Below are 72089 nucleotides of genomic sequence, written 5' to 3'. Positions count from 1 at the left end.
ATACATAGACAAACAGAGTGTCACTAGTATGCCTCTGCTTGACTAGCTCGCTAATCAAAGATGGTTATGTTTCCTAACCATAGACAAAAGAGTTGTTATTTGAGTAACGAGGTCACATCATTAGTTGAATGATCTGATTGACATGACCCATTCCATTAGCTTAGCACCTGATCGTTTAGTATGTTGCTATTGCTTTCTTCATGACTTATACATGTTCCTATAACTATGAGAGTATGCAACTCCCGTTTGCCGGAGGAACACCTTGGGTGCTACCAAACGTCACAACGTAACTGGGTGATTATAAAGGAGCATTACAGGTGTTTCCAAAAGTAGATGTTGGGTTGGCGTATTTCGAGATTAGGATTTGTCACTCCGATTGTCGGAGAGGTATCTCTGGGCCCTCTCGGTAATGCACATCACATAAGCCTTGCAAGCACTGCAACTAATATGTTAGTTGTGATATGATGTATTACGGAACGAGTAAAGAGACTTGCCAGTAACGAGATTGAACTAGGTATTGGATACCGACGATCGAATCTCGGGCAAGTAACATACCGATGACAAAGGGAACAACGTATGTTGTTATGCGGTCTGACCGATAAAGATCTTCGTAGAATATGTAGGAGCCAATATGGGCATCCAGGTCCCGCTATTGGTTATTGACCAGAGACGTGTCTCGGTCATGTCTACATTGTTCTCGAACCCGTAGGGTCCGCACGCTTAAGGTTACGATGACAGTTATATTATGAGTTTACATGTTTTGATGTACCGAAGGAGTTCGGAGTCCCGGATGAGATCGGGGACATGACGAGGAGTCTCAAAATGGTCGAGATGTAAAGATTCATATATTGGATGATATGGTTAGGCCAAGGGGTCAAGCCCATGAGGCTTTAGGTTGGTGCAAAAGGAGTTTTGCGGAGGCCAGGGGGCCAAACGCCGGAGACCCTGGCGTCTGGCCCTGGGCTAGACGCCGAGGCCCATGGCGTCTGGGCCAGATGCCAAGGATTGTGGCGTTTGGTCCTGGAGTCCGAGTGGGACTCTTGCCTTTCGGGCAAAACCGACTTTGAGCAGGCTTTTGCTCCAAGTTTCGACCCCGGGGCTCAACATATAAATAGAGGGGCAGGGCTAGCACCAAAGGGACAACAATTGATCCCTTGGATCTCTTAGCCGTGTGCGGTGCCCCCCTCCACCATAGTCCACCTCGATAATATCGTAGCGGTGCTTAGGCGAAGCCCTGCGACGGTAGAACATCAAGATCGTCACCACGCCGTCGTGCTGACGGAACTCTCCCTCGACACTCGGCTGGATCGGAGTTCGAGGGACGTCATCGAGCTGAACGTGTGCTAGAACTCGGAGGTGCCGTAGTTTCGGTACTTGATCGGTCAGGCCGTGAAGACGTACGACTACATCAACCGCGTTGTGCTAACGCTTCCGCTTACGGTCTACAAGGGTATGTAGACAACACTCTCCCCTCTCGTTGCTATACATCACCATGATCTTGCGTGTGCGTAGGAATTTTTTTTGAAATTACTACGAAACCCAACAATATCTTGAAATGTGATCTGTACAAAAAATACAAAAAATACAAATTCATGGCCTGAGAGGATGAATACTATCATGTGTTAAAAATCCCTAGATTTTTTTTCACATCCCTCATTTCAACGTAATTTGCCCTGAAAATTTACACACATGTGTGTTATGCCTTCATGCATATCTGTATTTTTTCAGAATTTTTTGAAATGTATAAGTATAAATTTTGATGAAATTTGAATTCTAAATTTGGAGGCCTTCATAGACATTGCTATGAGCTGTTGGAATGTTAATACTTCTTTATGTAACTCCGCCAAAGATATTTGTGCCCGACTAAAATGTGTCAAACAAGGTCTCAAGAGGTGGAGTAGGAATATCTCCAATTTAAAAAATACCATTGAAGCCTGCAATTATATTCTCACTTTGCTTGATGGTATCAAAGATCAAAGGCCACTCAGTTTGCGTGAAAGAAATTTCAGAAACATTCTCAAGCCACATCTTCTGAATTTAATGGAGGCCAAAAGAATCTATTGGAAAATCATATAGAAAAGGAGAGACATCAAATGTGGTGATGAAAATTGTAAGTTTTTCCATGCCATGGCCGCCATTAATTACAGGAAAAACCTCATATCCTCCATTAATGAAGAGGTCTCGTCCATTCCTCTCATGATCAGAAAGCTACAGTTATTTGGAAAACTTACAAAGATAGATTGGGCACCTCCATTAATCCCACTATGCTCTTTGAACTCAGTGACATCATCCAACCATAGAATTTGAATCACCTGGATGAACCATTTCATTAGATGAAATTTAATCAGTTGTCAAGGACTTATCCATTGATAGAGCCCCTGGTCCTGATGGTTTTAATGGAAAATTTCTTAAAACCCGTTGGCCCATCATTAAGAGTGATTTCTACAAAATGATATGGGATTTCTTTGAAGGAGATATGGATATTTGCAGCATTAACACTGCATGCATTACTTTGATCCCAAAAAACAATCTCCAAAGACCCTGAATTACTATAGAACCATATCTCTGGTCAGTTTGCCTCTCAAATTCTTTACAAAACTTATGGCCAACCTAGTACAAAATGAGATCATTTCGATTGTTCACCAGAATCAATATGGATTTGTCAAAGGCAGAACCATTCAAGACTGTCTTGGCTATGATTTTGAATATTTTCATATTTCGCCATAAATCCAAAAAACCTATTATCATTGTGAAACTGGATTTTGAAAAAGCATTTTATAAAGTGCAATATAATGCCATTATTGCCATGCTTAAGGCCAAAGGTTTTGGACCTAGATGGATCAATGGGGTCTCAAAAATCCTTTACTTTGCTATCGCACCTGTGCTACTTAAGGGAGTTGTTGGTAAAACCATCCACTGCAAGAGGGGAGTCAGGCAAGGGGATCCTCACTCCCCTTGCTATATGCCATAACTGTTGAGCTTCTACAATCAATTGTTAATGTTGCTTAGATGATTGGTGAATTATCTCTTCCAGTAGACCTTAGCTGCAACCAGCAATACCCCATCATACAGTATGCTGATGATACCTTGATGGTTATGCCTGCTGACAATGAGAAGCTCATGCATCTCAAAAATCTTCTACAATTGTACAGCCAATCAACTAGACTCTTTGTCAACTATAGCAAATCATCTATTGTTCCAATCAACATTGAGAACAACACTGTCAATCTAATTGTTGAAAACTTTGTATGTAAAGTGGAAAGCCTAACTTGGTCTACCATTGGGCACTACCAAACCATCAGTTAGTGATATGATGCCAATCATTGCAAAAATAGACAGAAGACTCTCTAGAGTTGCCAACTTCGTGAACTATACATGAAGAATTACTTATGTCAACTCTGTTATTGCTTCCGTGCCAGTATCTGCTATGTGCACTTTTAAAGTCCATGTCACAGTACTGGAACATGTTAATAAATCCAACAGGAATTTTATATGGCATGAAAATGATATCAACAAAAAGGGCAACTGCCTAGCTAGTTGGAAAATGATATGCAAGCCCAAGGAACAAGGTGGCCTAGGAATTATTAATCTAAGATTATAGAATTATGCTTTATTGATCAAGCATTTACACAAATTTTCTAATCAGGCCGATATTCCCTGAGTTAACCTGATATGGCGAGCATACTATCATGAAAATGAAATTCCGCATGCCAGCAATAGTAAGGGATCTTTTTGGTGGAAAGATTGCATCAGTTTGTGTGATATATATGTAGAGATGTTTGGAAACCTGCACTGTTAACAAAGTTCATGCTACCTTCCTTTGGAAAGATGTATGGCACCAATCCATGGATGATTAAAAGATCTCCTAAATTATACTCTTTTGCTTTGGATGATAATATTTCCATTGCACAAAAAAATGGAGTTCTACTATGGTCTATTCCAGTTGCCTCTCTCCATTACTACACATAATTAGTTTCACCAACTGGCAGCTGCTCTGGAAAACATCAAAGACAACCACACAAATGACATTTGGAAATTCATGTGGGGAGACTACAGGATAATACAAAGAAAATTTATAACACCCTGTTGGGCAATAACACCTGCCAAGCCCCTCCGAGATGGATTTGGAAATCATGTTGTATGTCCAAGTACAAATTTTTCTGCTGGCTCATGCTCAACGACAGAATTAATACTTGTGCTCTCCAAATGATGATGTATTTTTTGGTCATGCCCCACTACCAAAAAATACAGTTTGTAAATAAGCCCTACATATTTTTCCTTTTCTCTCGTATTTTCTAAATAACCCCTATGTATTTGTCCTTTTCTCTCGTATTTTGTAAATAACCCCTATGTACAGTCCTCCCCCCCCTTTATTAATAGAAAATGACACATAGTGAGGATTTCCCCCAGAGTTTTTGGGCAAAAAAGTAGATGTATGTAAGATTAGATCGGTTGAAGCGTTCCTACTCCTCCATAGAGGAGCCGCAGGTATTTATTGATTGAGGGAAGGAATAACCCCTACCGTGGTTTACAAGTAATCCACCGATCGCTAGGATTCAGTGGGATCAGGATAGGAAGTTAAACAGGGAGAGGAAGAGATAATGGAAGTAGTTTAGATTACAATGACTCAAATATCTCTAAGTCTAACACCCTCCCTTAATCTGAACTACCTATCCTAGATTAAGATTATTCTTGAATGCTTCGAATGGCTTGTATGGTAGAGCTTTAGTGAATCCATCAGCCACTTGATCTTTGGAAGGAATAAAGTGTATCTCCAATTTCTTCTCTGCAACCCTTTCTCGTACAAAGTGAAAGTCTATCTCAATGTGCTTAGTTCTGGCATGAAAAACAGGATTAGCACTTAGATAAGTAGCACCCAAATTATCACACCATAGACACGAAGTACGATGTTGCTTCACACCCAATTCCTCAAGCAAGATTCAAGCCAAATGATTTCGGCAATAGCATTTGCTAATGATTTGTACTCAGCTTCAGTACTTGACCTTGACACTGTTGCTTGTTTCCTGGTACTCTACGAAATAAGGTTAGAACCAAAGAAAATAGCAAAGCCACCTGTTGATTTTCTATCATCACTATAGCCTGCCCAATCTGCATCACAGAAAGCACTAACAACTGTAGAATTGGAACGTCTGAAATGTAGTCCCAAACCTATTGTATGCTTAACATACCGTATAATCCTTTTGACAGCTATCCAATGAGCAGAAGTAGGAGCATGTAAGTATTAACATACTTTGTTAACAACAAATGAAATATCTAGTCGTGTCAAAGTTAAGTATTGCAAGGCTCCAACAACACTTCTGTATCTAGTGCTTTCCTCCTCATTAAGTGGCTCCCCTTCATATGCTGACAATTGTTCTGATGAAGATAATGGTGTGGGTGAAGACTTGCAGTCCTTCATTCCCATCCGAGCCAAGAGTTTAGTGGCATATTTTCCCTGTTTCAACACTATACCATCCTGAACCTTCTTAACCTCAATGCCTAAGAAGAAGCTCAAATCACCAAGATCCTTTAAGGCAAATTCTGAGCTTAGACCACGCAAGAGAACATCAGTAGCATTCTGAGAAGAACTTGCAACTATAATATCATCAACATATATGAGCACAAAAATAACAGTATTTGCCTTGTTATATATGAAGAGGGATGTGTCAGCTTATGATGCAATAAAACCAAGATGTTTCAACTGCATACTCAACCTGGAGTACCATGCTCTAGGTGCTTGTGTCAAACCATAGAGAGATTTGTCAAGTTTGCATACATGATGGGGTTTTTGTTTGTTTTCATAACCTGGTGGTTGCCTCATGTTGACCTCCTCTTCCAGAACACCATTCAAAAAAGTGTTTTGTACATCTAGCTATCTTAAGCTCCATCCCCTAGACAAAACAATAGCTAGCACAAGTCTAATGGTTGCAGCCTTTACCACAGGACTAAACGTATCCTCATAATCAATACCATAACGTTGCTTAAAACCTTTAGCAACAAGACGTGCTTTATACATGTCAATAGAGCCATCTGCATTTTTCTTGATCCTATACACCCACTTACAATCAATGATGTTTTTACCTTTCTGGTTTGGTACCAAATTCCATGTTTTATTTCTCATCAAAGTTGTATATTCCTCATCCATAGCCTTTTTCCACTTTTGAACTCCAAGTGCATCATCCAATCTTGTTGGCTCGCCTAAAATACACAACATGCCATACGATATAGTGCCATCAGTTCTTATTTTTGGATTCTTAATAACTTTTTGTAGCCGAGTTGTAACTCTTGACGTGGCTGGTTGTGGTTGATGTACACGAGGGCGCACAGATTCACCGGTTGCAACAGATCCCGGAGAAGACCTAGGAGTTGCCGCATCAGACCCAGTGGTCGTGGGTGTGTCCCGTTCGTCCACGACCGCACCGTGCGTTGCTGCAGCCGATCCCGCGCCATGTGGGCCTCTCGGCCGCATGTGAGAGCCACACCTCACAGCGGTTGGCTGCATGCGTGGGCCGCTCGAGGGCAACCCCCCGCGTGGGGACGTGGCAGCCGCGGAACAGGCCGCCCGAGCCTGGTCGTGCATCCTGACTAGCTCGCGATCCGAGGTAGATATCTGCGCCCGATCCGAGGAGGATTGACGCGCAGGAGTGGCAGGCGCCGCCAAATCGTCCTCGTACGCTATGCCAGCTTCATCATCTTCTTGTGCATGAAATATAGCTCCGTTTTGGGCTGGATTTTGGTCATTTTGATTGTTTTGAACTCCGTTTTCTTCGGGGACCTGCACACACGAAAGACAAGGACTGGTTCCAACAGGAATATCATCATCATGTTGGCTAGTGCAATTGTTTCCCACGTGATCAAAATCTCGAAGTGTAGATGGAAGAAGAAGAATCTCTTGACGGAGAAGGGCGTCGTCATTAGGATGAAGAGATTCAAAAGGAAAAAATGGTTCATCAAATACCACATCTCGAGATATATAAACTCTGCCTGTGGGAACATCTAGGCACTTAACTCCTTTGTGCATAGGGCTATAGCCCAAAAACACACATTTTTGAACGAAACGTCAGTTTGCGTGTGTTGTATGGTCTTAGGTTCGGCCAACATGCACAACCAAAGACTCAAAGAGGTTTGAAGTCTGGTTTTACACCAAAAAGATGTGTAATGGGACTCTCAAATTTGATGACTTTACTTGATCGAATATTTATGAGATATGTGGCTGTGAGAAAGGCTTCATCCCAGAACTTGAGGGGCATGGAAGCATTGGCTAGCAGTGCTAGTCCTACCTCAACAACATGACGATGTTTGCGTTCAGCTGACCCATTTTGCTGGTGAGCATGGGGACAAGAAACATCGTGAGAGATTCCAATCTTTTGGAAAATGGAATTTAGTTTCTCATACTCACCTCCCCAGTCGGTTTGCATAACTAAGAATTTTTGAGTTTAGTTGACGTTCAACGAGATTTTGGAAGTTGGTGAAAACTTGGAAAACATCAGATCATTTCTTGAGCAAATAAATCCAAGTGAACTTGCTATAATCATCAATGAAGCTAACATAATAAGAAAATCTACCAACTGATGTGGGAGCTGGTCCCCATACATTTGAAAAAAAATGAGCTGCAATGGAGCAGTGGATGCACTTGTAGGTATGGGATAGGGTAATTGATGACTCTTAGCTTGCTGGCAAGCATCACAAATCAACTCAACACTAGATTCATAGGGAAGATTATTCTTGCTAAGGACATGATGAACTATAACTGAAGAGGGATGACCCAGACGACTATGCCACTTTGCCGAGGAAGGTTTAGTGACACTCCACGCTTGTTTATTAGACCATGATGAAGATGAAGATGATATGAGTGGATATAGGCCTCCCTCACACTTTCCTATAAGGATGACTCTCCTCATTGCCAAGTCCTTGATCACAAAAGAATAGGGATAAAATATTATGAGAACATTGTTATCAAGGGCAAAACGATGAACAGAAACAAGATTCTTGAAAGCATGCGGAACATGAAGGACATTGTTGAGATGTAAATCTTTTACGGGGGTTTTAACAATTGATTTTTCAACATGAGTAATGTCCATACCAGTTCCACTTGCCGCGTGTATCTGATCACCACCGTGGTACCTTTCCCGCATCATCAGCTTATCAAGTTCTCCATATGCTCAGTTGCACCGGAGTCTGCATACCAATTGGTATCGATGCCGTAGTTGTTCGTGACGAGGTTGGCTGCTTTCTTCTCCTCATGATCATCATCATATCGATGCCAGCAGGCCCTTGCCCCACTAGCATGGAACTTGTAGCAGATCTGACACTCTGGATAGTCTCCTTCTTGCTGTTGTTGTTGCGGTTGGGGGCGAAGTTGTTGCTGATGACCGCCACCACCACCACCGCGACCAGGAGAAGGAGAGGAGCGGTTCCCTCAACCGCGTCCTCCTTGCTTTGGCCATGCCCCCCTGCCACGGGACTGCTCGTGCTCCCTATAAACGGTGTTGGCAGAGGAGTGAAAGCCTGGTGGTCCATCCCCCAGCATCTCCATCCGCTGATCAAACGCAGAGGTCTGTGCGAAGAGGTTGTCGACGGTGATGGAGTCCTTGATGGCGCCGACCGCTGCCACGATCGGATCGTAGTCCCGATCAAGGCCGGCCAGGATGTAGTCCACCATCTCCGGGTCGGTTATTGGACGCCCAACCGTAGCTAGCTCGTCCACGAGGCTTTTCATCTTGGCGATGAAGGCGTTGCTTGACATGTTGCCATCCGCAGATTGGTTATGCGGGATTGTGACTGCGCATCGAATAATGTGGTAAGAGCAGTCCATAGATCAAAGGTGTTGTCCTTACCGATGACCTGCACAAGGATTTCTTGAGTGAGAGAGTTCACTGCTGATCCTTCGATAACCACGGGCCGTATAGAGGATTGGGCTCCATGGTCATGGTTTTGTCCGCCTTGGTGACTTCTACTGTCTTCGGCGGTGCGACGTCGCTGCCGTCGAGGAGACCGATCACTTGCGTGCCTCGCGGTGCCGGCATGACCTGCGCCTTCCACAGGAGGTAGTTCCCCCTTGCAAGCTTCTCTGTTGGTGGAGCACCGAGGTTGAGGCCGACGGCGCTTGAGCTCGTAGCCATGGCGATGGAAGAGTGTTAGGGTTTTGGTTTCGCTAGATGTTTAGGGAAGAGACTTGGCTTTGTATACCATGTAAGCTTAGATCGGTAGAAGCGTTCATACTCCTCCATAGAGGAGCCGCGTGTATTTATTGATTGAGGGCAGGAATAACCCCTACCATGGTTTACATGTAATCCACTGATCGCTAGGATTTAGTGGGATCAGGATAGGAAGTTAAACAGGGAGAGGAAGAGATAAGGGAAGTAGTTTAGATTACAATGACTCGAATATCTCTAAGTCTAACAAGGTCAAGCTCCAAAAGCAATTTTCGTCACATGGCCTTCTATTTTAGCATATATAGTTGTTTTTGCAATTAGTATGAGAAGTGAACTCTTTGATTGACCTCTCCAATTGATAAGGACCGGGTATGAATTGAAAGTGAAAAGTCACAATTTTTTTGTACTTGCGTGTGCGTAAATATGAGCATCCAAATTCTAACGCTCGTGCATGCATGCGCACATGCCCCCAAAACACCAAATATGTAAGTGCTTTTCTATCATGGGTGAACACATATTACGAATTTATGTACTCTTGGCGCTTGGAATGAAAAATCTTGGAACGATTTGACGCCACTCAGTCACACACACACACACACACACACACACACACACACACACACACACACACACACACACACACACACACAAAAAAAAAAACCGTATATACTAATGGACCTACATTGCTATATATGATTTTCCAAGAAGAGAAGATTTCCTCCTAGATCAAGGAACCGGGAAACCATATCCATCCGTGTAGCCACTCCCTAATCTTTCCAACTCACTCACATTCCTCCTCCCCATCCCTCACTGCTCACTAGACAAAAAAGACAAAGCGGGCACTAGTCTATTTTAGCACGACGGCCGGGAGTCTGCATCAACGCTCAATCAGTCCCGGTCAAAACAAGGAAAAACAACGAGATGCGATGCCCTCCCGCCGCATCGAACATACTCTCTCCTACTTAGTGCGCGCCCTTGGTGCTTCCGGAAGCGTTCGTTAATATACAATCCAAGCAAGTGGATTCCAGTAATGTCGATGGATGGCCTGGTCGATGACTCCCTTGCCCCTCAACTGCGCGCGCTCTGCAGTCCGGCACGGCTAGCCGACGTGGCGAGCCGGGAGCCGTCCTCCGCGCGGCGACAGCGACGCGCCGACGTGGGGCGCCGCGGTACACCCGCGCCCGCGCCCGACAGCTCCGGTGACGGCGGTAGGTCAGCGGGCGAGTCGGAGGTGGACAAGTGGATGTGAGCAGTGGAGAGCGAGCGTGGCGGTAAATTCCGGTGGGTGGGGGAATCTGACTGTGCACTTTTCTGTCGTGGTGGATTGGAGCTACGACATGACCCAGCAGGTGTGCCATGCTCCTACTAGTACCAGAGTTTTTTCTCCTCAGACCTTCGGCCTTTTGTCGTGTCTAAAAACTGGGCTGCCGGTCTCATAATGTGGAATTTCCATGATTTATTTCCTCGTACAGGAGGAGCTGCGACGCAGCGTATATAATTTGTAGTGTTGTTGGACTTCACAGTAGACTTCACTGATCTTGAGACATCGGCCTGCAGTGGGTAGTACTAAAACACTTCTTAGATCTGAGAAATGCACAGTGGGCCTTTTTTTTCTTTTGCCAGGAGAAATGCAGTGGATCTGCTCTGTGTTTTCTTAATCGAAAGCACACCCCAAATCAACCGGCAATGCTCCTTCTGTCTTTTTTTAGTTTTTGCGGATCAATGCTCCTTCTCTTTTGATCCAGGAGATCTTCCTGGTAGCAAATATTCGTCGCAATCCACGGACCATTCAAGATAAGCAGGAATTGGCCATTCAGATGATACTGGCAAAAGTAAAATAATCATCTTCAAGTAAGTCACGAGTTAGTTGCATCTTCAAAAGAGGCGTGTAGTATATTCGAGAGCTTGTATCGCAAAATTATTGGTACTGAGATGCAAAACGACCATTATCCTGTCCCCGGGCCCGGGGTCAACCGAGCTCGGCAGGACCAAGGCGATAAGATTCAGCCATAATTTTGTTTTGTTTACCCGGAGGCCCTTTTTGCATGCGGCTCCGTACCTCTGGCTCTCCTCTGGGGCAAAGCAAAGCAGTGCCTCGTGCGCTCCTGTTCCCACGAGCCCCGCCCGTGCCCCCGCTGCCGCGCCCGCCAAAAGACCGGCGAGCAGAGCAGAGCACACTACACGCACCGGTCCCAGTCTGCCGCCGCGACGCTCGCCGAACAACTATTTTTGCGACTGCTCCTGCTCATCCATCTCCTCCTTTTTCATCAGAATATAAATGCCCGCATCATCACGGTGTGGAACAAGACTGGATCGAACTCGGTCCAGCAAATCGAACGAATCAGATCTCATCCGCAACGCTTGATTGCTTCTCCGGAACGCCCCCGTGCCGTGTGGTGACTCACCGACGCCGGCCGCGCATCACGTCGACGTCATCGGTGGGAGGCGCACACGAGGACGACGAGGCCCCGTTTTGGTTGATCAAACTGTAGACTGCAGTGAAGCCCGCTCGCTCCCTTATCGCGAAAGGGCAGGAAATGCAGTGTTTGGGTGGAGAGCGCTTTTTTCCCAAGCAGCGCACAGGCACGGCACGGCACAGGGCCTGTGGTGTGACGCGTGCTGTGGCCTGTGGATGGGTCTCCTTGTCAAGGTCCCGTCCTCGGTCCGACCAGACCGGTTTGGGAGTACGTACGGCTGAGCTGCCAAAATTTGATGGATCGTGACGGGTGCAAATTTTGTCCAAGTTTCCGGCGATCTATCTAGGCCCTAATCTGTCTGCAGGTGCCGTGAAAACTGCACTGCAAAGAGAACCTTGTGAGAACTACAACAAACCTAACCAGCTAGCTCGGTCATCACTCATCGGTCGTTGTCTACTGGAAGTTCCGTGGGGATCCCCCCCCCCCCCATCTGGGTGAGATTCATATCCCTGTTGCTTGGATGCCTCCGGCTGGGCTGGGTGTTCTTAAATGCCTTGTTTCGTGTGCATGTAATCTGACGGCGATCCCGTCCTCCGTTCTGCACGGGTAGAGAGCGTGGCCTCTTCCCGGAGCCCGCACGGAATGGCTTTCATCTGCTGCCACAAGGGCACGCCACGCCATACGGCATTTGCATGGACATGATCACATGACAAGGGCCAAATCTAACGACTCGTGCTGCATACAAAATTTCCTGCCACTTTGGCTACCTACGGTTCTTCCGTCTGGGCGTTTTCAGTTGTACTTGTACCCTATGAAAATGATACTCCTGTTCAGTTGTTTTCTCCCCCCTCTCTGATTACGGTTTGTTGATCGATCTCTGTACCTGCAAGGAAAGGAAAGCCAAAAAACAGCACAACCGATGGTTGGAACGGACAGGATCCATGAATGAGATGGACTCATCCTTGAACCGGTTTCTTCTGGGAAATGAAATATTCCGTGTGTGGATTCCTCCTTGTCGCCCTCTATCTCCTGTTCACCACAGATGGAACCGTGGAACTGTGCCCGGTAGGTAGGCAGGCACTTCCTTGTCTCCTTTCTAATTTACACACGGAAATGATTAGGGTGTTCTATAATTTATTTACCAGTCACAATAGATGATGTCCTTTTCTAGGTACACAGAAAAGCATTCACTGATAAGTACTCCGTATATCCTCGATGTAATCGTAGGACAAGATACTAGTACTATCGTGCAAACGTCTCGGCTAAATGCATTCAAGCTTGCGTGCAAGTCAAAACAAATCGGCGTCCGTATCATCTTCAATTTGTTTTAGACAAAACAACTAGTAGAACTCGCAGAAACACAAAGGCGCTCGCACTCGTCACGCCCTGAGACTCCTTCGTTGTCCATGTGAGCAAGCTACTAGCTTGCTCGGCGCAGCAATTTTTTGGAGCTTCACCGAGCACGCAGCCTTGCTACAGAGAAGCCATTGCTTGGACCGGCGCCGGAGCCGAATCGAACAAGCTCGACTCCTAAACCAATGCAAAAGCTTCAACAAGCAACCAACCATATGTATGATATATCCTGATTTCATTAAGGCTGAATAATTTAACCTCCTACCATCACTGACCAGATAGAGAGGGTATTATAATATATCTTGGGAGGCCAGGGAAGATGGATGCTTTGTTATTGATAATATCGAACCTGGCAAGATTCAATGAACCTGATACGTAGGGCGATAGCAATGTTTTTTCCAACGATTGTGCTAAACAAAAAGAGTACAGCTCACTGTTGTCTATCTTGGGAACATGGGGGACATAGCGCTGTGCTGCCGGGGGTCCATACAAGAACTTCTCCGCATCTCGCGGTTTGCGTGAAAGCTCAGGATTTTTAGAGTGAAAATCACACGTAAGAATGAGATAGGGACCTGGACTACCATTAGATGATTCAGTCACCCTTTACCATCTTGTGTGCATCTCAAACCAACGGCTACCACATTCTTTGCGAGATTGTATGATCAACAGATATGTACTCCCTCTGTAAACTAATATAAGAGTGTTTAGATCACTACTTTAGTATTCTAAACGCTCTTATATTAGTTTACGGAGGGAGTAGCTGAAAAAAGGGGTTAATTTTAGACGGAAGGGGTTTCCCCGATTTTCATTAAGAAAAACAAAAGCATGAAAATTAAAAAATTATAGTCCCTCCATTTACTTTTGTAAGTCGTTTTAAACAGCTCAAATTGCACTGTTTTAGCAGTTGTCCTAAATGTCTAAAACATCTTACAAAAGTGAACAGAGGAAGTACTACTCTTGTAAATTAGTTGGCCGCTGTTGATGTCTGATGGCGATGCGTAATATGCTTCTGTATGTTTCCCAGGAGTTTTACCCCATGAGCATTCAGATCACGGAGGTCCATTTTGGCATTGTAGGACGGTCTCGTTTGACTGTGATAAAAAAAGTTATATGACCAAATATCCTCAATCATTGTGTTAGCACACATTTCTCCCGGAATGTGATCTTAATACCTAACCAAAATATTCTACACTTTTATTGATTGAAGTTAGGATATCCAAGTAAGTTGACAAAATATCCTAGAAAAAAGCATTTATTGAGCATGGGTGGCATGCAGAGACAAAGTCATGAGTTAGACATAACATGAATTTCCATTTTGTCACACCGTGGGACGATGATAACCTACATAAAATGATGCTAGCTGTTTCTTTTTATTTCCTTAAATACATTTGATATTAAAGGCATATGCATCAAACTCGTCAATAAAGTAGGGAGTCCGTGACAGTATTGGCGCCCCTTCTCCGAGTTTTTTTTGGAAAGGAGGTATGCCCCCGGCATCTGCATCTAAAAGATGCATGTGGCCATATAATTAAAAAGTTCAAAGCAACACAAAGTCTCAGATTCATTACTGCTCGCAAACGGAGCAAAAATAAAAATAAAAACTCATTGCCACAACCAGTAGGTACAATAGGACAAGATCCCTAGGCTCATATTTTATTATGAGACCGCCATCCAAACCGGTTGAATATAACCTGTGCTGCCATCTCCGAATAGTTGCACCCAGTAACCAAAGGCTCCGAGTCCGTAGGAGTGAGTAAGGACCACGTACGGATCCATGATGTAGCTCTAAAGATGACCTGCAAGAAGATTAAAATATGTTGTCTGTTAAAACTCATATCGTCCATGCAGTTCCATATAGCCCAAATAAGCGCACATATTTCAATCCGAATACGAAACGCAGTAATATGTTCTACTCCAACTGACCACGTCCCAAATAACACTTCAATACTAACTGGAGGAGTAATGTTAAAGGCTATATGAATCGTTTGCCAAAGTAATTTCGCGAGAGGGCAATCTATGAATAGGTGTTGTATTGTTTTGCCATGATCACAAAAACAACATCATGTACTACCTACCCAACATCGCTTTCGTAAATTATCTTTGGTGTGGATCACTTGCTTATAGACAAACCACATGAAGATTTTAATACGCAAGGGAACCTTAACTTTCCAAATATGTATCGATCTCGGGATTGGGCCAGAATTAATTAGATCCATATACATAGATTTGACCGTAAACACTTTGTTTCTAGTTAACTTCCAATGAAAGGGATCAGGTTGGTCGGATAATTGAATCTCCATCAACCTCCGTACCAAGTGTAGCTAGGAGCTTCAATGCTCCCCAACTAAAGATCTCCTAAACTAAATATTTAAGGGCATCGATTGTAATACTGTGCCCACATAATCCTCTCTATGTTGTACAATATTATATAAGATGGGGTACTGTATGGGTAGAGGCGTCTCCCCTAACCACGGATCCCCCCAAAATCTTGTTGTCATTCCATTGCCAACAAAGAATTTGGCCCTACAAAAGAACATATCTTTCGTTCATGGTTCCTTTTTGGACTAGGGAACTCACATGGTTCCTCCATGTCTCATTAGATCCCTTCATGCGTATTGCCTGCTGAAGGAAAGTCCACTTTACTTTATCATATGTCATCTCGAAATCCACTTTGAAGATGACCCCATCTAGTTTCTTCGAATGAATTTCATGAAGAGTTTAATGAAAGACAACAACCCCTCTAGGATATGTCTCCCCGGCATGAAAGTCGTCTGACTCGGTTGCACCACCGAGTGGGCGATATGTGTCAGCTTTAGTACCCACTTTCGTGAATATTTTGAAACTCACATTTAGAAGACAAATTGGCCTGAACTGCTCGATGCGAACCGCTTCTTCTTTCTTTGGCAACAATGTAATCATACCAAAGTTAAGATGAAAGAGTTTGAGGTGACCATTGAAAAAATCATGAAACATAGGAATAAGATCATCCATTGAAAAAAGTTAAGATGAAAGAGTTCCACGTGACCCTTCTCCGAGTTGTGGTTTATATCCCTTCTTAATCAACAAAATCATAATTTTCCTTGACATAAGAGAAAAGGAAAGGGGTGAGCTTGGTGGTTCGTAGTATCTTCTCGCGACGGAGACACAATTTTATGAAAACTTTGATCATTTAGATTTTAAGTTGTAGAATTTGCGATTCATCGAAAGTGGACGTACCACTTTTATGTATTTCCCTCCGTCCCAAAATAAGTGTCTCAACTTTGTATTAGCTCTAGTACAAATTTGTAGTAAGTTCAAGACACTTATTTTGGAACAGAGAGAGTATTATTTGTCGAAACAAAATGGTGGTGGGTTTTATCTATTATATATGTAGTCTCCTACGAGATACCTTTAGGAGCTAAACACATATTATAACCACCTTTAGCCGTTGATACCACCGCTAGTGCGATCCATGTGTATTGATACGACTTTTTCATAGAAGGAATCACCTAAGAGCATACTTCCTCCGTTCCTAAATATTTATTTTTCTAGAGATTTCAATAAATGACTACATACGAAGCAAAATGAGTGAATTTACACTTTAAAATATGTCTATATACATCCGTATGTATATAGAACGCACTCTGATTTGCTTTATTATATTAATTCAAAGTCAGGCTCTTCTTCAGCCATGTTCCCAAGAAAACCGTAATCTAATACGGATACACAATGAACTTGTTTGAAACTTTGGATGCATATTCACACTAGTTTGCAACACCTTTTGCAGTGATCAGCACCAGATAGATGGTGCTACTTGGCAGGCGAGCTTTGGTTTGTTAATTAGGTCTCCGTGTTAGTGGAACAAGATTAATTAATTAAGATGCAGTAGATGAGGTAGGCGCCCATTATCCGGGCGGGCCCACATTCAGTGACGCGCCAACGCCGCGTCGTTTCGTGTCCGGCCGAGCCGGACCAAGGGTGGCGCGTCTGCGTCAGCTTCCATCAAGCGAGGGAGAGGGAAGGAATCTGACAAGTCAAAGCATCATCATGCACGACGAGAAAGTTTCAGCTGATAATGAATGATACTATATTGATTAAATCTCGAAAGCTCTCGAGATTCCTTCCTTCCAAGCGAACGCTAGGGCACCAAAGTCGTCTAAATATTCGATGGCGATTCATAGTAGCAACGGGTGGTTTGACTCGACCATTCCTTTCGGCGGCAGATGGTCAGCAACATGCATGCACGCCTCTCAACTTTTCTTGTTAGTGAGATTCAGATTCTCATGTGGAAGTACGAGTGCCTGTTCGGTTCCTCTCCGCTCTGCGACTGAACACCCGGAGCCAAGCATGCTGCTGCAGTTTTTTACGAAGCACCTCAAACCGAGCTCCGCAGCTCCGCGGAGTGGAGATATTTCAAACAAGGGCTTAATTTGTACGTAAATTTGTTAGACAATCGGTGCTCTAACCCTGCCTCTTGCTGGATGGATCGCATGTGTGATTTCTCGGAACGCTATGTCTTAAGAATTTGAAGTTTGCAACGGCGTGTCACCTTTGTAGCTTCGCCTGACGACCAGAAACTGAACACATCTACCTCGTGTGGATGGTTCATGCGTGATATTTGCTTTCCTCTATATGAAGGATTTGAAATTTGTGGGCGGGCAAACTTACCCCACCCTCCAAAGGACAAGGAGTACTAATTCAGTGGTAAAGCACTGCTTCAAAATTCATCTCATCTGCATCCTGTGAAGCAGCAGAGTTCCCAGGCTGCCTGCAAAAATTAACTGTCCATCTGGATCTACTGACACACCGTACAAGTCCCTTAAAAACACTGCTACAAGATAACATTATTAATTTTGTAAGCACGTACCAGCTGATGATCAAGTTGCATGAATATGATGCTCTCTATCCGGACCGGACGGTACGAGGCCCAGGATTGTTTAGGGAGGCTGCATGTGCCGTGCATGTTCACCAGGACGAGGGGCAGCCAAAGAAGATGAGCTCCAATGAATCTTTGCTTATGGACTAATCAATCTTTCTTTTTCTGAGCGGGGACTAATCTATCTTAACATCTTGTTTTTGTCCGTGACCAATGAATGGCCTGGTCCCGTGGTCCGTGCCACCCACGGCGCTGTGGATAAGCTGCCTTTTCCATTGAGTTGGGACTCGTCTATTTAATCCGTTAGTAGGACTTGGAGGAAAAGAGTGAAGCCAACGAAGGTGCTAACCAGATTTCGCTGTCCATGTTGCAGTCCTGGGTAGGTTATAAACGAACGAAAACATTCGTGTCTGTCCCTCCGCCGCTTTGTTGCTCGTGCGTCCGACTTCGCTCCCATTTGTGTGGTCGTGGTTCAGGCCTATGCCCGACTTCTTCGTCGCCGATTCATGCTTCGATGACTTGGGATTGCTCAAACTCTAGCAAGGCAAAACCTCTGCTTTTGCTAGCAGCGGGGACACCCGAGGATGTCGTTCCTTTCTTGCAGGCGTTGTCACGGTCGTTGTTTGTGCCCCTCTTCGAGCATCAGGAAAAACCCTAGGTTACCGAAAAAGGGTTTTCCCCCGCTTTATATACAAAGCAACCAACCGAACCATACAGGGATAGGTGTTGGGGCGGAAGCAGCACAGTCACGCTTAAAAGAAACGACGGAGAAAGAGCGAAAGAAACAAATGCCGACAACGGCGGATCAACAGAAAACGAAGAAGCCTCGCGATCGCTGCGCCCACCGGGCTCATCCACTAGGCTCCAAGACTCCGAAGCGCCGGCACCAATCAACACCTTCAAGAAGGATCGCGAAGATGACGACGCTGCTGCCAAGGGTTTCCCCCGGTACACGACGAGGCAAGAGGAAGGATAGCCCCCGACGCCCTCCCGGAAGGTCAGGTGGCACCCACAGGCGCCACAGCCACGCCGACAGGGGTTTCCCCCGATCCCAACCCGCACCTCAGGCGCTCCGGATCCCGCCACCAAACCAACCACCACCCTGCGCCAACGCGGTCATGAGGCCTCCACGCCGTCTCACCACGGCACCGCGAAGTGAGGACAACGCGGCAAAGAATCAGAGCCGGGACTAGGGCATCAGCATCATCGGCGCGCGGGAGGGCCCCACCTCCACCGTCAGCGACGGTAGCCGTCCGGACGCAATAGCAGGAGCACACGAGGCCCGTAGGCCCACAGGCCCGGCTGAGCCCTCATGGGCCCGTAAAGCTCCCGCCTTCGCGCTGCTGCCGGCACGCCGTCGGCGCCGACGCCCCATGTCCGAGCCGCTCCCCCTCCTCACCGCGCCGCAGACAACCAGACCACCCTAGGTTCGGTTATCCAGATCGGATGGCGACGGCGTCTCAATGTCGTTCTCCTTCGTGAATGCGATGTCTTGGCTGCTCGTGGTGTCCTCGGTTCTACATCTGAAGATGTTGGTCGTCGTGTTGTTGGTTAGGGCTACTTCCCAGGATGGCGGCCTAGCTGTTTTTTTTCTCTATTTGGGTTGAGCATCCCATGTCTCTCTGCTCCAGACATCATATTCACGTCTTTCGTCCGTGTCATGTGTTGTACCACTTTTTATACTTGTTCTAACTCTTTCTATCAATGAAATGATACGCAAGCTTTGCGTGTTCGCGACAAAAATACGTAGGGCTTGCTTGGAATCGTTGTAAGTAAACCCGAACAAATTTCAGCTGGAAACGAAACAACGAGTAGACATGTATTTATTTTACATATGTATTAGAGGAAACACGACAATCCAATCAAGGTCCGACGTGTGCGGATGCGGGGGAGAAATGGATTATATGATTTGATCTCATCGGAGCTGTTGTGAGTTGGAGAGGAGCGCTTCTTGGGAAACAAAGTCGGGACTTGAAAATGGCAGTCAGAGCCGACCGCTAAACCATGTTTGCCGCATTCTGCCACGAATGGAAAGAGTCTAAAATAAACCTTGAATTTGTAAACGGAACCTAAGTCAAACCTTGAATTTGTAATCCCGAAAATTAGCACACCGAATTCTCTGATCCGGGTCTATTTTAATTCTTGAGGGCGTTCTCAAACAGCAATGGTTGACATGGCAAACCAAATCCCGGGATTGTTGGCTGTGGACGCGTTGGGCCGGCCCATCCGGCCCGGAACAAGTTTGTTTTTTAACTTTTCGGTAAGGCGCGTCGTAAAAATACCCAAATAAATATAAGACACCGGCGAGTCGAACATGTGACTTGGTGCTGCCGATCTTAACTTCCTAGCCACCAGAGTAGATGGCTGTTAGTGCAATTGCTCAAAAAATAGATGGCTGTTACTGGAATAATTAGAAGCCTGGACATAATTAATCACAGACCGTGGCGTCAAAATTTCAAAATATTTTTTAAGAGGAAACAAATTTTGAAAATGTAACTTTTTTTAGAAATCTCGAACATTTTCTAAAGTGCCAATACTTTTTGAAATTCCGAATACTTGTGGGGAAAAATTTATTTTTTGAAAACACAATCAGTTTTTTTAAATGACCACTAATTGAAACATAAATATTTTTTAAAAAAAGGGGAGGAAGTTTTGAATCTGGAGCATTTCACAAAAATAGTTTTCTAAAATTTTGTTCCTAAATGTTCGCGGATTTCATAATTTTTTTAGGAGTTCAAGAAATGTTCCTGTTTTGTATTTTTTGGTCAAAAATCGAAAAAAATGCATCTTTTTCAAAAAGTGTATGGAATTTCCAAGTTCTGTTTACAATTTACAAAATGTTCTTTACTTTACATTTGTTGAAAGATGTTTGGAATTCCAAAATTTGTTCCCATTTTTTCAAAAAATGTTTGGATATTGAAAAATTGTGTCGCATTTTCCTTAAAAATATTTCTGGAATTTCGTAAATTATTTGCGTTTAAAAACATATTCGGCATTTCAAAATTGTTCACAAAAAATACAAGATTGAATTTTTAAAAAAGTTTACATATATGAACGCTCCTATCTGTTCTTATCGGGGTCGCGCTAACTATTGTCGTGAGCTATCTTCTGGGTGAGTGGCTAGCCATGGTCGCCCTTAGTGTGAGATCCAGAGTTCCAATCATGTCAAGCACTCTGGATAGCGTTTTTTTGTCACTCGGTAATTTTTCATCGCTTTTTATATAAGACAAGTGGCTTTTGTGTAGTTTAAAAAAAGTGTATTGTTAGAAGTGTATTGTTAGTAAAAATATAAAATATTTAAAATTTATTATCATTATGGCAATAAAAAATAAAAAATAAAAAATAAAAAAAACATAGCAGCGTGAGCGACTGCTCTAATGGGCCGGCCCGGTTCATCCTAATGTCCATCTAGCCGGTCAACAATCCTGAGATTTAACTTGCCTCGTCAGTCCAAAACCAGCTAAATGCCCTCGAGGTTTAAAATGTTGGGATTAGAAAGTTCAGTGTGCTAGTTTTGGGATTACAAGTTTGGGGTTTGATTTAGTTTTCGTCTACAAATTCAAGGTTTGGTTTGGACTTTTTCCGCCACAAATTATCACTGCTTCGCACTAGATGGGCTGGCCCATTTTAGCAGGAAGAGAACGTGTTTTTGGAAAAAGTTAGAAGGTTCCTGAGCGGTTTTTTCTCATTTCATTTCCTTTTGTTTTTGCTTTCTACCTTTCTTTCCTTTTCTCTTTATTTTTCTGCTTTCATTTTTTGGACTTTTTTTTGGAAAAATGTTCAGGTTCGCATAAAAAGTTCCGGACTTTAAAAATTGTTTACGATCCAGAAAAATGTTTGATTTTTTCAAAAACTGTTAGATACTTGAAAAAAAACCTCCTTTCTATAAAAAGCTTGTTTTTATAAAATGATTGCCCTTTTAGAAAAGTATGCTCTTTCAAAAATTGTTCATGTTTTCAAAAAAAATGCGGGAATTTTATAAAGCCATGAGTTTTTTCAATCTTGTCAAAAATATTTAAAATTATGGAAACATTGTTTTTACACTATATAAACATTTTAAAATCTGTTGTGAATTTATAAAAATTAAAATAAATCATTTTTGCAAAATATGTATGAAGAGTATTTGAAAAATGTAAACATAATTAAAACCAAACAAGAAGAAGAAAAAATAATGAACAAATCAAGCGACGGGCTCCTACTAGGCTGGCCGACTAGAGGCTGCTATTAGGCGAGCGCATGATGTGTCTCACAGAAGGCGAGGCAAGGCGCTTCCCATTCTACGGGGCCTATAATGGTTGTCACCTGCAAAAAAAAGAAGCTATTAGGTTGTATAAGCAAACTATTATAATTGTTACAATTGGATCATGCAACCCCCAAAATGTATTAAGTTCTCCTAGCATGTACGAGCAATTTACATGGGCTTCCTCATGAGCAATAGAGTACTACCTCGATGCAGATGGTTTTGATAGTTACTTTTACTAGTATGTTTGGAGGTTTAGCTTCATGCTTTGGACCTTTTATTTTTGTCATACTTTGTAGAACAATGATTCTTTTTTCTTGACATCTAGAATAATGACATTTTGTTAGATGGGAACCAACGAGGAGGTTCGTTGTTTAAAAAAAAAAAGGTCGTAGAGCCTGTTCAAACCAGCTAAAAATGGAAAAACCATATAAACAAATCGACTGATTCCAGAAAATAAATTAGCCGCCTCCCGTACACAACAAGCGCCTTCTGACCCCGCATAACTATCTACCCTATCCTCCCAAGAAGCGTCGCCTAGCCAACGGTTTCCTTTCCCTTTTCTCTTTGTCTTCCTCGCCTTGACAACGCCATCTCCTTCCCTTCTTCCAGATCGAGCCAACGCTGGTCTGCAATCACCATTGTCACAAGTTTCTTCTGTCCACATGCACTCCCAGGGGACCACCAGTTGTTGGATCCGCTACCTCCCTTCCCATGCAGCAAAGACGAATCTCTTGTTGCTGCAAGGCCCGGCTGGGCATCACTTGTTTTCGGCGCTCACTATTGCAGAGACCGCGTCTGAGCTGTTTCAAAGGAGGTGACTCGCTGGTGCTTTTAGCCTTTCAGGGGAGCCGTCAAGATGTTGCACGTCGACATTGCATGATGATATGTCTCCAACTTATCTATATTTTTTGATTGTTCCATGCTATTATATTATCTGTTTTGGATGTTTTATATGCATTAATATGCTATATATTATTTTTGGGACTAACCTATTAACTTAGAGCCCAATGCCAGTTTCATTTTTTTGCCTGTTTTAGAGTTAAAGGAATAACAAACGGAATCCAAATGGAATAAAACTTTCGCGATGATCTTTCTTGAACCAGAAGCAAACCAGGAGACTTGGAGATGAAGTCGGAGAAGCAACGAGGCGACCACGAGGGTGGAGGGCGCACCCCTACCTCATGGGCGCCTTGGAGATCTCATGACCTAATTCTTTCGCCCATATATACTCTTATACCCCCAAAACCATCAGGGGGATCCATGAAAACACTTTTCCACCGCCGCAACCTTATGTACCCTTGAGATCCCATCTAGGGGCCTTTATCGGCGTCCTGCCGTAGGGGGATTCGATCACGTAGGGCTTCTACATCAACAGCATTGCCCTTTCGATGAAGCGTGAGTAGTTTACCACAGACCTACGGGTCCATAGCTAGTAGCTAGATGGCTTCTTCTCTGTCTCTTTGATTGTCAATACCATGTTCTCCTCGATGTTCTAGGAGATCTATTCGATGTAATACTCTTTTGCGGTGTGTTTGCCGAGATCCGTTGAATTGTGGATTTATTATCAGATTACCTATGAATATTATTTGAGTCTTCTCTGAATTCTTATACACATGATTTGATATCCTTGCAAGTCTCTTCGAGTTATCGGTTTAGTTTGGCCTACTAGATTGGTTTTTCTTGCAATGGGAGAAGTGCTAGCTTTGGGTTCAATCTTGCGGTGTCCTTTCCCAGTGGCAGTAGGGGCGGCAAGGCACTTATTGTATTGTTGCCATCGAGGATAAAAAGATTGGGTTTTCACATATTGCTTGAGTTAATTCCTCTACATCATGTCATCTTACTTAATGCATTACTCTATTCTTTATGAACTTAATACTCTAGATGCAGGCAAGAGTCGGTCGATGTGTGGAGTAATAGTAATAGATGCAGAATCGTTTCGGTCTACTTGACACGGACGTGATGCCTATATTCATGATCATTGTCTTAGATATCGTCATAATTATGCGCTCTTCTATCAATTGCTCAGCAGTAATTTGTTCACCTATCGTATTATTTTCTATCTTGAGAGAAGCCACTAGTGAAACCTATGCCCCCCGGGTCTCTTTTCCATCATATTAGTTCTCTTTTCCATCATACAAGTTCTCTTTTTCGTCTTATTAGTTTCTTATCTACTATTTTGCAATCTTTTACTTTCCGATCTATAAACCAAAAATACCAAAAATATTTACTTTACCGTTTATCTATCTCTATCATATCTCACTTATGCAAGTAACTGTAAAGGGATTGACAACCCCTTTGTTGCGTTGGGTGCAAGTTTGTTGATTGTTTGTGTAGGTATTCGGTGACTTGTGCGTTGTCTACTACTGGATTGATACCTTAGTTCTCAAACTGAGGGAAATACTTACTCTACTTTGATGCATCAACCTTTCCTCTTTAAGGGAAAAACCAACGCAAGCTCAAGAAGTAGTAGGAAGAATTTCTGGCGGCGTTGCCGGGGATATCTACGCCAAGTCAAGACATACCAAGTACCCATCATAAACCCTCATCTCTTGCATTACATTATTTGCCATTCGCCTCTCATTTTCCTCTTCCCCACCTCTAAAATGATTCTCAAAAAGATTTGCCCTTTTCTTTGCCCCTCTTCTGTTCATCCTCTTCGCTTGCCTTTTATGTGCTCGTGTGTTGGATTGCTTGCTTTGTCACGATGGCTCAAGATAATACTAAATTGTGTGACTTCTATAACACAAACAACAATGATTTTATTAGTACTCCGATTGCTCCCACTCCTAATGCTGAATCTTGTGAAATTAACGTTGCTTTGCTGAATCTTGTTACGAAAGATCAATTTTCTGGCCTTCCTAGTGAAGATGCCGCATCCCATCTAAACAATTTCGTTGATTTGTGTGATATGCAAAAGAAGAAAGATGTGGATAATGATATTGTCATATTGAAGCTATTTTCGTTTTCACTTAGAGAGCTAAAAGTTGGTTTTCATCTTTGCCTAAAAATAGTATTGATTCGTGGAACAAGTGTAAAGATGCTTTCATCTCTAAGTATTTTCCTCCTGCTAAGATCATCTCCCTTAGGAACGATATTATGAATTTTAAGCAACTTGATCACGAACATGTTGCACAATCCTGGGAGAGGATGGAATTGATAATAAGAAATTGCCCTACACATGGTTTGAATTTGTGGATGATTATACAAAAGTTTTATGCCGGATGGAATTTTGCTTCTAGAAATCTTTTAGATTCGGCCACGAGAGGCACTTTTATGGAAATTACTTTAGGAGAGGCTACTAAACTCCTATATAATATCATGGCTAATTATTCTCATTGGCGCACCGAAAGATCCACTAGTAAAAAAGTGCATGCGGTTGAAGAGATTAATGTTTTGAGTGGAAAGATGGATGAACTTATGAAATTATTGGCTAATAAGGATGCTTCTTTTGATCCTAATGATATGACTTTGTGCACTTGATTGAGAATAATAATGAATCTATGGATGTGAAATTTGTTGGTAGGAATAATTTAGGTAATAACGCGTATAGAGGTAATTTTAATCCTAGGTTGTTTCCTAGTAATTCCTCTAATAATTATGGTAATTCCTGCAACAATTCTTATGGAAATTTAAATAAGATGACCTCTGATTTTGAGAATAGTGTTAAAGAATTTATGAGTTCACAAAAGAATTTCAATGCTTTGATTGAAGAAAAATTTCTCAAGATCGATGATTTGGCTAGGAACATGGATATAATTTCTCTTGATGTTGATTCTGTTGGAGATATTCCCTAGAGGCAATCATGTATGATGATATTTCCTATGTGTTTATGAATAAAGATAGTCCTTGGGTGTAATCAATGATACTTGTTGGCAAGTACGTGACTTGTCTGTGAGATCTTGTGTTGAATGATACATCCTAAATTGTTCCTAGTCGCAAGTGACGTGTGGGCACACATCGAACTAGACTAGCATATGACACGGTGGATGGCTCGGTCTCACTAGCCATGGAGCATTGGATGCTAACCAGATACTATGGACTCGGAAGGATCTGGTCGGATTCGACGTAGTCGGATCCGAGTCGAGCTAAGCTCCGAGTCGGACAGACCCAACTATGAGACACAACGATATGTCATCTGCGAGTCTCTAGTACAACATACGTTCTATGTCCTAAGACCTGAGCTGGCGATTGTACTGGATGGTGACAGACTTGCTTTGGGCCGACCAAACGCTACTCCGTGACTGGGTAGTTACAAAGGTAGGTTTCAGGTTTGTCCAGTCCCATGCTGCGAGACATGGTCGAGCAAGATGGGATTTGCCCCTCCGATCAGGAGAGATATACTCTGGGCCCCTCGTGTGATCCAACCAGGATAAGCATGGCCATGCGACAAGGATTATGATATAATCCGGTTTGTGGTCGGCATCACTGGAACAAGAAAGAGGTCGCGCTAGCACAAGGATGATAGACTCGCCTTGAGCCCAACAACATATATCGTGTGGCAAAGGGAATAGAAGTATGATGTACAGGTTCACCTAACCAGCTTCATAGTCTGCTTGGTGTTCGGCATGCCTTGCTAGGGGCCGCTACCAACCGTGCAGTTCGGAGGTGATCCGAACTACGACCAAGCCGGCTTGAACCTAAGGGGTCGCGCGCTTAAGGGAAGGAACCTACGAGGTCGGGTCCGAGGACACTGGTCGGATGTGATCCGAGTTGTATTCGGATTGTGGCCGAGTAGACTTATGGGCTTTAGGATCCATGCGAGGCCCAAGTGTTGAGCCCGCGACGGATGCCTATATAAAGTGGGGTGCAGCACACGCACGCGGTTGATCGCTTCGGCGCTATCACTAGGTGAAAGAACATGCGGTGCCCCCATGTTTGGTTTTGGTAATTGATGACAATCTCTATGTACTAATGGTTGCCTTGAGTTATATTTGAAGGTTTTGTCCATAGGCTTTTCGAGTACATGTGTTGGTTTCAAGGAGAGTTTGTGTTGACCAAGGTGCTATTAAGGAATTATCCAAAGATTGGTCATGTGAGAGTTGAACTTATTGCAAGCATGTCTTGAAGAAGAAGATTGTGTGATCATTCATGTTTACCTTCAAGACATCATCCAAATGAAGAGAGTTGGAAAGATTCAAGGTTGATCAAGACTAAGTCAAGAGTGAATCAAGTTGATCAACTCACAAAGCGTAGAAGATGTACCGAGAGGAATCAAGTGATCCCATGGCATGGTAAGAATTTTCCATTGTGCTTTGTGTACTAACCCATTGTCTATGTGAGAGTTCTATGTGGGGTTAGGTACGTTTTCATGGGCTTGCGTCAAGAGGAAGATATCACTCAACCCATGGAGAGGATGACATCAAGTGGTGATCGTCATCAAGATTGCCGTGTGCAAGTTCAAGTGGAGCATCACGAAGAGATCAAGTGCTTGAATCTTGCCATCCATTGCGGTGTCAATGGACTTGTGAAGATGTGCCTAAGAGTGGCTCACCCATAGTGGACTATGGGGGAGCAATCATCTAGTCTTCATCGAGCCAACGCAATCAAGAAAGGTGGTCCAACTTGAGGGAGTCAAGATCGTCTTCATCTAGCTCAAGTGGACCATGTGTGAGGCAAAGGTTTGCCCTTGATAGGTTTTCTATTTTACCGGTCTCGTGTGTTGGAAATATGCCCTAGAGGCAATAATAAAAGTATTATTATTATATTTCCTTGTTCATGATAATTGTCTTTTATTCATGCTATAACTGTATTATCCGGAAATCGTAATACACGTGTGAATATATAGACCACAATATGTCCCTAGTGAGCCTCTAGTTGACTAGCTCGTTGTGATCAACAGATAGTCATGGTTTCCTGGCTATGGACATTGGATGTCGTTGATAACGGGATCACATCATTAGGAGAATGATGTGATGGACAAGACCCAATCCTAAGACTAGCACAAAAGATCGTGTAGTTCATTTGCTAGAGCTTTGCCAATGTCAAGTATCTCTTCCTTTGACCATGAGATCGTGTAACTCCTGGATACCGTAGGAGTGCTTTGGGTGTATCAAACGTCACAACGTAACTGGGTGACTATAAAGGTGCACTACAGGTATCTCCGAAAGTATCTATTGTTTTATGCGGATCGAGACTGGGATTTGTCACTCCGTGTAAACGGAGAGGTATCTCTGGGCCCACTCGGTAGGACATCATCATATGCGCAATGTGACCAAGGAGTTGATCACGGGATGATGTGTTACGGAACGAGTAAAGTGACTTGCCGGTAACGAGATTGAACAAGGTATTGGTATACCGACGATCGAATCTCGGGCAAGTAAAATACCGCTAGACAAAGGGAATTGTATACGGGATCGATTGAGTCCTTGACATCGTGGTTCATCCGATGAGATCATCGTGGAACATGTGGGAGCCAACATGGGTATCCAGATCCCGCTGTTGGTTATTGACTGGAGAACGTCTCGGTCATGTCTGCATGTCTCCCGAACCCGTAGGGTCTACACACTTAAGGTTCGATGACGCTAGGGTTATAAAGGAAGCTTGTATGTGGTTACCGAATGTTGTTCGGAGTCCCGGATGAGATCCCGGACGTCACGAGGAGTTCCGGAATGGTCCGGAGGTAAAGATTTATATATAGGAAGTCCTGTTTCGGCCATCGGGACAAGTTTCGGGGTCATCGGTATTGTACCGGGACCACCGGAAGGGTCCCGGGGGCCCACCGGGTGGGGCCACCTGCCCCGGGGGGCCACATGGGCTGTAGGGGGTGCGCCTTGGCCTACATGGGCCAAGGGCACCAGCCCCAAGAGGCCCATGCGCCTAGGGAACCCTAGAGGGAAGAGTCCTCAAGGGGGAAGGCACCTCCGAGGTGCCTTGGGGAGGATGGACTCCTCCCCCCCTTCTTGGCCGCCGCACCAGATGCCATCTGGAGGCTGGCCGCCGCCCCTTGGGGTGGGAAACCCTAAAGGGGGCGCAGCCCTCCCCTTCCCCTATATATATGAGGCCTAGGGGCTGCCCATAACACATGATTTGATCTCTCGTTGGTGCAGCCCTGCCCCTCTCCCTCCTCCTCTTCTCCCATGGTGCTTGGCGAAGCCCTGCGGGATTGCCACGCTCCTCCACCACCACCACGCCGTTGTGCTGCTGCTGGATGGAGTCTTCCTCAACCTCTCCCTCTCTCCTTGCTGGATCAAGGCGTGGGAGACGTCACCGGGCTGTACGTGTGTTGAACGCGGAGGTGCCGTCCGTTCGGCACTTGATCATCGGTGATCTGAATCACGACGAGTACGACTCCATCAACCCCGTTCACTTGAACGCTTCCGCTTAGCGATCTACAAGGGTATGTAGATGCACTCTCCTTTCTACTCGTTGCTGGTCTCTCCATAGATAGATCTTGGTGTTACGTAGGAAATTTTTGAATTTCTGCTACGTTCCCCAACAGTGGCATCATGAGCTAGGTCTATTGCGTAGATTCTTTGCACGAGTAGAACACAAAGTAGTTGTGGGCGTTGATGTTGTTCAATATGCTTACCGTTACTAGTCCAATCTTGTTTCGACGGTATTGTGGGATGAAGCGGCCCGGACCGACCTTACACGTACTCTTACGTGAGACAGGTTCCACCGATTGACATGCACTTGGTGCATAAGGTGGCTAGCGGGTGCCAGTCTCTCCCACTTTAGTCGGAACGGATTCGATGAAAAGGGTCCTTATGAAGGGTAAATAGCAATTGGCATATCACGTTGTGGTCTTGCGTAGGTAAGAAACGTTCTTGCTAGAAACCCATAGCAGCCACGTAAAACATGCAAACAACAATTAGAGGACGTCTAACTTGTTTTTGCAGGGTATGCTATGTGATGTGATATGGCCAAAAGGATGTGATGAATGATATATGTGATGTATGAGATTGATCATGTTCTTGTAATAGGATTCACGACTTGCATGTCGATGAGTATGACAACCGGCAGGAGCCATAGGAGTTGTCTTTATTTTTTGTATGACCTGCGTGTCATTGAAGAACGCCATGTAAACTACTTTACTTTATTGCTAAACGCGTTAGTCATAGAAGTAGAAGTAGTCGTTGGCGTGACAACTTCATGAAGACACGATGATGGAGATCATGATGATGGAGATCATGGTGTCATGCCGGTGACAAGATGATCATGGAGCCCCGAAGATGAAGATCAAAGGAGCTATATGATATTGGCCATATCATGTCACTACTCTATTTGATTGCATGTGATGTTTATCATGTTTATGCATCTTGTTTACTTAGGACGACGGTAGTAAATAAGATGATCCCTTACAAAATTTCAAGAAGTGTTCTCCCCTAACTGTGCACCGTTGCTACAGTTCGTCGCTTCTAAGCACCACGTGATGATCGGGTGTGATGGATTCTTACGTTCACATACAACGGGTGTAAGACAGTTTTACACAGCGAAAACACTTAGGGTTAACTTGACGAGCCTAGCATGTGCAGACATGGCCTCGGAACACGGAGACCGAAAGGTCGAGCATGAGTCGTATAGTAGATACGATCAACATGAAGATGTTCACCGATGTTAACTAGTCCGTCTCACGTGATGATCGGACACGGCCTAGTTGACTCGGATCATGTGATCACTTAGATGACCAGAGGGATGTCTATCTAAGTGGGAGTTCATAAGATGAACTTAATTATCCTGAACATAGTCAAAAGACCTTTTGCAAATTATGTCGTAGCTCGCGCTTTAGTTCTACTGTTTTAGATATGTTCCTAGAGAAAATATAGTTGAAAGTTGATAGTAGCGATTATGCGATCAGTAGAAAGCTTATGTCCTTAATGCACTGCTTAGTGTGCTGAACCCCAAACGTCGTTTGTGGATGTTTCGAACATCGAACATACACGTTTTGATAACTACGTGATAGTTCAGTTAAATGGTTTAAGTAGAGGCACCAAAGACGTTTTCGAAACGTCGCGGAACATATGAGATGTTTCGAGGGCTGAAATTGGGATTTCAGGCTCGTGCCCACGTCAAGAGGTATAAGACCTCCGACGATTTTCTTAGCCTGCAAACTAAGGGAGAAAAGCTCAATCGTTGAGCTTGTGCTCAGATTGTCTGAGCACAACAATCACTTGAATCGAGTGGGAGTTGATCTTCTAGATGAAATAGTGATAGTTTCTCCGAAGTCATTACCACCAAGCTGCTAGAGCTTCGTGATGAACTATAACATATCAGGGATAGATATGATGATCCTTGAGGTATTCGCGTTGTTTGACACCGCGAAAGTAGAAATCAAGAAGGAGCATCAATTGTTGATGGTTGATGAAACCACTAGTTTCAAGAAGGGCAAGGGAAAGAAGGGATACTTCATGAAACGGCAAATCAGCTGCTGCACCAATGAAGAAACCCGAGGTTGAACCCAAACCCGAGACTAAGTGCTTCTGTAATAAGGGGAACAACCACTGGAGCAGGATTACCCTAGATACTTGGTAGATGAGAAGGCTGGCAAGGTCGATAGAAGTATATTGGATATACATTATGTTAATGTGTACTTTACTAGTACTCCTAGTAGCACCAGGGTATTAGATACCGGTTCGGTTGCTAAGTGTTAGTAACTCGAAATAAAAGCTACGGAATGAAACGGAGACTAGCTAAAGGTGAGCTGACGATATGTGTTGGAAGTGTTTCCAAGTTTGATGTGATCTAACATCGCACGCTCCCTCTACCATCAAGATTAGTATTAAACCTGAATAAGTGCTCTTGCACCTAAAGGAATGGTTTATTGAATCTTGATCGTAGGGATACACATTTTCATGCCAAAAGATATAAGATAGTAATGATAGTACCACTTACTTGTGGCACTGCCATGTAAGTCATAATGGTATAAAACGCATGAAGAAGCTCCATGTTGATGGATCTTTGGACTCACTCGTTTTTGAAAAGTTTGAGACATGCGAACCATGTCTATTGGTGTATATGCATGAAGAAACTCCATGCAAATGGATCGTTCGGTCTCACTTGATTTTGAATCACTTGAGATATGCAAATCATACCACATAGGCAAGATGACTGAAAAGCCTCGGTTTCAGCAAAATGGAACAAGATAGCAACTTGTTGGAAGCAACACATTTTGATGTGTGCAGTCCAATGAGTGCTGAGGCATGCAGTGAATATCGTTATGTTCTTACTTCACAGATGATTCGAGTAGATGTTGAGAATATTTACTTGATGAAACACAAGTCTGAATTATTGAATGGTTCAAGTAATTTCAGAGTGAAGAAGAAGATCATTGTGACAAGAGGATAAAATGTCTATGATATGATCATAGAGATGAATATCTGAGTTACGAGTTTTGGCACACAATTAAGACATTGTGGAAATTGTTTCGCAATTAATACCGCCTGGAACACCATAATGTGATGGTGTGTCCGAACATCATAGTTGCACCCTATTGGATATGGTGCGTACCATGATGTCTCTTATCGAATTACCACTATCGTTCATGGGTTAGGCATTAGAGACAACCACATTCACTTTAAATAGGGCACCACGTAATTCCGTTGAGATGACACCGTATGAATTATGGTTTAGAGAAACCTAAGTTGTCGTTTCTTAAAAGTTTGGGGCTGCGACGCTTATGTGAAAAAGTTTCAGGTGATAAGCTCGAACCCAAAGCGGATAAAATGCATCTTCATAGGACACCCAAAACAGTTGGGTATACCTCCTAATTCAGATCCGAAAGCAATATGAATTGTTTCTTGAATCGGGTCCTTTCTCGAGGAAAGGTTTCTCTCGAAAGAGTTGAGTGGGAGGATGGTGGAGACTTGATGAGGTTATTGAACCGTCTCTTCAACTAGTGTGTGGCAGGGCACAGGAAGTTGTTCCTGTGGCACCTACACCAATTGAAGTGGAAGCTTATGATATTGATCATGAAACTTCGGATCAAGTCACTACCAAACCTCGTAGGACGACAAGGACACGTACTACTTCGAGTGGTAAGGTGATCCTGTCTTGAAGGTCATGTTGCTAGACAACAATGAACCTACGAGCTATGGAGAAGCGATGGTGGGCCCGAATTCCGACAAATGGTTAGAGCCATAAAATCCGAGAACGGATCCATGGACTTTGGTGGACTTGCCCGATGATCGGCAAGCCATTAAGATAAATGGATCTTTAAGAAGAAGACGGACGTGGATGGTAATGTCACCATCTATGAGGCTCGACTTGTGGCGAAGAGTTTTTCACAAGTTCAAGGAGTTGACTACGATGAGATTTTCTCATCCGTAGCGATGCTTAAAGTCCGTCGGAATCATGTTAGCATTAGCTGCATTTATGAAATCTGGCAGATGGATGTCAAGACAAGTTTCCTTACTAGTTTTCGTAAGGAAAGGTTGTATGCAATACAATCAGAAAAGTTTTGTCGATCCTAAGGATGCTAAAAGGTATGCTAGCTCCAGCGATCCTTTTAAGGACTGGAGTAAGCATCTCGGAGTTGGAATGTACGCTTTGATGAGATGATCAAAGATTTTGGATTTATACAAAGTTTATGAGAAACTTGTATTTCCAAAGAAGTGAGTGGGAGCACTATAGAATTTCTGATGAGTATATGTTGTTGACATATTGATGATCAGAGATGATGTAGAATTTCTAGAAAGCATATAGGGTTATTTTGAAAGTGTTTTTCAATGGAAAGCCTGGATTAAGCTACTTGAACATTGAGCATCAAGATCTATAAGGATAGATCAAAATGCTTAATAATACTTTCAAATGAGCACATACCTTGACATGATCTTGAAGGTGTTCAAGATGGACCAGTCAAAGAAGGAGTTCTTGCCTGAGTTGTAAGGTACGAAGTTAAGACTTAAAGCTCGACCACGGCAGAATAGAGAGAAAGGACGAAGGTCGTCCCCTATGCTTAAGACGTAGGCTCTTCAGTATGCTATGCTGTGTACCGCACCTGAAGTGTGCCTTGCCATGAGTCAGTCAAGGGGTACAAGAGTGATCCAAGAATGGCTCACAGGACAGCGGTCAAAGTTATCCTTAGTAACTAGTGGACTAAGGAATTTTCTCGATTATGGAGGTGGTAAAAGAGTTCGTCGTAAAGGTTACGACGATGCAAGCTTGACACCTATCCGGATAGCTCTGAGTAGAGAGACCGGATACATATAATGGAGCAATAATTTAGAATAGCTCCAAGTAGAACAGTTGTTTGGAATAGCTCCAAATAGAGCGTGGTAGCTGCATCTAGGAGATGACATAGAGATTTGTAAAGCACACACGGATCTGAAAGGTTCAGACCCGTTGACTAAAACCTCTCTCACAAGCAACATGATCAAACATAAAACTCATTGAGTGTTAATCACATAGTGATGTGAACTAGACTACTGACTCTAGTAAACTCTTGGGTATTAGTCACATGGCGATGTGACCTGTGAGTGTTAATCACATGGCGATGTGAACTAGATTATTGACTCTAGTGCAAGTGGGAGACTGTTGGAAATATGCCCTAGAGGCAATAATAAAAGTATTATTATTATATTTCCTTGTTCATGATAATTGTCTTTTATTCATGCTATAACTGTATTATCCGGAAATCGTAATACACGTGTGAATACATAGACCACAATATGTCCCTAGTGAGCCTCTAGTTGACTAGCTCGTTGTGATCAACAGATAGTCATGGTTTCCTGGCTATGGACATTGGATGTCGTTGATAACGGGATCACATCATTAGGAGAATGATGTGATGGACAAGACCCAATCCTAAGACTAGCACAAAGATCGTGTAGTTCATTTGCTAGAGCTTTGCCAATGTCAAGTATCTCTTCCTTTGACCATGAGATCGTGTAACTCCTGGATACCGTAGGAGTGCTTTGGGTGTATCAAACGTCACAACGTAACTGGGTGACTATAAAGGTGCACTACAGGTATCTCCGAAAGTATCTATTGTTTTATGCGGATCGAGACTGGGATTTGTCACTCCGTGTAAACGGAGAGGTATCTCTGGGCCCACTCGGTAGGACATCATCATATGCGCAATGTGACCAAGGAGTTGATCACGGGATGATGTGTTACGGAACGAGTAAAGTGACTTGCCGGTAACGAGATTGAACAAGGTATTGGTATACCGACGATCGAATCTCGGGCAAGTAACATACCGATAGACAAAGGGAATTGTATACGGGATCGATTGAGTCCTTGACATCGTGGTTCATCCGATGAGATCATCGTGGAACATGTGGGAGCCAACATGGGTATCCAGATCCCGCTGTTGGTTATTGACCGGAGAACGTCTCGGTCATGTCTGCATGTCTCCCGAACCCGTAGGGTCTACACACTTAAGGTTCGATGACGCTAGGGTTATAAAGGAAGCTTGTATGTGGTTACCGAATGTTGTTCGGAGTCCCGGATGAGATCCCGGACGTCACGAGGAGTTCCGGAATGGTCCGGAGGTAAAGATTTATATATAGGAAGTCCTGTTTCGGCCATCGGGACAAGTTTCGGGGTCATCGGTATTGTACCGGGACCACCGGAAGGGTCCCGGGGGCCCACCGGGTGGGGCCACCTGCCCCGGGGGGCCACATGGGCTGTAGGGGGTGCGCCTTGGCCTACATGGGCCAAGGGCACCAGCCCCAAGAGGCCCATGCGCCTAGGGAACCCTAGAGGGAAGAGTCCTCAAGGGGGAAGGCACCTCCGAGGTGCCTTGGGGAGGATGGACTCCTCCCCCCCTTCTTGGCCGCCGCACCAGATGCCATCTGGAGGCTGGCCGCCGCCCCTTGGGGTGGGAAACCCTAAAGGGGGCGCAGCCCTCCCCTTCCCCTATATATATGAGGCCTAGGGGCTGCCCATAACACATGATTTGATCTCTCGTTGGTGCAGCCCTGCCCCTCTCCCTCCTCCTCTTCTCCCATGGTGCTTGGCGAAGCCCTGCGGGATTGCCACGCTCCTCCACCACCACCACGCCGTTGTGCTGCTGCTGGATGGAGTCTTCCTCAACCTCTCCCTCTCTCCTTGCTGGATCAAGGCGTGGGAGACGTCACCGGGCTGTACGTGTGTTGAACGCGGAGGTGCCGTCCGTTCGGCACTTGATCATCGGTGATCTGAATCACGACGAGTACGACTCCATCAACCCCGTTCACTTGAACGCTTCCGCTTAGCGATCTACAAGGGTATGTAGATGCACTCTCTTTCTACTCGTTGCTGGTCTCTCCATAGATAGATCTTGGTGTTACGTAGGAAAATTTTTGAATTTCTGCTACGTTCCCCAACATCGTGGTGGTAGTTGGGAGACCGAGTTATAGGATCGTTTGCCGTAATATCAAGGGGGGCTCTCAAGTTGGTAGCTTAATCGTATCGTTAGTAGAGAGCTCAAACCATTGCATCCTTGCATCATGATTCTTGGTTCTTGTTGGGTTATCTTTGTGAGTCTTAGAGCTTCTGGTCATCTTGATGACAAGCTTGAGTTCATCAAAAACGGAGTTCACATGCGTCTTCTATGATGTTTTCGGTGTTGGAGGTTTTACCGGTCTTATCCGATGAAGGGTTCTCACCATTTTCTTATGGGACTTTTCTCATTTGATTTTTCTTGACATTTCTATCAAGATTGTGTTAGCCCATGTCGTTAGCTTTCCAACAAACTTGGTTTCGTTGAATTTGGAGTCCGTTTGTAAAAGTTGTGGCTATTTTGGTAAAGGCTGCAGCGGTACTACCGCGGCTAGAGCGGATGTAATTTTTTACTACCGCTCCAGAGCGGTACTACCGCGGCTCCTGAGCGGTAGTACCGCCCCAGAGTAGTACTACCGTGGCTCCTAAGCGGTGGTACCGCTCCGGACCAAAATCTCGTGTTTTGCTCAGCGGAAGTAGGCACAGAATTATTTTTTTAGTACCGCTCTCAAGCAGTAGTACTGCTACCATTTACGGTAGTACCGTGAGGTCGAGCGGTAGTACCGTGAGGACGAGCGGTAGTACCGCTCCGGCGGTTATACTGGCCTTTTGCCTCCTCGCTATTGTTTTTCAAAGGGGTACTATCGCCCTAGCGGTAGTACCGCTCCTTGGAGCGGTAGTACCGCTCTGTGCGGGCTGTGAGCATAACGGTTGGATTTTTCCCCACCTATAAAAGGGGGTTTTCTTCCCGATTGAACCTTATCTTTTGAGCTCGTGTTCTTACCCCATTGTTGACCTTCTTCGAGCTTGCCAACTCTCAATCCCTCATGGATTCTTGCTAGTTTTTGAGGTAAAAAAGAGAGAGGAGATCTAGATCCACATTTCCACCAATCACTTTCTCCTCTATGTGAGGGGAACCCCTTGGATCTAGTTCTTGGAGTTCTTGGTGTTCTTCTTCTTGTTATTCCTCTCATTTTCCTCCCTAGCATTAGTTGCTTCGGTGGGATTTGAGAGAGAAGGACTTGGGCACTCCGTGTGCCCTTGCCATTGCATTTGGTGCATCGGTTTGAGTTCTCACGGTGATACGTGGAAGTTACAAGTTGAGAAGCTTATTACTCTTGGGTTATTGGTACCCTTGAGCTTGTTCCTCTTGGGTGCTTGGGCGCCCTAGACGATTGGTGGTGTTCAGAACTCAATCATTGTGGTGTAAAGCTCCGGGCAAGCGTCGGGGTCTCCAATTAGGTTGTGGAGATCGCCCCGAGAATTTGACGGGTACCGGTGACCGCCCCCAAGGGTTGCCAAAGTGTACGGGTTCGGTGACCACCCCCAAGGGTTGCCATTTGTACGGGTTCGGTGACCGCCCTCAAGGGTCCCTTAGTGGAATCATGGCATCTTGCATTGTGCGAGGGCGTGAGGAGATTACGGTGGCCCTAGTGGCTTCTTGGGGAGCATTGTGCCTCCACACCGCTCCAAACGGAGATTAGCATCCGCAAGGGTGTGAACTTCGGGATACATCGTCGTCTCTGTGTGCCTCGGTTATCTCTTACTCGAGCTCTTTACTTATGCACTTTACTTTGTGATAGCCATATTGTTTCTTGTCATATATCTTGCTATCACCTAGTAGTTTATGTTGCTTAGCATAAGTTGTTGGTGCACATAGGTGAGCCTAGTTGTTGTAGGTTTTGTGCTTCACAAATTAACCGCTAGGTTTATTCCGCATTTTATCAAGCCTAAACCGTAATTATTTTAAAACGCCTATTCACCCCCCCTCTAGGCGACATCCACGATCTTTCAATTGGTATCAGAGCCTCATCTCTCTTTATTAGGCTTTACCGCCTAAAGAGTAAAGATGTCGACTAGGGGATTAGGATTCTCTTACACTCTTAGTTTTGATGGCACAAATTTTGATGTTTGGGTAATTCGCATGCTTAATCTTTTTAGGGTCATGGACCCAAATTTAGAGCGAATTGTAGATATGGGTTTTTCTCCTCCAAAGGATCCCCAAATATTATGTTTAGAGGATGAGAAAAACTCTTATCTCAATGCTCAAGCTTCTAATGTGCTTTTCGATGCTTTGAGCAATGTAGTTATATTTGAACTCATGCTGTTCCGGGATGCTCATGAGTTGTGGACAAAGCTTCAAGATAAATATGATGTGTCCAAGATTTGTAAGGATGATCGTTCTACCTCCACCTCCGGCCATGTTGCGTTCTCAACTTCTTCTACTTCACCTACATGTGGTTTGCCACAAGGTAATGACATGGTGAGTAGTGGTGTTCATTGCAATGCTGATAATGGGCTTATTGTTGATAATCCTTCATCACTTTCTTATTGCAATGCTTCATCTTTGGACTTTAGCACTTCGAGCACTCCAAATGTTTCACATGCTTGTGTTGATAGTCCTTGCATGTCATGTAGAAATTGCTTGACTAAATCTCATGATGATATGCTTGCTATATCTTGTTGCCATGATAAAAATGCATCTATTTCCTCGAATTGTTGTGCTAACAATGTAGAGGAAACCCAACACTCCATGGAACAAGATGTGATGTTTAATGGTGCCCCAAGGGATCCTACATCATCATCTAGTGTGTTTTGCCTTATGGCTAAGGCGTCAAAGGTATCTCCTACTTTGAACCCCAATATGTCTCTTGATGATGATGAGGATAATGATGAAGAGAATGATAATGTTGCCTCCTTAAAAATTAAGGGGGAAATGATTTTTAAAGCTCTTCATAAGAATAAAATTGCTCGTTCCAACTTCATGGAAATCATGTCTATTGCCATTGAGGGCAAGAAATATATAGAGGAGTTGGAATCTCATCTAGAGGATCATGAGGTCACCATTGAGAAAATGGAAGGTCATGGGCGTGATTACGCTAATGAGATCGCCGACCTATCTCAAGCTCTTGAACATGAACAAACCACCTACGAATCTCTCGAGGAGACTTTTGCTCTAGAATTATCTAGAGTGAGGGAATCTCATGATAGAGCTCTTGAGGTGGCCAATGATTTCAACACTAAAAATGCTAAGCTTGAAGTTTCTCATGCTAGAATCCTTGAGGATTTTGAGCACCTCGAAAATGCCTCAAGGGTCATCAAGGGTGAGCTCATAAAACTCACCGAGTCTCATGCCCAACTTGAAGCTTCTTATTTAAAAGAGCTTGCCAAGTTGTCTTCTCCTCTTGTTGCTAATGATGATGCTTGTGCTACTAACTCTATCTCTTGTGAAGCATCCATTTTTAAGGAGAATGTTGAGCTAAGAGCTCAACTTGAGTTGCTATCTAGCAATTATGGGATGTTGGAAGAAAATCATGTAAAGCTCACAAGCTCTCATGATGATCTTCTAGTATCCCATAATGTGCTAAAGATATCTCATGAGGCCATGGTTGCTAAGGTAACATCTAGCGAGCCTCATGTGGATACTAGCACTACTTTTGGTCAAAATGCTATATTGCCTTGTGCTAGTCCTCGCGATTCATCCATGCATAACATTGGTACATCTTGTGATGAATTTCTTTCCTTGCCTTGTTGCTCTAATGATGAAGCTGATACTTCCTCTAGTACTTGTGTTGAGACTAACCATGCAGAGGAAATCAAAGAGCTCAAGGCCCAAGTCACTTCTTTGAAGAAAGACTTGGAAAAGAGCCATGAAGGGAAATTCACACTCAACAATATCTTGAGTGTGCAAAAATCCCCCAATGACAAAGGTGGACTTGGATTCAACTCCAACAAGAAGAAGAAGTCCAAAGTGAACAAAAAGAAGGGCCAAGAACAAGTCAAGAATTCGGCCAAGATTGTTTGCTTCAAGTGCAAAGTAGAAGGGCATCATGTTAGATCTTTCCCATTGAAGAAGAAGCCCATTAGTGACAAGCAACAAGGGAAGCGACCACAAGTTCACTCTCATTCTCAACCTCAAGTTGAAGAACGGCCTCTTCCCAAGAAAACTCAAGCTAATGCTTCTCAAGTTGAGAAATCAAGTGAGAAGAAAGTAAAGAGTAGATGTTGCTACCTATGTCGTGAAAAAGGTCACGTCGCTTCTTCATGCACAAATGGTACCTCATCCAACCCTATTCTAATTGATGATATCTATTCTCTTGGGAAGGATAAGGTTGGCAATGTGTTTGCCAAATTTGTTGGTGCTCAAAGTGGTGTCAAGAAAAGAACCATTTGGGTAGACAAGCCTATTGTGAGTAACCTCTTAGGACCCAACTTGGTTGGGGACCAACTAGCTCATACTTGATCAATAGGTGTTGTTGGAGGTCTTTGGAGACTTGGCTACATTATGAAGAATTAAGGAGACTTCATAATTCTTATTGTCTCAAGCCAAGTCATTCGGGTTATCAAGTTTCTATCTTATATCCAATGTTCCTCCTTGCGGTAACTCGTGCTTAAATTGTTTACTTGAAAGTTACTTGCCCCTTAGCATGTTGTGGTTTTGTACCTTGCATGTGCTTGTATATGTTGTGCTTCCAATTTGCTTATCTTGAGAAATCAAGTATGTGTATGTTGGTTTGCACATCATGTACGTGTGTGTTGTGTGTTGAGCCTTTTTGCATCTTGTTTATTTCTTAGTTGGCTCTTGTGAGAGATTAATGTAATATCCCATTATGGGGGAGTGATGTGCGTTGTGCACCTCACAATCCTATAAATGTGTGTACACGAGTAATACCATCTAGTATTGATATTTTAAGATTATCTAGTCACTATGTGGTATGTCTTCTCATGAGAAATTCAAATTCTAAATAGTCCATTAATTATCTCTTGTTGGATCCTTTTATTTGCCTCTTGTTTATCCTTATTTGGTATCACATTATGGGGGAGTAATATGCTATGTGTATATTACTAGCCTAGAAAATGTGTACATTTGAGATATTGTCACCTAGTGTTGATATTGTAAATTATCTTGTTCCTAGGTGGCATGTTAGCTCTACATGTTGCTATTTGCTTGTGTTTGGTGTGAAGATGATGTTGGATATCCTTTCGATCTACCACTGGGAATTATTTCCAAAAACTTATTGTCTTTTGACAATTGATACTCACTTGTGTGGTAGAAATTATTGATCATATTTACATTAGCCTTTGCTTTTATTTGCCTTATCTCTTGCCTAGGATTGTGTCAACTCCCATTGTATTCCATACCACTTGTGGATCTTGTTATTTCCTTGAGCTTGTCTAGTGTTTGTATAGATATAGTGAAAGTGGTGATCCCATCTTGTGCTTTTTGTATTCAAATGCAAATTCTCCATAGTGCACAATGCTTGGGGGAGCTATCCTATTTTTCTTAGAACACTCACCTTGTGATCCTTTTCAAGTGTGTGTTGGTGGAATGCAAATTGTTTCTTTTGGTACTTTGTGGCATCATGAAACTTTGTAGAGCACTTGGTTTGTTTGGAACCATTCTCTCTTTTGGGAGTTTGACATCTTTCTTTTTGTGTATCAATGGATATCTCATTCCTTGATGTATCGTTTAATGATATCCTCCAAGTGATGGTTTATTCATTTGGTATCCTTTCTTCACTTGGCATTTCTTTTTCTTTTGGTATCAGTTCTTTAAAGTCTTGAGCATGCATATTTACTTCATGTAGTTTCTTTGGCATGCTTTCCTTCTTTGACCCAATATATAGGGAAACTCCACCAAGTCTCAAATTGGATGAGATGTGCATGTAATTCATTTTCATATCTATGTGCACATATTTATGTGGAGTTTGTCCTATGTATTGTTGGTTCTCTAACTCTTTGGTCCCAATGAGTTTGGGTACCATTTTATTTGTGTTGTTGTTCTAGGAAGGATGCATTGGACGCTCGGCTCACTCACAAGGAAGGTGGTGTCACCATGTACTTATTGGATTCAAGCTAGGATGATCAATGAACTACTATCTACCTTTAATTGGTATCTACTACATCCTTCCAATGATATCTCGGTAACAAGCATCTCTTCATGCATTCTTCCTTGCTTTCAACCTTGTGTAGGTTGCATCTTAGCATGATATTCATTCCATGTTGTGATACTTGTTTCCTTTCTCAAAGCATCTCAACAATGATCTCATATTACTAGTTGTGATGTCTTTGATGGTTGTGTAGTAGGAATTCATTTATATACAATAAGACCATATCTAGCCATGTGCTATGCTTTCAAGCAAATATCTTATTGGTATATTTATGATTTCCTTGTGGATATCTTGTTCTTTCCTTTTGTAACTATTTCGTGTGTATAACTTTCTTTGTAGATATATATCATCATGATTTCGTCTACCTAGAATCTTATACACTTGAGAGAAGTTGCATATCTAGTTGATATCCTTTCTTTCACGTCCACCTTGTCTTTCTTATGTTATTTCTTCGGTGGCTCCGTGAAAGCTTTTGCCTTGAGTGCGTGTCTTATCTCGTTGCATCTTGATGCACTCTTGTGTGGTGAAGATTATTTTCCTCTTGCTTATCTTTATGAGGCTTGCCATCTTAATTGGTATCCCTCGTCTTAATGAGCCTCTCCTCGTCTATCTTCACCACGGGTTGTCACAAGCATAGTTTCTCTATTTGCTTATTAGTAAGCTTGTGAACCCTTTTGCCAGTTGTGTGTGGGAATGATAGGCCTTGCATCGTGCGCCTCTTTCTTTCAAGACTATGTTGATGCTTAATGCTCATCCTAATTTTAGTCTTCTCAAGTGCTTCGCCATGACTCATGCACATCATTTTTGGTTCAGCCTTTTCTTAAGTTGCCTCTTTTACATGTTGCTCAACCTTGTGCTTGTTGCAAGCGCTAGGCTTTGTTTCCTATATGCTCACTTGCACTGTATGTGAGTTTCTATTCATTTTGGGGGAGCTATGATCCTATTTTGTGCACTTTGTATTCAAATACAAATATTCTTATGTGTGCACAAATCATGGGGAGCTTCTCCTTTGCGCTTATCTTAATATCTTTATTCTTGTGGCACGTAGGATCTTTGGTCTAGTTGGTTCAATTGATATCCGTTGATTGCTTGCTTCAATTGGTTTCTTCTGATTGCTTGTGTCTCTCTTTGTTATGTCTTTGTGGCATATCTTCCTGTTGCAATCGTTGTGCCTCAATATAGTTTGTGTTCCTCCAAGCATTTACTGTTGGATATGTGTATTGCCTTCCACTCTCTTGTGGAGAAATACACACTTTATGGAGGTTCAAAATTTATATTGGCCTTCTTAGCTTTTCGCCCATTTTGGCAATCGATGCCAATGGGGGAGAAGTTTCAGAGAGTTTTCTGGAGAAGTTTAGAGAGTTATCTCCTCTTGCTTTGGTTTTGTTCCTTAGCTTTTGCATCTCATTCGCATGCATTATTGGTTGGTGCATTGCATAGTGATACATAATTCCTTATATAAAACTCTCTTGAAAGTGATTGTCATCAATTACCAAAATGGGGGAGATTGAAAGAACATGCGGTGCCCCCATGTTTGGTTTTGGTAATTGATGACAATCTCTATGTACTAATGGTTGCCTTGAGTTATATTTGAAGGTTTTGTCCATAGGCTTTTCTTGGAGTACATGTGTTGGTTTCAAGGAGAGTTTGTGTTGACCAAGGTGCTATTAAGGAATTATCCAAAGATTGGTCATGTGAGAGTTGAGCTTATTTCAAGCATGTCTTGAAGAAGAAGATTGTGTGATCATTCATGTTTACCTTCAAGACATCATCCAAATGAAGAGAGTTGGAAATATTCAAGGTTGATCAAGACTAAGTCAAGAGTGAATCAAGTTGATCAACTCACAAAGCGTAGAAGATGTACCGAGAGGAATCAAGTGATCCCATGGCATGGTAAGAATTTTCCATTGTGCTTTGTGTACTAACCCATTGTCTATGTGAGAGTTCTATGTGGGGTTAGGTACGTGTTCATGGGCTTGCGTCAAGAGGAAGATATCACACAACCCATGGAGAGGATGACATCAAGTGGTGATCGTCATCAAGATTTCCGTATGCAAGTTCAAGTGGAGCATCACGAAGAGATCAAGTGCTTGAATCTTGCCATCCATTGTGGTGTCAATGGACTTGTGAAGATGTGCCTAAGAGTGGCTCACCCATAGTGGACTATGGGGGAGCAATCATCTAGTCTTCATCGAGCCAACACAATCAAGAAAGGTGGTCCAACTTGAGGGAGTCAAGATCGTATTCATCTAGCTCAAGTGGACCATGTGCAAGGCAAAGGTTTGCCCTTGATAGGTTTTCTATTTTACCGGTCTCGTGGTGGTAGTTGGGAGACCGAGTTATAGGATTGTTTGCCGTACTATCAAGGGGGGCTCTCAAGTTGGTAGCTTGATCGTATCGTTAGTAGAGAGCTCAAACAATTGCATCCTTGCATCATGGTTCTTGGTTCTTGTTGGGTTATCTTTGTGCGTCTTAGAGCTTATGGTTATCTTGATGACAAGCTTGAGTTCATCAAAAACGGAGTTCGCATGCGTCTTCTATGATGTTTTCGGTGTTGGAGGTTTTACCGGTCTTATCCGATGAAGGGTTCTCACTATTTTCTTATGAGACTTTTCTCATTTGCTTTTTCTTGACATTTCTATCAAGATTGTGTTAGCCCATGTCGTTAGATTTCCAACAAACTTGGTTTCGTTGAATTCGGAGTCCGTTTGCAAAAGTTGTGGCTGTTTTGGTAAAGGCTGCAGCGGTACTACCGCGACTAGAGCGGATGTAATTTTTTACTACCGCTCCAGAGCGGTACTACCGCGGCTCTTGAGCGGTAGTACCGCCCCAGAGCAGTACTACCGCGGCTCCTAAGCGGTAGTACCGCTCCGGACCAAAATCTCGTGTTTTGCTCAGTGGAAGTAGGCATAGAAGTATTTTTTTAGTACCACTCGCAAGCAGTAGTACCGCTACCATTTGCGGTAGTACTGTGAGGACGAGCGGTAGTACCGCTCCGGTGGTTCTACTGGCCTTTTACCTCCTCTCTGTTGTTTTTCAAAGGGGTACTACCGCCCTAGCGGTAGTACCGCTCCTTGGAGCGGTAGTACCGCTCTGTGCGGGCTGTGAGCATAACAGTTGGATTTTCCCCACCTATAAAAGGGGGTTTTCTTCCCCATTGAACCTTATCTTTTGAGCTCGTGTTCTCCCCCCATTGTTGACCTTCTTCGAGCTTGCTAACTCTCAATCCTCCATGGATTCTTGCTAGTTTTTGAGGGAAAAGAGAGAGGAGATCTAGATCCACATTTCCACCAATCACTTTCTCCTCTATGTGAGGGGAACCCCTTGGATCTAGTTCTTGGAGTTCTTGGTGTTCTCCTTCTTGTTCTTCCTCTCATTTTCCTCCCTAGCATTAGTTGCTTCGGTGGGATTTGAGAGAGAAGGACTTGGGCACTCTGTGTGCCCTTTCCATTGCATTTGGTGCATCGGTTTGAGTTCTTCACGGTGATACGTGGAAGTTACAAGTTGAGAAGCTTATTACTCTTGGGTGCTTGATACCCTTGAGCTTGTTCCTCTTGGGTTCTTGGGCGCCCTAGACGGTTGGTGGTGTTCGGAGCTCAATCATTGTGGTGTAAAGCTCCGGGCAAGCGCCGGGGTCTCCAATTAGGTTGTGGAGATCGCCCCGAGAAATTTGACGGGCACCAGTGACCGCCCCCAAGGGTTGCCAAAGTGTACGGGTTCGTTGACCGCCCCCAAGGGTTGTCATTTGTATGGGTTCGGTGACCGCCCTCAAGGGTCCCTTAGTGGAATCATGGCATCTTGCATTGTGCGAGGGCGTGAGGAGATTACGGTGGCCCTAGTGGCTTCTTGGGGAGCATTGTGCCTCCACACCGTTCCAAATGGAGATTAGCATCCGCAAGGGTGTGAACTTCGGGATACATCATCGTCTCCGCGTGCCTCGGTTATCTCTTACACGAGCTCTTTACTTATGCACTTTACTTTGTGATAGCCATATTGTTTCTTGTCATATATCTTCCTATCACCTAGTAGTTTATGTTTCTTAGCATAAGTTGTTGGTGCACATAGCTGAGCCTAGTTGTTGTAGGTTTTGTGTTTGACAAATTAACCGCTAGGTTTATTCCGCATTTGTTCAAGCCTAAACCGTAATTATTTTAAAACACCTATTCACCCCCCCTCTAGGCGACATCCACGATCTTTCACTAGGGTTTGCATGTGTTGCGAATAGCCATCTCCACTCGCCGCCGGTTGTGTGATCGGACCTAGTAGTCCGCCGCACGACGTTCCTCCTGCATGCTTGGATACCGTTAGAGGCGGTGCACTTGCGCCGCTCCGGCGAACCTGTTCGCGGGATCCGATCGTCTACGTGGGAGACCGGCATGGAGGAGACGACTCCGGAACGCGAGGCGACTCTGGGAACGCGCTGCCTCAACTCTACTTCCGCTACACGGCACTGCGCGTCTAGTGGTAATGATCTGTGATCCATCACCCGTAGCATGTTCTTGGTTGTTCTGCGCGCAGGAAATTTTTAATTCGTAGTTGACGCACCATACAGTAGAACCCAATAGATTCTTTGAAACCTAGATCTATTCCACCTAAGCATGATATCTATGAGTCTCTCAAAGCCATGAGAATTTCCATTTATGAGTGCAAAGAAAGAACCGCTAAGATGCGTACTAAAAAAGATCGGTTTATAGAAGCGTGTTCTTCTAGTTTTCATGAGAATAATGATGAAGATCTAAAAGTGATTGATGTGACTCCTATTGAATCCTTGTTTTCCAATATAAATCTTGATAAAGATGGGTCTGGAGATGAGTCAACTTTAGTTAAAAGGCGTCCCAATGATTTGGAGTTTTTAAATCTAGATGCAAAAATTGATAAAAGTGGGATTGGAGAGGTCAAGACTTTAAGTAGCAATGAACCCACTCTTTTGGATTTCAAGGAATTTAGTTATGATAATTATTATTTAATAGATTGTATTTCCTTGTTGCAATCTGTGTTGAATTCTCCTCATGCTTATAATCAAAACAAAGCTTTTACTAAACATATCGTTGATGCTATGATGCAATCTTTTGAAGAAAAGCTTGAATTGGAAGTTTCTATCCCTAGAAAACTTTATGATGAGTGGCAACCTACTATTAAGATTAAGATTAAAGATTATGAGTGCCATGCTTTGTGTGATTTGGGTGCTAGCGTTTCCACGATTCCAAAAACTTTGTGTGATGTGTTAGGTTTCCGTGAATTTGATCATTGTTCTTTATATTTGCATCTTGTGGATTCCACTATTAATAAACCTATGGGAAGGATTAATGATGTTCTAATTGTTGCAAATAGGAATTATGTGCCCGTAGATTTCATTGTTCTTGATATAGATTGCAATCCTATATGTCCTAATTATTCTTGGTAGACCTTTCCTTAGAACGATTGGTGCAATTATTGACATGAAAGAAGGAAACATTAGATTACAATTTCCGTTAAGGAAAGACATGGAACACTTTCCTAGGAAGAAAATTAAATTGCCATATGAATCTATTATGCGAGCCACTTATGGATTGCATACCAAAGATGACAATATCTAGATTTATTCGTGTTGTATGCCTAGCTAAGGGCGTTAAACGATAGCGCCTGTTGGGAGGCAAGCCAATTTTTATTTTTGTTCCTTTCTTTTTGTTCCTGTTTAGTATTAAATATTTCATCTAGCCTCTGGTTATATGTGGTTTTATCTTTTAATTAGTGTCTGTGCCAAGTTAAACCTTTAGGATAGCTTATGGTGATAGTTGTGTTGATCCTGCTGAAAAACAAAAACTTTTGCGCCCAGTAAATAATTTCCAGAATTTTATTGAAATGTGCTTTTGATATGATTATTTTTACTCTTCATTGGTGCACAAATTGCTCAGGTTGTCCTAAATTTTCATAATTTTTGGAGTTACAGAAGTATTCGAGAGTTACAGATTGCTACAGACTGTTCTATTTTTGACCGATTCTGTTTTCTATGTGTTGTTTGCTTATTTTGATGAATTTATGGGTAGTATCGGGGGGGGGGGGTATGAACCATGAAAAAGTTGGAATACAGTAGATATTACACCAATATAAATAAATAATGAGTTTGCAATAGTACCTTAAAGTGGTGATTTATTTTCTTATACTAACGGAGCTTATGAGATTTTCTGTTGAGTTTTGTGTTATGAAGTTTTCAAGTTTTGGGTAAGGATTTGTGGACTATGAAATAAAGAGTGGCAAGAGCCTAAGCTTGGGGATTCCCAAGGCACCCCAAGGTAATATTCAAGGACAACTAAAATCCTAAGCTTGGGGATGCCCTGGAAGGAATCCCCTCTTTCGTCTTCTTCTATCAGTAACTTTACTTGAGGCTATATTTTTATTCACCACATGATATGTGTTTTGCTTGAAGCGTCTTGTATGATTTGAGTCTTTGCTTTTTAGTTTACCACAATCATCCTTGCTGTACACACCTTTTGAGAGAGACCTGCATGAATCGTGATTTATTAGAATACTCTATGTGCTTCACTTATATCTTTTGAGCTAGGCAATATTGCTCTAGTGCTTCACTTATATCTTTTTAAAGCACAACGGTGGCTTTGTTTAATAGAAATTTATGAACTCTCATGCTTCACTTATATTATTTTGAGAGTCTTTTAGAACAACATGGTAATTTGCTTTGGTTATAAATTTAGTCCTAATATGATAGGCATCCAAGAGGGATATAATAAAAACTTTCATATAAAGTGCATTGAATACTATCAGAAGTTTGATTCTTTTTGATTGCTTTGAGATATGAAGATGGTGATATTAGAGTCATGCTAGTGGAGTAATTGTGAATTTGAGATATACTTGTGTTGAGGTTTGTGAGTCCCGTAGCATGCACGTATGGTGAACAGTTACGTAACGAAGTTGGAGCATGAAGTATTTATTGATTGTCTTCCTTATGAGTGACAATCAGGGATGATCGATGGTCTTTTCCTACAAATCTATCCCCCTAGGAACATGCGCGTAGTACTTCATTTCGATAACTAATAGATTTTTGCAATAAGTATGTGAGTTCTTTTTGACTAATGTTGAGTCCATGGATTATACACACTCTTGCCCTTCCACCATTGCTAACCTCTCTTGTACCGTGCAACTTTCGCTGGTACCATACACCCACCATAATCCTTCCTCAAAGTAGCCACCATACCTACCTATTATGGCATTTCCATAGCCATTCTGAGATATATTACCATGCAACTTTCAATCATTCCGTTTATTATGACACGTTTCGTCATTGTCATATTGCTTTGCATGATCATGTAGTTGACATCGTATTTGTGGCAAAACCACCTTTCATAATTATTTTGTACATGTTACTCTTGATTCATTGCACATCCCGGTACACCGCCGGAGGCATTCACATAGAGTCATATTTTGTTCTAAGCATTGAGTTGTAATTTTTCGAGTTGTAAGTAAATAGAAGTGTGATGATCATCATTATTAGAGCATTGTCCCATGTGAGGACATAAAAAATAGAAAAAGAGGCGAAAGAAGCCAAAATAAAAAAGAGGCCAAAAAAGCCAAGAAAAAAAGAGAAAAGGAAAAAAATAAAAAAAATGAGAGAAAAAGAGAGAAGGGGCAATGTGACTATCCTTTTTCCACACTTGTGCTTCAAAGTAGCACCATGATCTTAGTGATAGAGAGTCTCTTGTTTTGTCACTTTCATATACTTGTGGGAATTTTTCATTATAGAACTTGGCTTGTACTCCTTCCGTTCCTAAATATTTGTCTTTCTATAGATTTCAATAAGTGACTACATACAAAGTAAAATGAGTGAATCTACACTTTAAAATATGTCTACATGCATCCGTATGTTGAGTCCATTTGAAATGTGTAGAAAGACAATTATTTAGGAACGGATGGAGTATATTCCAACGATGGGCTTCCTCAAATGCCCTAGGTCTTCATGAGCAAGCAAGTTGGATGCACACCCACTTAGTTTCTTTTTGAGCTTTCATACACTTATAGCTCTAGTGCATCCGTTGCATGGAAATCCCTACTCACTCACATTGATATCTATTGATGGGCATCTCCATAGCCCGTTTGATACGCCTAGTTGATGTGAGACTATCTCCCTCCTTTTGTCTTCTCCACAACCACCATATTATCTTCCACCATAGTGCTATGTCCATGGCTCACGCTCATTTATTGAGTGAAAGTTGAAAAGGTTTGAGAACATCAAAGTATGAAACAATTGCTTGGCTTGTCATCGGGGTTGTGCATGATTTGAGTATTTTGTGTGATGAAGATGGAGCATAGCCAGACTATATAATTTTGTAGAGATAAGCTTTCTTTGTCCATGTTATTTTGAGAAGACATAATTGCCTTATTAGTATGCTTGAAGTATTATAGTTTTTATATCAATATTAAACTTTTGTTCTGAATCTTACATATCTGAATATTCATGCCACAATAAAGAGAATTACATGGATAAATATGTTAGGTAGCATTCCACATCAAAGATTCTGTTTTTATCATTTACCTACTCAAGGACGAGCAGGAATTAAGCTTGGGGATGCTTGATACGTCTCCAACATATCTATAATTTTTTATTGTTCCATGCTATTATATTATCTGTTTTGGATGTTTTATATGCATTAATATGCTATTTTATATTATTTTTGGGACTAACCTATTAACTTAGAGCCTAGTGCTAGTTTTTGTTTTTTTTGCCTATTTTAGAGTTTCGCAGAAAAGGAATACCAAACGGAGTCCAAACAGAATAAAACTTTCGCGATGATCTTTCTTGGACCAGAAGCAAACCAGAAGACTTGGAGATGAAGTCGGAGAAGCAACGAGGCGGCCACGAGGGTGGAGGGCGTGCCCAGGGGGGTAGGGCGTGCCCCCTACCTCGTGGGCCCCTCAGAGATCTCTCGACCTAATTCTTTCGCCCATATATACTCTTATACCCCAAAACCATCAAGGGGAGCCACGAAAACACTTTTCCACCACCACAACCTTCTGTACCCGCGAGATCCCATCTAGGGGCCTTTTCCGGTGTCTTGCCGTAGGGGGATTAGATCACGGAGGGCTTCTACATCAACACCATTGCTCTTCCGATGAAGCGTGAGTAGTTTACCACAGACCTACGGGTCCATAGCTAGTAGCTAGATGGATTCTTCTCTCTCTTTGATTCTCAATACCATGTTGTCCTTGATGTTCATGGAGATCTATCCGATGTAATACTCTTTTGCGGTGTGTTTACCGAGATCCGATGAATTGTGGATTTATGATCATATTATCTATGAATATTATTTTAGTCTTCTTTGAATTCTTATATGCATGATTTGATATCTTTGCAAGTCTCTTTGAATTATAGGTTTAGTTTGGCCTACTAGATTGGTTTTTCTTGCAATGTGAGAAGTGCTTAGCTTTGTGTTCAATCTTGCGGTGTCCTTTCCCAGTGATAGTAGGGGCAGCAAGGCACGTATTGTATTGTTGCCGTCGAGGATAAAAAGGTGGGGTTTTCATCATATTGCTTGAGTTAATTCCTCTACATCATGTCATCTTACCTAATAAGTTACTCTGTTATTTACAAACTTAAGACTCTAGATGCAGGCAGGAGTCGGTCGATGTGTGGAGTAATAGTAGTAGATGCAAAATCATTTTGGTCTATGAAATGGACGTGATGCCTATGTTCATGATCATTGCCTTAGATATCGTCATAATTATGCGCTCTTCTATCAATTTCTCGGCAGTAATTTGTTCACCCACCGTATTATTTGCTATCTTTTGAGAAGCCACTAGTGAAACCTATGGCCCCCGGGTTTCTTTTCCATCATATTAGTTCTCTTTTCCATCATATTAGTTCTCTTTCCATCAGACAAGTTCTCTTTTCCATCTTATTAGTTTCCGATCTACTTATTTGCAATCTTTTACTTTCCGATCTATAAACCAAAAATACCAAAAATATTTCTTTACTGTTTATCTATCTCTATCAGATCTCACTTTTGCAAGTAACCGTGAAGGGATTGACAACCCCTTTGTCGCGTTGGGTGCAAGTTTGTTGATTGTTTGTGCAGGTATTCGGTGACTTGTGTGTTGTATCCTACTAGATTGATACCTGATACGTCTCCGTCATATCTACAATTTTTGATTGTTCCATGCCATTATTATACAACTTTCATATACTTTTGGAAACTTTTTATACTATTTTTGGGACTAACATATTGATCCAGTGCCCAGGGCCAGTTCCTGTTAGTTGGATGTTTTTTGGAAAACCCATATCAAACGGAGTCCAAATGGGATAAAAATTTATAGATTTTTTTTGAATATTTATGAAATTTGGGAAGAAGAATCAACGAGATGATGCCTGAGGGGGCCACGAGGCACGGGGGCACGCCCCAGGGGGGCAGGCGCGTCTTTGACCCTCGTGGCCACCCCGCAAGGCGGTTGGTGCCCTTCTTTCGCCACAAGAAAGCTAATATCCGGATAGAGATCGTGTTAAAATTTCAGTCCAATCGGAGTTACGGATCTCCGGGAATATAAAAAATGGTGAAACGCCAGAATTTGGAACAGGGAGAAACGCAGAAATAGAGAGAGACAGAGAGACATATCCAATATCGGAGGGGCTCTCGCCCCTCCCACGCCATGGAGACCATGGACCAGAGGGGAAACCCTTCACACATCTAGGGAGAAGGTCAAGGAAGAAGAATAAGAAGGGGGGGGGTTCTCTTCTCGTTGCTTCCGGTGGCGCTGGAACGCTGCCAGGGGCCATCATCATCACCGCGATCTACACCAACACCTCCGCCATCTTCACCAAGATCTCCATCACCTTCCCCCCTTCTATATTCAGTGGTCCACTCTCCCGCAACCCGTTGTACCCTCTACTTGAACATGGTTCTTTATGCTTCATATTATTATCCAATGATGTGTTGCCATCCTATGATGCCTGAGTAGATTTTGGTTGTCCTTTCGGTAATTGGTGAATTGCTGTGATTGGTTTAATTTGCTTGTGGTTATGTTGCTGTCCTTTGGTGCTCTCCATGTCGCGCAAGCGTGAGGGATTCCCGCTGTAGGGTGTTGCAATATGTTCATGGTTTGCTTAGTGTCCGTGTTGCGTGAGTGACTGAAACACAAACACGGATAAGTGGGTCATGGTGTATGGGATAAAGGGGACTTGATGCTTTAATGCTATGGTTGGGTTTTACCTTAATGATCTTTAGTAGTTGCGGATGCTTGCTAGAGTTCCAATCATAAGTGCATATGATCCAAGAAGAGAAAGTATGTTAGCTTATGCCTCTCCCACATAAAACTTGCTATCTATCTAGTAAAGTAGTCAATTGCTTAGGGACAATTTCACAACTCCTACCACCACTTTTCCACACTCGCTATACTAAATTTATTGTGTCTTTATCTAAACATCCCCTAGTTTTATTTACGTGCTCTTTATATTCTTGCAAACCTATCCTATCACACCTACAAAGTCCTTCTAGTTTCATACTTGTTTTAGGTAAAGGGAACGTTAAGCGTGCGTAGAGTTGTACCGTTGGTCGATAGAACCTGAGGGAATATTTGTTCTACCTTTAGCTCCTCATTGGGTTTGACACTCTTACTTATCGAAAGAGGCTACAGTTGATCCCCTATACTTGTGGGTTATCAAGACCTTTTTCTGGCGCTGTTGCCAGGGACTCATAGCGTGGGGTGAATATTCTCGTGTGTGCTTGTTTGCTTTATCACTAATTAATTTTTATTTGCTGTTCTTAGTTGTTTTCTATCTTTAGTTATGGGTAGGGAATGCAAAATACCAAAAAAATTAGTTGTGCCTACTACACCAATGGTTGAAGAACCACTCAAAATCTATCACACTCCTGAAGCTTTTTACTTGGATCATCTTCGATCCCTTTGTGCTCGTGCTGAAACCCCAACTAGCTTAGTTGAGGGCAAATCTTTATATGAGCATGCTTGTTATGTGCGACACCGTATATCTGAAAAAGGGAAACTTTTACTGGATCAAATTCATCGTTTGCAATGCTATGCTTGGAATTTATGTGAAATATAGGATGTTACTTGTTGTTCTGAAAACCCTAAGAAACACCTTCCCTACCAATGTGAGTTTAGTGATAATGTAATTGTATCTTCGTATGCTAAGGGTGTTTATAATTACTATGATGTTCAATAAATTGAAGAATTTATTGCTTTTAAGGGTGCTTATGAAATTACTTCTTTGATTGAAACGTATGATGCTACTCTTTACAAATCTGAAAATTTTGCCATACTTAAATATTGTTATGATAATTATGCTTCTGATGCCTATGTTAAACCATATATTGAGGACTCCTCCGATGTCCAAGAAGAGATTAATATTTTGCAGGAGTCTATGGAAGAAGAAATTGATGAAACTGTGAGCTCATTGGATGAAAAAGATGATGAGGAGAGCGAAGAACAAAAGAAGGAAGAGCGGATTAGCTACCCATGCCCACCTTCTAATGAGACTAACTCTTCAACTCATACATTGTTTAATTTCCTTTTGTGCTTACCGAAGGATGATTGTTATGATCCCATTGATTCTCTTGAAATACTCCTTTTTGATGATGCTTGCTATGCTTGTGGACAAGATGCCAATATGAATTATGCTTATGGGGATGAACTTGCTATAGTTCCTTATGTTAAACATGAAATTGTTTCTATTGCACCCACGCATGATAGTCCTATTATCTTTTTGAATTCTCCCAACTACACTATATTGAAGAAGTGTGTGCTTATTAAGGATTATATTGATGGGTTGCCTTTTACCATTGCACATGATAATTTTGATGAATGTGATATGCATGTGCTTGCTTCTCCTACTTGTAATTATTATGAGAGAGGAACTATATCTCCACCTCTCTATGTTTCCAATATGATAAAATTGCAAGAAACTGCTTATACTATGCATTGGCCTTTACTATGTGTGCATGAATTGTTCTTTTATGACATGCTGTTGCATATGAAGAGAGTTAGACTTAGTTGTTGCTTGATATATGTTACTTTGTGCTCACTACTAAATTACAAATCATTGTTAATTAAAATTGGCTTTGATATACCTTGGGATCCGGGTGGATCCATTACTTGAGCACTATATGCCTAGCTTAATGGCTTTAAAGAAAGCGCTGCCAGGGGGACAATCCAGCAGTTTTAGAGAGTCATTTATTTCTGCTGAGTGCTTTTATATAGTTTAAAAACAAAAAAAATAAAGAGGGGAACCCAAATTTTTTTCAAAAAGGAAAGTGAAAGTGAGAAAGACAAGCATTATTGAAGTGGGAGAGCTCCTTGAACTTTGTTCATGCTCACGGAAACTTTGTGAATCTTGATTACAGAAAATATTCATCAAAAATAATTATACCCTTGTACAATTCCATTGTATTATAAAAATAATGTGCCAAGGTTTGCCTTTAGGATGTTTATAATGCTTGTTGGTTTGTACAGTGCAGGTCAGAAACTTTTTCTGTAGTGCGCGATTTTACATTTTTTACTGGAGCGTCAAATGGTTCTAGAACTTTTTGCACTGTCTTGCTGTAAAAAGTTTTTATTTTCACTAATTTTGGTAGAATGTTTAGGGTACCATAAGTATGGTAAATGTTAAGATTGCTACAGACTGTTCTGTTTTTGACAGATTCTGTTTTTGATGCATAGTTTACTTGTTTTGATGAAACTATCAATTTCTGTCAGTGGATTAAGCCATGGAAAAGTTATACTACAGTAGACACAATGAAAAAACAAAATATTAATTGGTTTGCAATAGTAGCTAGAGTAGTGATTTTCTTTATTATACTAACGGATCTTACCGAGTTTTCTGTTGAAATTTTGTGTGGATGAAGTGTTTGATCAAGGAGGTCTCGATATGAGGAAAAGGAAGAGAGGCAAGAGCTCAAGCTTGGGGATAACCAAGGCACCCCAAGTAAATATTCAAGGATACTCAAGCGTCTAAGCTTGGGGATGCCCCAGAAGGCATCCCCTCTTTCTTCAACAAGTATTGGTATGTTTTCGGATTCGTTTCGTTCATGCGATATGTGCAAGTCTTGGAGCGTCTTTTGCATTTAGTTTTCACTTTTCTTTTATGCACCATGCTGGTATGAGATAGTCCTTGGTTGATTTATAGAATTCTCATTGCACTTCACTTAAATGTTTTGACTATGGCTTTATAGAATGCTTCATGTGCTTCACTTATATCATTTGAAGTTTGGATTGCCTGTTTCTCTTCACATAGAAAACCGCCATTTGTAGAATGCACTTTTGCTTCACTTATATTTGTTAGAGCGTGGGCATATATTTTGTAGAAACAATTAAACTCTCTTGCTTCACTTATATCTATTTAGAGAGATGACAAGAATTGGTCATTCACATGGTTAGTCATAAAATCCTACATAAAACTTGTGGATCACTGAATATGATATGTTTGATTCCTTGCAATAGTCTTGCGATATAGGGATGATAATATGTGGGAGGTTCTAGTAGATGGTTGTGTCTAGTAAGGATATTGGTGTTAAGGTTTGTGATTCCCAAAGCATGCACGTATGGTCTACTAACTATGTAACCAAATTGGCGCACATTGTATTTTGATTGTTTATCTTTGCGTGAAGGTCGGGCGCGCGCGATGGTTAACTCCTACCAACCTCCCCCCTAGGAGCATGCGTAGTAGTACTTTGCTTCGAGGTCTAATAAAATTTTGCAATAAGTATATGAGTTCTTTATGACTAATGTGAGTCCATGGATTATACGCACTCTCACCCTTCCATCATTGCTAGCCTCTTCGATACATGACTTGAGCATTCATTGCCATGCAACTTTCGGTAGCCATTCGGTACAACCACCATACCTACCTATCATGGCATTTCCATAGCCATTCCAAGATATATTGCCATGCAACTTTCATCATCATATACATGACTTGAGCATTCATTGTCATATTGCTTTGCATGATCGTAAGATAGCTAGCATGATGTTTTCATGGCTTGTCCGTTTTTTGATATCTTTGCTATGCTAGATCATTGAACATCCCGGTACGCCACCGGAAGCATTCATATAGAGTCATATCTTTGTTCTAGCATCGAGTTGTAATATTGAGTTGTAAAGTAAATAAAAGTGTGATGATCATCATTATTAGAGCATTGCCCCATGAAAAAGAGAGGCCAAAGAAGCCTAAATAAAAAAAGGAGGGCCAAAGAAGGCCGCCAAAAAAAGAAGAGGCAATGTTACTATCCTTTTACCACACTTGTGCTTCATAGTAGCACCATGTTCTTCATATAGAGAGTCTCCTATGTTATCACTTTCATATACTAGTGGGAATTTTCATTATAGAACTTGGCTTGTATATTCCGATGATGGGCTTCCTCAAATGCCCGAGGTCTTCATGAGCAAGCAAGTTGGATGCACACCCACTTAGTTTCCAGTTTGAGCTTTCGTACACTTATAGCTCTTAGTGCATCCGTTGCATGGCAATCCCTACTCCTCACATTGACATCAATTGATGGGAATCTCCATAGCCCATTGATTAGCCGCGTCAATGTGAGACTTTCTCCCTTTTTTTCTTCTCCACACAACCTTCACCATCATACTCTATTCCGTATATAGTGCTATATACATGGCTTGCACTCCTGTATTGTGTGAAGGTTGAAAAAGCTAAAGCGCGTTAAAAAGTATGAACCAATTGCTTGGCTGACACCGGGATAGGCATGAGGGGTACCTTGTGTTAAGAAAAGGGAGCATAGAAGACTATATGATTTGGTAGGGATAATGTTCTGTAAGCATTGATATTTTGAAAGGCATGATTGTTTGTTGGGATGCCTGACTATTATTGGTTTTTATGTCAAATGATAGACTATTGCTTTGAATCACTCATGTCTTAATGTTCATGCCATGATTAGATTACATGATCAAGATTATGCTAGGTAGCATTCCACATCAAATTATCTTTTTTATCATTTACCTACTCGAGGACGAGCATGAACTAAGCTTGGGGATGCTGATACGTCTCCGTCGTATCTATAATTTTTGATTGTTCCATGCCATTATTCTACAACTTTCATATACTTTTGGCAACATTTTATACTATTTTTGGGACTAACATATTGATCCAGTGCCCAGTGCCAGTTCCTTGTTGCATGTTTTTTGTTTCGCAGAAAACCCATATTAAACGGAGTCCAAACGGGATAAAAATTTACGGAGATTTGTTTTGGAATATTTATGAATTTTGGAAAGAAGAGTCAACGTGAGACGATGCCCGAGGGGGCCACGAGGCAGGGGGGCGCGCCCCTGACCCTCATGGCCACCCCGTTAGGCGGTTGGTTCCCTTCTTTCGCCGCAAGAAAGCTAATATCCGGATAGAGATCGTGGTAAAATTTCAGCCAAATCGGAGTTACGGATCTCCGGGAATATAAGAAACGGTGAAACGCCAGAATCTGGAATAGGGAGAAACATAGAAACAGAGAGAGACAGAGAGACACATCCAATCTCGGAGGGGCTCTCGCCCCTCCCACGCCATGGAGACCATGGACTAGAGGGGAAACCCTTCTCCCATCTAGGGAGAAGGTCAAGGAAGAAGAAGAAGAAGGGGGGCTTGATGTCTACTACACAACCTTCTTCTTGTAGACGTTGTTCGGCCTCCAAGTGCAGAGGTTTGTAGGACAGTAGCAAATTTCCCTCAAGTGGATGACCTAAGGTTTATCAATCCGTGGGAGGCATAGGATGAAGATGGTCTCTCTCAAGCAACCCTGCAACCAAATAACAAAGAGTCTCTTGTGTCCCCAACACACCCAATATAATGGTAAATTGTATAGGTGCACTAGTTCGGCGAAGAGATAGTGATACAAGTGAAATATGGATGGTAGATATAGGTATTTGTAATCTGAAAATATAAAAACAGCAAGGTAACAAGTGATAAAAGTGAGCGTAAACGGTATTGCAATGCTAGGAAACCAGGCCTAAGGTTCATACTTTCACTAGTGCAAGTTCTCTCAACAATAATAACATAACTAGATCATATAACTATCCCTCAACATGCAACAAAGAGTCACTCCAAATCCACTAATAGTGGAGAACAAACGAAGAGATTATGGTAGGGTACGAAACCACGTCAAAGTTATCATTTATGCTCAATCTATTCAAGAGTCCGTAGTAAAATAACATGAAGCCATTCTTTCCGTTCAATCTATCATAGAGTTCGTACTAGAATAACACCTTAAGACACAAATCAACCAAAACCCTAATGTCACCTAGACACTCCATTGTCACATCAAGTATCAGTGGGCATGATTTTACGATATGCATCACAGAATCTCAGATTCATCTATTCAACCAACACAAATTACTTCAAAGAGTGCCCCAAAGTTTCTACCGGAGAGTCAAGACGAAAATGTGTGCCAACCCCTATGCATAGGTTCATTGAACCCGCAAGTTGATCACCAAAACATACACCAAGTAGATCACGTGGATATCCCATTGTCACCACAGATAAGCACGACAAGACATACATCAAGTGTTCTCAAATCCTTAAAGACTCAATCCGATAAGATAACTTCAAAGGGAAAACTCAATCTATTATAAGAGAGTAGAGGGGGAGAAACATCATAAGATCCAACTATAATAGCAAAGCTCGCGATACATCAAGATCGTATCACCTCAAGAACACGAGAGAGAGAGATCAAACACATAGCTACTGGTACATACTGTCAGGGATATACCCCGCGGTGTAACCCGACCGGACTTGGCGACTCACTAAGTGACCCGCCCGATCCTGGCGACTTATGGGTGACCTGTCAAGCGGATCAGAGGAGCGACAAGACCCGGGGGCCCAGGAGGCTCAAGGCCCAGAAGGCCGGCTTACATTATGATAGGCCGGCTTAAGAGGAAAGGCGTGAGGAATATCTCCCTTACAAGGAATCAAGACCCGGACTTGTATCCGGCTTGTAGTACAAGATAGGCTAGTCCTAATCCTATTTGGACTCCACATGTAACCCGCCCCTCTAACTTATATAAGGAGGGGCAGGGCTCCCTAAAGAGGGACAAGCAACAAGAAACAATATCTAGGGCTAGACACAAGGAGGAGAGCCGGTTTACGGCGACTCCTCTCATGAGCATAATGAGACCTAGCCACAAACAACATGTAGGGTTATTACCGGATGATGTTTCCCGGGGCCCGAAGCTGTCTAAATCCTTGTCTTGCGTGTTGCGTCTCTCGTCCCGATCAACCCCTCTCAAGCTACCACATAGATGCGTTGGCCTCGCGACTAAGTCCTGACAGTAAGGACATCTGACGTGTTAATTCCATCACAGTTGGCGCCCACCATGGGGCTTTGCGCACGGTGGTGTTGAGTTCTTGGAAGGATCTCTTCAGGGATTGAGAAGCTCGCGGTATGTCAGATGAAAAAGCGCCAGCATGAAAAGCACGCGGGATAACCCAGCGTGAAACAGCCTTGGACAAAGCCGACACATTCATCGGTTTACGTTCAGAAGTATGATTAATTTTTAGATTGGCATGTGACGCCCCCGATTCAATCATACACTAATCATACACGCAAACGTGTACGATCAAGATCAGGGACTCACGGGAAGATATCACAACACAACTCTAAAAATAAAACAAGTCATACAAGCATCATAATACAAGCCAGGGGCCTCGAGGGCTCGAATACAAGTGCTCGATCATAGACGAGTCAGCAGAAGCAACAATATCTGAGTACAGACATAAGTTAAACAAGTTTGCCTTAAGAAGGCTAGCACAAACTGAGTTACAGATCGAAAGAGGCACATGCCTCTTGCCTGGGATCCTCCTAAACTACTCATGGTCGTCGTCAGCAGCCTGCTCGTAGTAGTAGGCACCTCCAGTGTAGTAGTCATCGTCGACGGTGGCGCCTGGCTCCTGGGCTCCAACGTCTGGTTGCAGCATCCGAGAAGAAGAGAAAAACGGGGAAAAAAAGGGAGCAAAGCAACCGTGAGTACTCATCCAAAGTACTCGCAAGCAAGGAGCTACACTACATATGCATGGGTATATGTGTAAGGAGGCCATATCAGTGGACTGAACTGCAGAATGCCAGAATAAGAGGGGAATAGCTAGTCCTATCGAAGACTACGCTTCTGGCAGCCTCCGTCTTGCAGCATGTAGAAGAGAGTAGATTGAAGTCCTCCAAGTAGCATCGCATAGCATAATCCTACCCGGCGATCCTCCCCTCGTCGCCCTGTGGAAAAGTGATCACCGGGTTGTCTGTGGAACTTGTCTGGGTGTGTTTTATTAAGTATCCGGTTCTAGTTGTCATAAGGTCAAGGTACAACTCCGGGTCGTCCTTTTACCACGGGACACGGCTATTCGAATATACAAACTTCCCTGCAGGGGTGCACCACATAACCCAACACGCTCGATCCCATTTGGCCGGACACACTTTCCTGGGTCATGCCTGGCCTCGGAAGATCAACACGTCGCAGCCCCACCTAGGCACAATAGAGAGGTCAACACATCGGTCTAAATCCTATGCGCGCAGGGGTCTGGGACCATCACCCATGGCACACCTGCATGTTGCGAGGGCGGCCAGAGAGCAGACCTAGCAACCTCCATTACAAAGGAAGTTGCGTTAACGCAGTCCAACCCGGCGCGCGCCGCTCAGTCGCTGACGTCACGAAGGCTTCGACTGATACCACGACGTCGAGTGCCCATATCTTTCCCGCGTAGTTGGTTAGTGCGTATAGGCCAGTGGCTAGACTCAGATCAAATACCAAGATCTCGTTAAGCGTGTTATTATGAAGTAACCGCGGACGCCGACAAGGGCCAGGCCCACCTCTCGCCTAGGTGGTCTGAACCTGCCCTGTCGCTCCGCCACAAAGTAACAGTCGGGGGCCGTCGGGAACCCAGGCCCACCTCTACCGGGATGGAGCCAGCTGTCCTTCCAGCCCCCACATCGGAATCACTTGCGGGTACTCAACGAGCTGACCCGACTTTAGTCACCATCTGTATAGCATGTATATATGTATAGTATATACCCGTGATCACCTCCCAAGTGATCACGACCCGATAGTATAGCAAGGCAGACTGACAAGAATGTAGGGCCAATGATGATAAACTAGCATCCTATACTAAGCATTTAGGATTACGGTATCAATGACTGTAGCAACAATGACAGGCTATGCAACAGAATAGGAGTAACCGAACAGTAACATGCTACACTACTCTAATGCAAGCAGTATAGAGAAGAATAGGCGATATCTGGTGATCAAGGGGGGGGGGGGGCTTGCCTGGTTGCTCGGGCAAGAGAGAGGGGTCGTCAACACGTTAGTCGAACTGGGGGTCGCTGGCAGTCTCAGGGTCTACCGAAAAGAAGTAACGGAGAGGGAACACAATAAATAACAAAGCAATCAAAGCATCACAAAGCGTAACATGGCAATACGCGGTGCTAGGTGTGCCCTAACGCGGTAGTAGGTGATACCGACGAAGGGGGGAAACATCCGGGAAAGTATCCCCGGCGTTTCGCGTTTTCGGACAAATGAACCGGAGGTGAAATGTTGCAGGTTCACTATACTAGGGACGCGTGGCGGACGAACGGGCTGCATATCTGGATTCGTCTCGTCGTTCTGAGCAACTCTCATGTATAAAGTTTTTTCATCCGAGCTACGGTTTATTTTCTATGATTTATCAAAGTTTTAGGCATTTTTGAAATTTATTTAATTATTTAAATCAAACATTATCCAGAATAATAAAAGGTGATGTCAGCCATGACATAATCGTGATGTCAGTAGGTCAAACCCAGCTGACCAGAGTCAAACCTGGCCAGTGGGACCCATCTGTCGTAGACAGTGGGTTAAACAGAGTTAAAAACTAATCTAAACATAGTTAGTTAAACTACTGGGCCCACCCGTCAGTGTCTAATTAGGTTAACTAAATTAGCTTAATTTATTTCTCTAATTAGGGTTGCATGGGCCCCATCTATTAGTTGCACGGGCTGGTCCAGTCAGCATGGTTGACCGGGTCAACAGGTTGGCCGGGCCCCTGGGCCCACGGGTCAGTGACCCAGGGGGTGGCCCCGGTCGGCCAGGTCAGAGGTGGCGCCGGAGCTAGCCCCGGCGACCAAATCTGTGGCGGAGGGCACGACCATGCACCGGGATTCGCCATCCGGCAGCCAAATTAGGCGCGGGCGGGCGCGTTCGAATGGGGAGAGTGCGACGCATCACGTGGGAGCACTGGGAGGAGCTGAGGCCGCCGGAGTTGGTGCCAGCGTTGAGCAGTGGCGGTGGCCGGAGTCGGGCGCGGCCGCAACTGGGGCTAGGGGCAGGGCAAAGGTAGCAGGGAGGCTCGCCGGGTTCCTAGGGGTGCCACGAGTACGGTGTGATGCTCGGACGTGAGTTGCACAGGCAGCGGCCACGACGGCAAAGCAAGGCAGCGGTGATGAGCGTCGGCAATGGCGGAGCTAGCAGGAACAACAACCAATCAAGGGAGAGGACGGAGGGGGAACGCGGTGCTGCTCACATCGATGACGGGGAGTTGCTCGGGGAGGCGCGGGGTGCAGTGGAGGTGCCGAAATCATCGACGACGATGGTGATGGCGGTCGAGGAGGGTGACGATGGTGCGGGCGTCGACGAGGTGGCCTCCCATCTCCGATCCAGTGGCGAGGTAGAAGAAGGCGTGGCTGGTGGAGCTCCTGGGCATCCTCCGATGGCGCGGGGAGGCCGGTGACCGCGCCTACAGCGGCGGCATGGCGATCGCAACGTCGGCAAGCTCGGGCATGTGGGAGAGGGGCGGAGAGAGGGAGGGTCTGGAGGGAAGCTAGGGTTCGATCGGGGCAGGGGTGCCCTTATAGGTCGACGGGGGCAACGGGGACGGCTGCGGGATGGCCGACGCGTGGCCATCCGCGCCATGGACGCAGGTGCGGCGTCCACCGCGACGGTGAACAGGGGGAGGAAGGGGATGGCCTGGGGTTGGGCCAGCTCAGCTAGTTGGGCCGACACTGTTCACTAGGCCTAGTGCACAATGTCCCCTTTTCCTTTTCTTAAACCTTTTCATTTTCTTTTTATTTGTTTATGACTTTATTTTTAGTTTCTTTTATTTTAGTTTTTACAATTTCCAGGTTGGCCTCCAAATTAGTATCATCAATACAGGCCACTTCCAAACCTAGTTTGGACCCAAGTAAATTAGTTTAATAATTTTATAATTTCAAAAGCAATTAAATTACTATTTTAGTCACTGTTCTTAATTAGTCTAGGGCATTTAAACATTTTGAAAAAGGTTGGTTCCACCACCAAAATTAGTTAGGGATTATTTTTCACATGATGAACATTTTAGTTTTAATATTTTAAAACCTTTATCGTTTGACTTGATTTGAATTTAAAATTTGAATCCGTTTCGAATCAACGCGAGTTTATCAACAGTAACCGAGGTGACGTGGCATCATTAGTAGCGGTTCACTGTAGCTTAATTATCTGGGCGTCACAAATCTCCTCCACTACAAGAAATCTCGTCCCGAGATTTAAGCGGTGGAGTAAGGGGGGAGGGTTGGTAATGAATCTAGCGGTTCTTCTCATTCTGGCTTGCTCTTCTCGATGAGGCCGATCCAATACATTGATGTATTCATTTCTCTGCTTCAAGTCACCATGATCAATTTGTCATCCTTTCTTCGAGGTATCCATCGTCCTATGAACGCGACCAAGGGGGAAAAACTCTGGAAGAATGCATCTCCACAAAGCTGCGCATCTAACAGTGAACTCAATGGGAAACACACAAGGTACCCCACGAGTTTTATTCCAACGAATTCATTGAGTGCAATATACGATGGTACCAAAGTTTCAAATGGTTAGGCAATCATTAGATGACTAGACAGAAGCTAGAATGTGGGTTTGAACAACGAGAGTAACATGGTGTTTCATTCCAGGATGATTACTGGTATGGCATTTAGCTCGTGAATCACATACGAAGCCACGTGCAAAGGATACATTAGAATCCGGGTTGTAAAGAAGAGTTAGGTTTCGATCCAGTGGACCTGTCGGTTATGGGCCCACCATGCGGGTTGAAAGTAGGAAGGGTGGTGACAACTTGCACAGTCGCGACAGGGAGGCATGTTAGTTAATAGCTTGCCAGCTATGCTGGCAACAATGTCGGTACCAAGGACGGGGAACAAAGAGAGCAATTTCCCTGCTTGTTGAACGAGGCGAACCAATTGGCAAAGTTATCACCCATCGATGGTTACCAGAATGTCATAAACCATAGTAACAGGGCCTTACAGCCAGAGTGGTAACTACAAGGTGCTTACCTAAGCAAGGAATTACCTCTGCTCAGTTAAGTCAGATTTTAGGAAATGTTAAACAAAAGAATGGAAAGGAAAAGGTGATCATCAGATTAAACAGAACAATGGAAAGGAAAATGTGTTTAAACACATATTTCGGGGGTATATCCTTCCCAAGGACAAGAAGAGTATGATAACTGAGGGAGTCCTGGATTAGGGGGTGTCCGGATAGCCGGACTACCATCATCAGCCGAACTATCATCGGCCGGACTATCATCATCAACCGGACTCCAAGACTATGAAGATACAAGATTGAAGACTTCGTCCCGTGTCCGGATGGGAATTTCCTTGGCGTGGAAGGCAAGCTTGGCGATACGGATACGTAGATCTCCTACCATTGTAACCGACTCTATGTAACCCTAGCCCTCTCCGGTGTCTATATAAACCGGATGGCTCTAGTCCGTAGGACAACAACAACCATTACAATCATACCATAGGCTAGCTTCTAGGGTTTAGCCTCCTTGATCTCGTGGTAGATCCACTCTTGTAAACATCCACAATATCAATATCAATCAAGCAGGACGTAGGGTTTTACCTCCATCAAGAGGGCCCGAACCTGGGTAAAACATCGTGTCCCTTGTCTCCTGTTACCATCCGCCTAGACGCACAGTTCGGGACCCCCTACCCGAGATCCGCCGGTTTTGACACCGACATTGGTGCTTTCATTGAGAGTTCCTCTGTGTCGTCACCGATAGGCTTGATGGCCTCTTCAATCGACAACGACGCAGTCCTGGGTGAGACTTTTCTCCCCGGACAGATCTTCGTATTCGGCGGCTTCGCACTGCGGGCCAACTCACTTGGCCATCTGGAGCAGATCGAAAGCTACGCCCCTGGCCGTCAGGTCAGGTTTGGAAGCCTAAACTTCACGGCCGATATCCGCGGGGACTTGATCTTCGATGGATCTGAGCCACAGCCGAGCGTGCCGCGCTGTCACGATGGGCACGACCTAACTCTGCCGCCGGACAGCACCTTGGAGGCCGCACACGAATCCGCTCCGACCCATAGTCCGGAGCCGATCGCTCAGATCGAGGACGGATGGCTGGACACCGCCTCGGGAGCTGCAACTTCTACGGCGATGGAGCCGAACACTTACCTTGTCCCGCATAAAGCTCATGACTCCGAGGTGCCGGACTCTCTGCCGGACTCCGAACCTCCTGCGCCCCTGCCAGTCGAATCCGACTGGGCGCCGATCATGGAATTCACCGCTGCGGACATCTTTCAGCACTCACCCTTCGGCGATATCTTAAATTCGCTGAAGCATCTCTCGCTATCCGGAGAGCCCTGGCCGAACTACGGCCAGGATGGTTGGGACGCGGACGACGAAGAAATTCAGAGCCCACCCACCACCCACTTCGTAGCCACCGTCGACGATCTAACCGACGTACTCGACTACGACTCCGAAGACATCGACGGTATGGACGACGATGCCGGAGACTATCAAGAACCAGTGCCTACAGGACACTGGAAGACCACCTCGTCATACGACATATATATGGTGGACACCCCAAAAGATGGGGACGGCGAAGAAGCAACGGAGGCCGATTCCTTAAAGAAACAGCCCAAGCGCCGACATCAGCGGCGCCGCTCTAAATCCCGCCACAGCAAGAATAGAGATTCCGGCACAGGAGATAATAACACCCCAGAAAGTGCCGAAGACAACCCCCTCCAGCACGATCCAGCGCAGGAGGAGGCAGAAGCAAGCCCTCACGAGAGGGCGGCAGACGAAGAGGTCGAGGATGATAATTACTTACCTCCCTCCGGAGACGAGGCAAGCCTCGACGACGACGAATTCGTCGTGCCTGAGGATCCCGTCGAACAAGAGCGTTTCAGACGCAGGCTAATGGCCACGGCAAACAGCCTAAAGAAAAAGCAGCAACAGCTTCAAGCTGATCAAGACCTACTGGCCGACAGATGGACCGAGGTCCTCGCGGCCGAAGAGTATGAACTCGAACGCCCCTCCAAAAGTTACCCAAAACGCAAGTTGCTCCCCCGACTAGAGGAGGAAGCGTACAAACCTGCATCACCAGCGCACAATACGGCAGACCGACCACCTCGTGGCCGCGACAGAGAGGCGTGCAAGCCCTCCACCAAAACCGTACCCCGGCATCGCTCAAAAAGCATGAAGCCACGGGGGAACGCGCCGGACTTGCGGGATATATTGGAGGACAAGGCAAGACAATCCAGATCTATCTATGGATCACGTGGGCGCCCCAAGACCCACGACGAATACCGTCGCGCCGGATACAACTACTCCGGCCGGGCCGAACACAGCAGACAACGCTCTCTCGAGCTACGTCGCGATATTGCTCAATACAGAGGCGCCGCGCACCCACTATGCTTCACTGACGAAGTAATGGATCATCAAATCCCTGAAGGGTTTAAACCCGTTAATATCGAATCCTACGATGGCACAACAGACCCCGCGGTTTGGATTGAGGATTATCTCCTCCATATACATATGGCCCGCGGCGACGATCTTCACGCCATCAAATATCTCCCGCTCAAGCTTAAAGGACCAGCTCGGCATTGGCTTAACAGCCTGCCCGCAGAGTCAATTGGATGCTGGGAAGACCTGGAAGCCGCATTCCTCGACAACTTCCAGGGCACGTATGTGCGACCACCGGACGCAGATGACCTAAGCCACATAATCCAGCAGCCAGACGAATCGGCCAGGCAATTCTGGACACGGTTCTTAACAAAGAAAAATCAAATCGTCGACTGTCCGGATGCAGAGGCCCTCGCTGCCTTCAAACATAACATCCGCGACGAGTGGCTGGCCCGGCACCTAGGACAGGAAAAGCCGAAATCCATGGCAGCCCTCACATCACTCATGACCCGCTTCTGTGCGGGAGAGGATAGCTGGCTAGCTCGCAGCAACAACCTCAGCAAAAACGCTGGCAGTCCGGATACCAAGGACCGCAATGGCAGGTCGCGTCGAAACAAAAACAAACGCCGCATTAACGGCGACAGCAATGAGGATACGGCAGTCAACGCCGGATTCCGAGGCTCCAAGCCCGGTCAACGGAAGAAGCCATTCAAAAGAACCACTCCGGGCCCGTCCAATTTGGACCGAATACTCGACCGCTCCTGTCAAATACATGGAACCCCCGAAAAGCCAGCTAACCACACCAACAGAGATTGTTGGGTATTCAAGCAGGCAGGCAAATTAATCGCCGAAAACAATGACAAGGGGCTACACAGCGATGACGAGGAAGAGACCCGGCCGCCGAACAACAGAGGACAAAAGGGATTCCCCCCTCAAGTTCGGACGGTAAACATGATATACGCAACGCATATACCCAAGAGGGAGCGGAAGCGTGCACTAAGGGACGTATACGCGATGGAGCCAGTCGCCCCAAAATTCAACCCATGGTCCTCTTGCCCGATCACTTTCGATCGAAGAGACCATCCGACCAGTATCCGCCATGGCGGATTCGCCGCATTGGTTTTAGACCCAATCGTCGATGGATTTCACCTCACGAGAGTCCTGATGGACGGCGGCAGTAGCCTGAACCTGCTTTATCAGGATACAGTGCGCAAGATGGGCATAGACCCTTCAAGGATTAAACCTACAAAGACAACCTTCAAAGGCGTCATACCAGGTGTCGAGGCCAGTTGTACAGGCTCAGTTACACTGGAAGTGGTCTTCGGATCCCCGGATAATTTCCGAAGCGAGGAGTTAATCTTCGACATAGTCCCATTCCGCAGTGGCTATCACGCTCTGCTCGGACGAACCGCGTTCGCAAAATTCAACGCGGTGCCGCATTATGCATACCTTAAGCTCAAGATGCCAGGCCCTCGTGGAGTCATCACGGTCAATGGAAACACGGAACGCTCCCTCCGAACGGAGGAACATACAGCGGCTCTCGCGGCAGAAGTACAGAGCAGCCTTTTAAGGCAATTTTCGAGTCCGGCCGTTAAACGACCGGACACGGCCAAACGCGCCCGGAGCAACATCAACCAAGACCACCTGGCACGTTCCGAGCACGCGTAGCAATGCGGCCTCAACCCCAGCCCTCGCACAATTGTAAGACAAACTCTCCGCGTACATAATTACGCCCTGGAGATACCATGGGCATAGGGGGAGAGGCACAACCACAACAGACCCAGAGTGCGGTTCGACCACACCAGGGGCTCCCAAGTGTGTCGCTCTTTTTATCTTTTATTTCTCTCTTTTTTATACAGAACTCTGTCCGGCGGCGAACCTGCCGAACTCATGATGCAACAGCCAGGGAGGGACAAAGGCTGCGACGAACACTCAGGTGGTCTCCATTACGAGCATTAAATTTGTTAAATACACCATTCCGCGGCCTACCCCTGGAGGGAGACGCCTTTAATTCGTCCAATCCCTTGCTTTCCGCACTATTTGTATCATTCCGCACTCATAGCAGATCTTCTCGAATAAAATGCAGCACTTTTTGCCCATAATTGCATTACCTTATATATATATGTTCATTTACGACATGTTGCATCCGTACATTTTGGTACGGCCAAATACACCAGGGGCTTATGTTCCCCGCATTATGGTGTGATAAAGTCCGACACACTTTCACAAGTGCGGCACCCCGAACTTATAGCATTATATGAATCGGCTCCGAATCATGTCTTGGGTCAATAGTTGGGTTTGCCCGGCTCCCATGTTTGGCACCTTACGTTCCGTTCTATCGGCTAAGGTAGCACTGGGAGAACCACTGCGATTGCGCCCCGGTTGAGCCGGGTTAACGCCTCAGTGGAGAAAGCTAAAACTGACTGTCATGATAAGGCGAGAGACTGGTCGCTGTTCGAGAGGTCTTTTCGGGTCCTTAAAGACCTACGCCGCTTCGAGCGAAGTACCGGATAATGTCCGACGAAGGCGTGGATAGCGCCCCGAATTCGGTCTTCCGAATACTAGGGGCTTCGCCGAAATTTAAAATTATAGAATTCTATGGCTAAGTGAGAGTGTTCAAGCACTATAAGTCCGGTTGCCTTGTTCGTTGTGTTGAGCGCCTCCCTAGATGGACCCAAAAATGGGAACAAGAGTGCTCAAGTTTATCCCGAACACCCCAGCACTCGTGGCATGGGGGCTGAAGCCGACGACTTGCCATCTCTCAGATTTAATAAACGGCCGCACAGAAGGTAATATTTTAAATTAACAAGCGTTGCTTAGCGCATATGAACAAAGTTTTCAGCGCACAGGATAACACATTGCGAATTTACTCAATAATTACATCCCTGGGGCACTCATCCGCAATCTTGCGGGCACCCTTCAGGACAGTCTTATAGTACATCTCGGGCGTACGATATTCCTTGCCCGCTGGTGGCGCGTCAGTGATTAGCTTCTCCGCATCCAGCTTGCCCCAATGCACCTTTGCGCGGGCAAGGGCCCGACGAGCACCTTCAATACAGGCGGAGCGCTTGATAACCTCCACCCAGGGGCACGCATCCACCAACCGTCGCACGAGGCCGAAGTAGCTCCCAGGCATGGCCTCTCCAGGCCACAGCCGGACTATGAGGCCCTTCATGGCCTGCTCGGCCACCTTGTGGAGCTCGACCAGCTGCTTCAGCTGGTCGCTAGGGGGCACCGGATGGCCGGCCTCAGCATACTGAGACCAGAAGACCTTCTCCGTTGAGCTCCCCTCCTCGGCTCGGTAGAATGCGGCGGCATCAGACACGCTGCGAGGCAGATCTACAAACGCCCCTGGAGAGCTCCGAATTCGGGTAAGTAACACGTAATTTACATTCACATGCTTGCTTTGCATGAAAAATGCCTTACCCGCCGCTATCTTCCTCACCAACTCAATCTCCTGAAGGGACTTATGGGCATCGGCCTTGGCAGTTTTGGCACTTTCGAGAGCCGAGGCAAGCTCGGACTCTCGAGTCTTTGAGTCACGCTCCAAACTCTCATGCTTTTCCATGAGAGCCTGGAGCTCTTGCCGAACCACCGCCACCCGCGCCTCCTGCTTTTCTCGCTCTGCCCGTTCCGCGGCCGCATTGCGTTCGGCTGCGGACACGGCCTCCTTCAGGGTCGCCACCTCGTTCGTGGCCCCTGCAGTACCCATGTTATCCTTGTTATTTTTTGTTGCAACCTAAATCCTTTTCTGTAAGGTACAAGTTCAAAGTGGTGTTACTCACCTTCTTTGTCCTGGAGCTGCTTCTTGGCGCGGCCGAGCTCTTGCTCGGACCGCTCGAGCTCCTGCTTCAAAGCACCGACCTCCGCAGTCAGTGCGGCAGAGGTCAGCAGCGCAGCCTGCAACCCATATTGACATAATTTTTTAGCAACCCTGCGTATATCTTCTTTTTTTTCCAGATCCTCAGTCCGGCTTTTCTTTCCGAACACCGAACCGAGCATCAGGGGCTACTGTCTATGCGGTATTACATTGCATATTTTTAACTTCTTACCTCAAAGCCTGATAGAAGGCTACTGCAGGCTTCGGTCAGCCCGCTCTTGGCAAGCTGTACCTTCTGAATCACCGCACTCATAATAGTGCGGTGTTCTTCCTCGATGGAAGCGCTCTGCAGCGCCTCCAACAAATTGTCCGGCGCCTCCGGTTGG

This window comes from Triticum aestivum, chromosome 4B (assembly GCF_018294505.1).
Source record: "Triticum aestivum cultivar Chinese Spring chromosome 4B, IWGSC CS RefSeq v2.1, whole genome shotgun sequence".
Lineage (NCBI taxonomy): Eukaryota > Viridiplantae > Streptophyta > Magnoliopsida > Poales > Poaceae > Triticum > Triticum aestivum.
The sequence above is the reverse complement of the archived record's forward strand: the minus strand, read 5'-3'. Positions refer to the sequence as shown.